Source organism: Eubalaena glacialis, chromosome 1, assembly GCF_028564815.1.
Source record: "Eubalaena glacialis isolate mEubGla1 chromosome 1, mEubGla1.1.hap2.+ XY, whole genome shotgun sequence".
Taxonomy (NCBI): domain Eukaryota; kingdom Metazoa; phylum Chordata; class Mammalia; order Artiodactyla; family Balaenidae; genus Eubalaena; species Eubalaena glacialis.
The window spans coordinates 128,460,541-128,532,629 of record NC_083716.1 but is presented as its reverse complement, the minus strand read 5'-3'; positions in this window follow the sequence as shown (position 1 = coordinate 128,532,629).

Below are 72,089 nucleotides of genomic sequence, written 5' to 3'. Positions count from 1 at the left end.
GGGTGATGCATAACACAAGGGTTTGAAATTAGCTCAGATACCGTTCCATAAGCCAAATATGTAACAGACAAGACCTACTCCCTGCTCAGTGAACTGAACTCAACACCCCTATTCACCCCAGAAGAATATATCTGATTAGCAAGAATCTTAAAACCTGTGTATTGATATCTCTCTGGAAGTGAATCAAGAGGGTGTAAAGCGGCATAAACACAGCAGGGAAAAGCAGCTAAACCCCATTATAAAAATAAATTACTTTAAAAAAACCCATAAAACAAAGACAGTCAAAGAGAAAGAAATTCTTACAAAATCCGTTCAGGGGCTCTGATGCAACCTGGATTGACCATATCTAGTCCCACAGCTGGATGAGACATAAGGCTGGACACTCTTGGGGCTGAGAGGATTGGTGAGGTTGGGTGAGCAAACGCAGACCCTTTAAAGTAATACCGCGTGGTACCCACCCCATGGGTCCCAAATCTCCAGGTTCAAGGGCATCTTCCTACATCGAAAACGTCCATGGGAAACGCAGAAGATGGTACACCGTGTGATCGGGAAACGTTTCTAAAACGCACCTCATTTCGCCTCTCCTTGTGCTCGGGTTCGCCATTCCAGCCGCTTTACTAACAATCTCCCTACTTGGAGAATCAGCACCTTTAACCTCCTGTTTCGTACAGGTTGCAATTTGTCCTGAGGTTGAACGGGAAGAGGGGGAACCAATGAGAGACTAGCTCTAGCTGTTGGGACAGGCACAGGTCACTCTATTTCCCCATCAGGAAGAAGAATGAAGCACAGGCTCAGCCTGGCCCCCGGAACCAGAATAGTGCCTGAAGCAATCCTGCGCTTTTGCGGCCAGCTCCCAAAAAGGCGAGTTGACAAATGGAGCTCAGGGGCACTGCAATTCACAAACCTGCAGAGTTATAAATGATAACTCTCGTCCACAAATATATTGAGGGAAGGCAACGAAGAGGATGTGAAAGCAAGGCAGAATTGCAGGAAACAGATTTCAGGAGGTAGATTCGACTCGCCTTTAAAGCACAGGAAAAGCGGCAAAACGTTGACAATGATGCCCTTGGCCAAAAAGGGCGTATGCGTTTTTTCCTGAATATATTCAGGAAAAAACGCATACGCCCTTTTTGGCAAACCAATCAAGCCAGAAGTGCAAATCAGCACTACAAAGAAGTCTCGCTTGCCATCGGTCAAAAGGGCCATGCTGCAAAAAGTGTAAAAACCAGAAATGCAGGACAGGCCATGGAGACATGGGAGCCTTGCTACGCTGATGGGCGGGATGTCAATTGCCAACAGCCACCCTGGAGAAGTGTACGGTGTGTCCTGAAACATGTAATAAAGACAGCTGAGAGAGCATAGGGCACTTCCACTCATGGGCGTATAAATTGGGAAAACTAAAAAGCAACAAGACACAGGCACCCCAAAGTTTAGGGCTGCTCTGTTTCCAAGAACCTCCACATCGGTACACCTTCAACATCCCAGGAAAGAGAAAAATGGATAAAGAAGTTGTGGTACTTAGGCACAATGGAATATCACTCAGCCATGAAATCAGTGTCATAAGGCTAGTAGCAGCATGATGAGTGGATTTAGGTACGAGGATTCTAAGTGAAATAAGTCACACAGAAACAGACACTTATCCTAAGATATCACTTATAGAGGGCATGTCAAAATCGCTACACTTGAACTGAATTACAAAACAGAACAGAGTCACACATTTAGAAGACACACTCTGGCTGCTTAACGGGAAAGGTGAGGTGGGGTGATGCATAACACAAGGGTTTGAAATTAGCTCAGATACCGTTCCATAAGCCAAATATGTAACAGACAAGACCTACTCCCTGCTCAGTGAACTGAACTCAACACCCCTATTCACCCCAGAAGAATATATCTGATTAGCAAGAATCTTAAAACCTGTGTATTGATATCTCTCTGGAAGTGAATCAAGAGGGTGTAAAGCGGCATAAACACAGCAGGGAAAAGCAGCTAAACCCCATTATAAAAATAAATTACTTTAAAAAAACCCATAAAACAAAGACAGTCAAAGAGAAAGAAATTCTTACAAAATCCGTTCAGGGGCTCTGATGCAACCTGGATTGACCATATCTAGACCCACAGCTGGATGAGACATAAGGCTGGACACTCTTGGGGCTGAGAGGATTGGTGAGGTTGGGTGAGCAAACGCAGACCCTTTAAAGTAATACCGCGTGGTACCCACCCCATGGGTCCCAAATCTCCAGGTTCAAGGGCATCTTCCTACATCGAAAACGTGCATGGGAAACGCAGAAGATGGTACACCGTGTGATCGGGAAACGTTTCTAAAACGCACCTCATTTCGCCTCTCCTTGTGCTCGGGTTCGCCATTCCAGCCGCTTTACTAACAATCTCCCTACTTGGAGAATCAGCACCTTTAACCTCCTGTTTCGTACAGGTTGCAATTTGTCCTGAGGTTGAACGGGAAGAGGGGGAACCAATGAGAGACTAGCTCTAGGTGTTGGGACAGGCACAGGTCACTCTATTTCCCCATCAGGAAGAAGAATGAAGCACAGGCTCAGCCTGCCCCCCGGAACCAGAATAGGGCCTGAAGCAATCCTGCGCTTTTGGGGCCAGCTCCCAAAAAGGCGAGTTGACAAATGGAGCTCAGGGGCACTGCAATTCACAAACCTACAGAGTTATAAATGATAACTCTCGTCCACAAATATATTGAGGGAAGGCAACGAAGAGGATGTGAAAGCAAGGCAGAATTGCAGGAAACAGATTACAGGAGGTAGATTCCACTCGCCTTTAAAGCACATGAAAAGCGGCAAAACGTTGACAATGATGCCCTTGGCCAAAAAGGGCGTATGCGTTTTTTCCTGAATATATTCAGGAAAAAACGCATACGCCCTTTTTGGCCAACCAAGCAAGCCGGAAGTGCAAATCAGCACTACAAAGAAGTCTCGCTTGCCATCGGTCAAAAGGGCCATGCTGCAAAAAGTGTAAAAACCAGAAATGCAGGACAGGCCATGGAGACATGGGAGCCTTGCTACGCTGATGGGCGGGATGTCAATTGCCAACAGCCACCCTGGAGAAGTGTACGGTGTGTCCTGAAACATGTAATAAACACAGCTGAGAGAGCATAGGGCACTTCCACTCATGGGCGTATAAATTGGGAAAACTAAAAAGCAACAAGACACAGGCACCCCAAAGTTTAGGGCTGCTCTGTTTCCAAGAACCTCCACATCGGTACACCTTCAACATCCCAGGAAAGAGAAAAATGGATAAAGAAGTTGTGGTACTTAGGCACAATGGAATATCACTCAGCCATGAAATCAGTGTCATAAGGCTACTAGCAGCATGATGAGTGGATTTAGGTACGAGGATTCTAAGTGAAATAAGTCACACAGAAACAGACACTTATCCTAAGATATCACTTATAGAGGGCATGTCAAAATCGCTACACTTGAACTGAATTACAAAACAGAACAGAGTCACACATTTAGAAGACACACTCTGGCTGCTTAACGGGAAAGGTGAGGTGGGGTGATGCATAACACAAGGGTTTGAAATTAGCTCAGATACCGTTCCATAAGCCAAATATGTAACAGACAAGACCTACTCCCTGCTCAGTGAACTGAACTCAACACCCCTATTCACCCCAGAAGAATATATCTGATTAGCAAGAATCTTAAAACCTGTGTATTGATATCTCTCTGGAAGTGAATCAAGAGGGTGTAAAGCGGCATAAACACAGCAGGGAAAAGCAGCTAAACCCCATTATAAAAATAAATTACTTTAAAAAAACCCATAAAACAAAGACAGTCAAAGAGAAAGAAATTCTTACAAAATCCGTTCAGGGGCTCTGATGCAACCTGGATTGACCATATCTAGTCCCACAGCTGGATGAGACATAAGGCTGGACACTCTTGGGGCTGAGAGGATTGGTGAGGTTGGGTGAGCAAACGCAGACCCTTTAAAGTAATACCGCGTGGTACCCACCCCATGGGTCCCAAATCTCCAGGTTCAAGGGCATCTTCCTACATCGAAAACGTGCATGGGAAACGCAGAAGATGGTACACCGTGTGATCGGGAAACGTTTCTAAAACGCAGCTCATTTCGCCTCTCCTTGTGCTCGGGTTCGCCATTCCAGCCGCTTTACTAACAATCTCCCTACTTGGAGAATCAGCACCTTTAACCTCCTGTTTCGTACAGGTTGCAATTTGTCCTGAGGTTGAACGGGAAGAGGGGGAACCAATGAGAGACTAGCTCTAGCTGTTGGGACAGGCACAGGTCACTCTATTTCCCCATCAGGAAGAAGAATGAAGCACAGGCTCAGCCTGGCCCCCGGAACCAGAATAGTGCCTGAAGCAATCCTGCGCTTTTGCGGCCAGCTCCCAAAAAGGCGAGTTGACAAATGGAGCTCAGGGGCACTGCAATTCACAAACCTGCAGAGTTATAAATGATAACTCTCGTCCACAAATATATTGAGGGAAGGCAACGAAGAGGATGTGAAAGCAAGGCAGAATTGCAGGAAACAGATTTCAGGAGGTAGATTCGACTCGCCTTTAAAGCACAGGAAAAGCGGCAAAACGTTGACAATGATGCCCTTGGCCAAAAAGGGCGTATGCGTTTTTTCCTGAATATATTCAGGAAAAAACGCATACGCCCTTTTCGGCCAACCAAGCAAGCCGGAAGTGCAAATCAGCACTACAAAGAAGTCTCGCTTGCCATCGGTCAAAAGGGCCATGCTGCAAAAACTGTAAAAACCAGAAATGCAGGACAGGCCATGGAGACATGGGAGCCTTGCTACGCTGATGGGCGGGATGTCAATTGCCAACAGCCACCCTGGAGAAGTGTACGGTGTGTCCTGAAACATGTAATAAAGACAGCTGAGAGAGCATAGGGCACTTCCACTCATGGGCGTATAAATTGGGAAAACTAAAAAGCAACAAGACACAGGCACCCCAAAGTTTAGGGCTGCTCTGTTTCCAAGAACCTCCACATCGGTACACCTTCAACATCCCAGGAAAGAGAAAAATGGATAAAGAAGTTGTGGTACTTAGGCACAATGGAATATCACTCAGCCATGAAATCAGTGTCATAAGGCTAGTAGCAGCATGATGAGTGGATTTAGGTACGAGGATTCTAAGTGAAATAAGTCACACAGAAACAGACACTTATCCTAAGATATCACTTATAGAGGGCATGTCAAAATCGCTACACTTGAACTGAATTACAAAACAGAACAGAGTCACACATTTAGAAGACACACTCTGGCTGCTTAACGGGAAATGTGAGGTGGGGTGATGCATAACACAAGGGTTTGAAATTAGCTCAGATACCGTTCCATAAGCCAAATATGTAACAGACAAGACCTACTCCCTGCTCAGTGAACTGAACTCAACACCCCTATTCACCCCAGAAGAATATATCTGATTAGCAAGAATCTTAAAACCTGTGTATTGATATCTCTCTGGAAGTGAATCAAGAGGGTGTAAAGCGGCATAAACACAGCAGGGAAAAGCAGCTAAACCCCATTATAAAAATAAATTACTTTTAAAAATCCCATAAAACAAAGACAGTCAAAGAGAAAGAAATTCTTACAAAATCCGTTCAGGGGCTCTGATGCAACCTGGATTGACCATATCTAGACCCACAGCTGGATGAGACATAAGGCTGGACACTCTTGGGGCTGAGAGGATTGGTGAGGTTGGGTGAGCAAACGCAGACCCTTTAAAGTAATACCGCGTGCTACCCACCCCATGGGTCCCAAATCTCCAGGTTCAAGGGCATCTTCCTACATCGAAAACGTGCATGGGAAACGCAGAAGATGGTACATCGTGTGATCGGGAAACGTTTCTAAAACGCACCTCATTTCGCCTCTCCTTGTGCTCGGGTTCGCCATTCCAGCCGCTTTACTAACAATCTCCCTACTTGGAGAATCAGCACCTTTAACCTCCTGTTTCGTACAGGTTGCAATTTGTCCTGAGGTTGAACGGGAAGAGGGGGAACCAATGAGAGACTAGCTCTAGGTGTTGGGACAGGCACAGGTCACTCTATTTCCCCATCAGGAAGAAGAATGAAGCACAGGCTCAGCCTGCCCCCCGGAACCAGAATAGGGCCTGAAGCAATCCTGCGCTTTTGCGGCCAGCTCCCAAAAAGGCGAGTTGACAAATGGAGCTCAGGGGCACTGCAATTCACAAACCTACAGAGTTATAAATGATAACTCTCGTCCAGAAATATATTGAGGGAAGGCAACGAAGAGGATGTGAAAGCAAGGCAGAATTGCAAGAAACAGATTACAGGAGGTAGATTCCACTCGCCTTTAAAGCACATGAAAAGCGGCAAAACGTTGACAATGATGCCCTTGGCCAAAAAGGGCGTATGCGTTTTTTCCTGAATATATTCAGGAAAAAACGCATACGCCCTTTTTGGCCAACCAAGCAAGCCGGAAGTGCAAATCAGCACTACAAAGAAGTCTCGCTTGCCATCGGTCAAAAGGGCCATGCTGCAAAAAGTGTAAAAACCAGAAATGCAGGACAGGCCATGGAGACATGGGAGCCTTGCTACGCTGATGGGCGGGATGTCAATTGCCAACAGCCACCCTGGAGAAGTGTACGGTGTGTCCTGAAACATGTAATAAACACAGCTGAGAGAGCATAGGGCACTTCCACTCATGGGCGTATAAATTGGGAAAACTAAAAAGCAACAAGACACAGGCACCCCAAAGTTTAGGGCTGCTCTGTTTCCAAGAACCTCCACATCGTTACACCTTCAACATCCCAGGAAAGAGAAAAATGGATAAAGAAGTTGTGGTACTTAGGCACAATGGAATATCACTCAGCCATGAAATCAGTGTCATAAGGCTACTAGCAGCATGATGAGTGGATTTAGGTACGAGGATTCTAAGTGAAATAAGTCACACAGAAACAGACACTTATCCTAAGATATCACTTATAGAGGGCATGTCAAAATCGCTACACTTGAACTGAATTACAAAACAGAACAGAGTCACACATTTAGAAGACACACTCTGGCTGCTTAACGGGAAAGGTGAGGTGGGGTGATGCATAACACAAGGGTTTGAAATTAGCTCAGATACCGTTCCATAAGCCAAATATGTAACAGACAAGACCTACTCCCTGCTCAGTGAACTGAACTCAACACCCCTATTCACCCCAGAAGAATATATCTGATTAGCAAGAATCTTAAAACCTGTGTATTGATATCTCTCTGGAAGTGAATCAAGAGGGTGTAAAGCGGCATAAACACAGCAGGGAAAAGCAGCTAAACCCCATTATAAAAATAAATTACTTTAAAAAAACCCATAAAACAAAGACAGTCAAAGAGAAAGAAATTCTTACAAAATCCGTTCAGGGGCTCTGATGCAACCTGGATTGACCATATCTAGTCCCACAGCTGGATGAGACATAAGGCTGGACACTCTTGGGGCTGAGAGGATTGGTGAGGTTGGGTGAGCAAACGCAGACCCTTTAAAGTAATACCGCGTGGTACCCACCCCATGGGTCCCAAATCTCCAGGTTCAAGGGCATCTTCCTACATCGAAAACGTGCATGGGAAACGCAGAAGATGGTACACCGTGTGATCGGGAAACGTTTCTAAAACGCAGCTCATTTCGCCTCTCCTTGTGCTCGGGTTCGCCATTCCAGCCGCTTTACTAACAATCTCCCTACTTGGAGAATCAGCACCTTTAACCTCCTGTTTCGTACAGGTTGCAATTTGTCCTGAGGTTGAACGGGAAGAGGGGGAACCAATGAGAGACTAGCTCTAGCTGTTGGGACAGGCACAGGTCACTCTATTTCCCCATCAGGAAGAAGAATGAAGCACAGGCTCAGCCTGGCCCCCGGAACCAGAATAGTGCCTGAAGCAATCCTGCGCTTTTGCGGCCAGCTCCCAAAAAGGCGAGTTGACAAATGGAGCTCAGGGGCACTGCAATTCACAAACCTGCAGAGTTATAAATGATAACTCTCGTCCACAAATATATTGAGGGAAGGCAACGAAGAGGATGTGAAAGCAAGGCAGAATTGCAGGAAACAGATTTCAGGAGGTAGATTCGACTCGCCTTTAAAGCACAGGAAAAGCGGCAAAACGTTGACAATGATGCCCTTGGCCAAAAAGGGCGTATGCGTTTTTTCCTGAATATATTCAGGAAAAAACGCATACGCCCTTTTTGGCCAACCAAGCAAGCCGGAAGTGCAAATCAGCACTACAAAGAAGTCTCGCTTGCCATCGGTCAAAAGGGCCATGCTGCAAAAACTGTAAAAACCAGAAATGCAGGACAGGCCATGGAGACATGGGAGCCTTGCTACGCTGATGGGCGGGATGTCAATTGCCAACAGCCACCCTGGAGAAGTGTACGGTGTGTCCTGAAACATGTAATAAAGACAGCTGAGAGAGCATAGGGCACTTCCACTCATGGGCGTATAAATTGGGAAAACTAAAAAGCAACAAGACACAGGCACCCCAAAGTTTAGGGCTGCTCTGTTTCCAAGAACCTCCACATCGGTACACCTTCAACATCCCAGGAAAGAGAAAAATGGATAAAGAAGTTGTGGTACTTAGGCACAATGGAATATCACTCAGCCATGAAATCAGTGTCATAAGGCTAGTAGCAGCATGATGAGTGGATTTAGGTACGAGGATTCTAAGTGAAATAAGTCACACAGAAACAGACACTTATCCTAAGATATCACTTATAGAGGGCATGTCAAAATCGCTACACTTGAACTGAATTACAAAACAGAACAGAGTCACACATTTAGAAGACACACTCTGGCTGCTTAACGGGAAATGTGAGGTGGGGTGATGCATAACACAAGGGTTTGAAATTAGCTCAGATACCGTTCCATAAGCCAAATATGTAACAGACAAGACCTACTCCCTGCTCAGTGAACTGAACTCAACACCCCTATTCACCCCAGAAGAATATATCTGATTAGCAAGAATCTTAAAACCTGTGTATTGATATCTCTCTGGAAGTGAATCAAGAGGGTGTAAAGCGGCATAAACACAGCAGGGAAAAGCAGCTAAACCCCATTATAAAAATAAATTACTTTTAAAAATCCCATAAAACAAAGACAGTCAAAGAGAAAGAAATTCTTACAAAATCCGTTCAGGGGCTCTGATGCAACCTGGATTGACCATATCTAGACCCACAGCTGGATGAGACATAAGGCTGGACACTCTTGGGGCTGAGAGGATTGGTGAGGTTGGGTGAGCAAACGCAGACCCTTTAAAGTAATACCGCGTGCTACCCACCCCATGGGTCCCAAATCTCCAGGTTCAAGGGCATCTTCCTACATCGAAAACGTGCATGGGAAACGCAGAAGATGGTACATCGTGTGATCGGGAAACGTTTCTAAAACGCACCTCATTTCGCCTCTCCTTGTGCTCGGGTTCGCCATTCCAGCCGCTTTACTAACAATCTCCCTACTTGGAGAATCAGCACCTTTAACCTCCTGTTTCGTACAGGTTGCAATTTGTCCTGAGGTTGAACGGGAAGAGGGGGAACCAATGAGAGACTAGCTCTAGGTGTTGGGACAGGCACAGGTCACTCTATTTCCCCATCAGGAAGAAGAATGAAGCACAGGCTCAGCCTGCCCCCCGGAACCAGAATAGGGCCTGAAGCAATCCTGCGCTTTTGCGGCCAGCTCCCAAAAAGGCGAGTTGACAAATGGAGCTCAGGGGCACTGCAATTCACAAACCTACAGAGTTATAAATGATAACTCTCGTCCAGAAATATATTGAGGGAAGGCAACGAAGAGGATGTGAAAGCAAGGCAGAATTGCAAGAAACAGATTACAGGAGGTAGATTCCACTCGCCTTTAAAGCACATGAAAAGCGGCAAAACGTTGACAATGATGCCCTTGGCCAAAAAGGGCGTATGCGTTTTTTCCTGAATATATTCAGGAAAAAACGCATACGCCCTTTTTGGCCAACCAAGCAAGCCGGAAGTGCAAATCAGCACTACAAAGAAGTCTCGCTTGCCATCGGTCAAAAGGGCCATGCTGCAAAAACTGTAAAAACCAGAAATGCAGGACAGGCCATGGAGACATGGGAGCCTTGCTACGCTGATGGGCGGGATGTCAATTGCCAACAGCCACCCTGGAGAAGTGTACGGTGTGTCCTGAAACATGTAATAAACACAGCTGAGAGAGCATAGGGCACTTCCACTCATGGGCGTATAAATTGGGAAAACTAAAAAGCAACAAGACACAGGCACCCCAAAGTTTAGGGCTGCTCTGTTTCCAAGAACCTCCACATCGGTACACCTTCAACATCCCAGGAAAGAGAAAAATGGATAAAGAAGTTGTGGTACTTAGGCACAATGGAATATCACTCAGCCATGAAATCAGTGTCATAAGGCTACTAGCAGCATGATGAGTGGATTTAGGTACGAGGATTCTAAGTGAAATAAGTCACACAGAAACAGACACTTATCCTAAGATATCACTTATAGAGGGCATGTCAAAATCGCTACACTTGAACTGAATTACAAAACAGAACAGAGTCACACATTTAGAAGACACACTCTGGCTGCTTAACGGGAAAGGTGAGGTGGGGTGATGCATAACACAAGGGTTTGAAATTAGCTCAGATACCGTTCCATAAGCCAAATATGTAACAGACAAGACCTACTCCCTGCTCAGTGAACTGAACTCAACACCCCTATTCACCCCAGAAGAATATATCTGATTAGCAAGAATCTTAAAACCTGTGTATTGATATCTCTCTGGAAGTGAATCAAGAGGGTGTAAAGCGGCATAAACACAGCAGGGAAAAGCAGCTAAACCCCATTATAAAAATAAATTACTTTAAAAAAACCCATAAAACAAAGACAGTCAAAGAGAAAGAAATTCTTACAAAATCCGTTCAGGGGCTCTGATGCAACCTGGATTGACCATATCTAGTCCCACAGCTGGATGAGACATAAGGCTGGACACTCTTGGGGCTGAGAGGATTGGTGAGGTTGGGTGAGCAAACGCAGACCCTTTAAAGTAATACCGCGTGGTACCCACCCCATGGGTCCCAAATCTCCAGGTTCAAGGGCATCTTCCTACATCGAAAACGTGCATGGGAAACGCAGAAGATGGTACACCGTGTGATCGGGAAACGTTTCTAAAACGCACCTCATTTCGCCTCTCCTTGTGCTCGGGTTCGCCATTCCAGCCGCTTTACTAACAATCTCCCTACTTGGAGAATCAGCACCTTTAACCTCCTGTTTCGTACAGGTTGCAATTTGTCCTGAGGTTGAACGGGAAGAGGGGGAACCAATGAGAGACTAGCTCTAGCTGTTGGGACAGGCACAGGTCACTCTATTTCCCCATCAGGAAGAAGAATGAAGCACAGGCTCAGCCTGGCCCCCGGAACCAGAATAGTGCCTGAAGCAATCCTGCGCTTTTGCGGCCAGCTCCCAAAAAGGTGAGTTGACAAATGGAGCTCAGGGGCACTGCAATTCACAAACCTGCAGAGTTATAAATGATAACTCTCGTCCACAAATATATTGAGGGAAGGCAACGAAGAGGATGTGAAAGCAAGGCAGAATTGCAGGAAACAGATTTCAGGAGGTAGATTCGACTCGCCTTTAAAGCACAGGAAAAGCGGCAAAACGTTGACAATGATGCCCTTGGCCAAAAAGGGCGTATGCGTTTTTTCCTGAATATATTCAGGAAAAAACGCATACGCCCTTTTTGGCCAACCAAGCAAGCCGGAAGTGCAAATCAGCACTACAAAGAAGTCTCGCTTGCCATCGGTCAAAAGGGCCATGCTGCAAAAACTGTAAAAACCAGAAATGCAGGACAGGCCATGGAGACATGGGAGCCTTGCTACGCTGATGGGCGGGATGTCAATTGCCAACAGCCACCCTGGACCAGTGTACGGTGTGTCCTGAAACATGTAATAAAGACAGCTGAGAGAGCATAGGGCACTTCCACTCATGGGCGTATAAATTGGGAAAACTAAAAAGCAACAAGACACAGGCACCCCAACGTTTACGGCTGCTCTGTTTCCAAGAACCTCCACATCGGAACACCTTAAACATCCCAGGAAAGAGAAAAATGGATAAAGAAGTTGTGGTACTTAGGCACAATGGAATATCACTCAGCCATGAAATCAGTGTCATAAGGCTACTAGCAGCATGATGAGTGGATTTAGGTACGAGGATTCTAAGTGAAATAAGTCACACAGAAAAAGACACTTATCCTAAGATATCACTTATAGAGGGCATGTCAAAATCGTTACACTTGAACTGAATTACAAAACAGAAGAGAGTCACACATTTAGAAGACACACTCTGGCTGCTTAACGGGAAATGTGAGGTGGCGTGATGCATAACACAAGGGTTTGAAATTAGCTCAGATACCGTTCCATAAGCCAAATATGTAACTGACAAGACCTACTCCCTGCTCAGTGAACTGAACTCAACACCCCTATTCACCGCACAAGAATATATCTGATTAGCAAGAATCTTAAAACCTATGTATTGATATCTCTCTGGAAGTGAATCAAGAGGGTGTAAAGCGGCATAAACACAGCAGGGAAAAGCAGCTAAACCCCATTATAAAAATAAATTACTTTTAAAAATCCCATAAAACAAAGACAGTCAAAGAGAAAGAAATTCTTACAAAATCCGTTCAGGGGCTCTGATGCAACCTGGATTGACCATATCTAGACCCACAGCTGAATGAGACATAAGGCTGGACACTCTTGGGGCTGAGAGGATTGGTGAGGTTGGGTGAGCAAACGCAGACCCTTTAAAGTAATACCGCGTGCTACCCACCCCATGGGTCCCAAATCTCCAGGTTCAAGGGCATCTTCCTACATCGAAAACGTGCATGGGAAACGCAGAAGATGGTACATCGTGTGATCGGGAAACGTTTCTAAAACGCACCTCATTTCGCCTCTCCTTGTGCTCGGGTTCGCCATTCCAGCCGCTTTACTAACAATCTCCCTACTTGGAGAATCAGCACCTTTAACCTCCTGTTTCGTACAGGTTGCAATTTGTCCTGAGGTTGAACGGGAAGAGGGGGAACCAATGAGAGACTAGCTCTAGCTGTTGGGACAGGCACAGGTCACTCTATTTCCCCATCAGGAAGAAGAATGAAGCACAGGCTCAGCCTGCCCCCCGGAACCAGAATAGTGCCTGAAGCAATCCTGCGCTTTTGCGGCCAGCTCCCAAAAAGGCGAGTTGACAAATGGAGCTCAGGGGCACTGCAATTCACAAACCTGCAGAGTTATAAATGATAACTCTCGTCCACAAATATATTGAGGGAAGGTAACGAAGAGGATGTGAAAGCAAGGCAGAATTGCAGGAAACAGATTACAGGAGGTAGATTCCACTCGCCTTTAAAGCACATGAAAAGCGGCAAAACGTTGACAATGATGCCCTTGGCCAAAAAGGGCGTATGCGTTTTTTCCTGAATATATTCAGGAAAAAACGCATACGCCCTTTTTGGCAAACCAATCAAGCCAGAAGTGCAAATCAGCACTACAAAGAAGTCTCGCTTGCCATCGGTCAAAAGGGCCATGCTGCAAAAAGTGTAAAAACCAGAAATGCAGGACAGGCCATGGAGACATGGGAGCCTTGCTACGCTGATGGGCGGGATGTCAATTGCCAACAGCCACCCTGGAGAAGTGTACGGTGTGTCCTGAAACATGTAATAAAGACAGCTGAGAGAGCATAGGGCACTTCCACTCATGGGCGTATAAATTGGGAAAACTAAAAAGCAACAAGACACAGGCACCCCAAAGTTTAGGGCTGCTCTGTTTCCAAGAACCTCCACATCGGTACACCTTCAACATCCCAGGAAAGAGAAAAATGGATAAAGAAGTTGTGGTACTTAGGCACAATGGAATATCACTCAGCCATGAAATCAGTGTCATAAGGCTAGTAGCAGCATGATGAGTGGATTTAGGTACGAGGATTCTAAGTGAAATAAGTCACACAGAAACAGACACTTATCCTAAGATATCACTTATAGAGGGCATGTCAAAATCGCTACACTTGAACTGAATTACAAAACAGAACAGAGTCACACATTTAGAAGACACACTCTGGCTGCTTAACGGGAAAGGTGAGGTGGGGTGATGCATAACACAAGGGTTTGAAATTAGCTCAGATACCGTTCCATAAGCCAAATATGTAACAGACAAGACCTACTCCCTGCTCAGTGAACTGAACTCAACACCCCTATTCACCCCAGAAGAATATATCTGATTAGCAAGAATCTTAAAACCTGTGTATTGATATCTCTCTGGAAGTGAATCAAGAGGGTGTAAAGCGGCATAAACACAGCAGGGAAAAGCAGCTAAACCCCATTATAAAAATAAATTACTTTAAAAAAACCCATAAAACAAAGACAGTCAAAGAGAAAGAAATTCTTACAAAATCCGTTCAGGGGCTCTGATGCAACCTGGATTGACCATATCTAGTCCCACAGCTGGATGAGACATAAGGCTGGACACTCTTGGGGCTGAGAGGATTGGTGAGGTTGGGTGAGCAAACGCAGACCCTTTAAAGTAATACCGCGTGGTACCCACCCCATGGGTCCCAAATCTCCAGGTTCAAGGGCATCTTCCTACATCGAAAACGTGCATGGAAAACGCAGAAGATGGTACACCGTGTGATCGGGAAACGTTTCTAAAACGCACCTCATTTCGCCTCTCCTTGTGCTCGGGTTCGCCATTCCAGCCGCTTTACTAACAATCTCCCTACTTGGAGAATCAGCACCTTTAACCTCCTGTTTCGTACAGGTTGCAATTTGTCCTGAGGTTGAACGGGAAGAGGGGGAACCAATGAGAGACTAGCTCTAGCTGTTGGGACAGGCACAGGTCACTCTATTTCCCCATCAGGAAGAAGAATGAAGCACAGGCTCAGCCTGGCCCCCGGAACCAGAATAGTGCCTGAAGCAATCCTGCGCTTTTGCGGCCAGCTCCCAAAAAGGCGAGTTGACAAATGGAGCTCAGGGGCACTGCAATTCACAAACCTGCAGAGTTATAAATGATAACTCTCGTCCACAAATATATTGAGGGAAGGCAACGAAGAGGATGTGAAAGCAAGGCAGAATTGCAGGAAACAGATTTCAGGAGGTAGATTCGACTCGCCTTTAAAGCACAGGAAAAGCGGCAAAACGTTGACAATGATGCCCTTGGCCAAAAAGGGCGTATGCGTTTTTTCCTGAATATATTCAGGAAAAAACGCATACGCCCTTTTTGGCCAACCAAGCAAGCCGGAAGTGCAAATCAGCACTACAAAGAAGTCTCGCTTGCCATCGGTCAAAAGGGCCATGCTGCAAAAACTGTAAAAACCAGAAATGCAGGACAGGCCATGGAGACATGGGAGCCTTGCTACGCTGATGGGCGGGATGTCAATTGCCAACAGCCACCCTGGAGCAGTGTACGGTGTGTCCTGAAACATGTAATAAAGACAGCTGAGAGAGCATAGGGCACTTCCACTCATGGGCGTATAAATTGGGAAAACTAAAAAGCAACAAGACACAGGCACCCCAACGTTTAGGGCTGCTCTGTTTCCAAGAACCTCCACATCGGAACACCTTAAACATCCCAGGAAAGAGAAAAATGGATAAAGAAGTTGTGGTACTTAGGCACAATGGAATATCACTCAGCCATGAAATCAGTGTCATAAGGCTAGTAGCAGCATGATGAGTGGATTTAGGTACGAGGATTCTAAGTGAAATAAGTCACACAGAAAAAGACACTTATCCTAAGATATCACTTATAGAGGGCATGTCAAAATCGTTACACTTGAACTGAATTACAAAACAGAAGAGAGTCACACATTTAGAAGACACACTATGGCTGCTTAACGGGAAATGTGAGGTGGCGTGATGCATAAAACAAGGGTTTGAAATTAGCTCAGATACCGTTCCATAAGCCAAATATGTAACTGACAAGACCTACTCCCTGCTCAGTGAACTGAACTCAACACCCCTATTCACCACACAAGAATATATCTGATTAGCAAGAATCTTAAAACCTATGTATTGATATCTCTCTGGAAGTGAATCAAGAGGGTGTAAAGCGGCATAAACACAGCAGGGAAAAGCAGCTAAACCCCATTATAAAAATAAATTACTTTTAAAAATCCCATAAAACAAAGACAGTCAAAGAGAAAGAAATTCTTACAAAATCCGTTCAGGGGCTCTGATGCAACCTGGATTGACCATATCTAGACCCACAGCTGGATGAGACATAAGGCTGGACACTCTTGGGGCTGAGAGGATTGGTGAGGTTGGGTGAGCAAACGCAGACCCTTTAAAGTAATACCGCGTGCTACCCACCCCATGGGTCCCAAATCTCCAGGTTCAAGGGCATCTTCCTACATCGAAAACGTGCATGGGAAACGCAGAAGATGGTACATCGTGTGATCGGGAAACGTTTCTAAAACGCACCTCATTTCGCCTCTCCTTGTGCTCGGGTTCGCCATTCCAGCCGCTTTACTAACAATCTCCCTACTTGGAGAATCAGCACCTTTAACCTCCTGTTTCGTACAGGTTGCAATTTGTCCTGAGGTTGAACGGGAAGAGGGGGAACCAATGAGAGACTAGCTCTAGCTGTTGGGACAGGCACAGGTCACTCTATTTCCCCATCAGGAAGAAGAATGAAGCACAGGCTCAGCCTGGCCCCCGGAACCAGAATAGTGCCTGAAGCAATCCTGCGCTTTTGCGGCCAGCTCCCAAAAAGGCGAGTTGACAAATGGAGCTCAGGGGCACTGCAATTCACAAACCTGCAGAGTTATAAATGATAACTCTCGTCCACAAATATATTGAGGGAAGGCAACGAAGAGGATGTGAAAGCAAGGCAGAATTGCAGGAAACAGATTTCAGGAGGTAGATTCGACTCGCCTTTAAAGCACAGGAAAAGCGGCAAAACGTTGACAATGATGCCCTTGGCCAAAAAGGGCGTATGCGTTTTTTCCTGAATATATTCAGGAAAAAACGCATACGCCCTTTTTGGCCAACCAAGCAAGCCGGAAGTGCAAATCAGCACTACAAAGAAGTCTCGCTTGCCATCGGTCAAAAGGGCCATGCTGCAAAAACTGTAAAAACCAGAAATGCAGGACAGGCCATGGAGACATGGGAGCCTTGCTACGCTGATGGGCGGGATGTCAATTGCCAACAGCCACCCTGGAGCAGTGTACGGTGTGTCCTGAAACATGTAATAAAGACAGCTGAGAGAGCATAGGGCACTTCCACTCATGGGCGTATAAATTGGGAAAACTAAAAAGCAACAAGACACAGGCACCCCAACGTTTAGGGCTGCTCTGTTTCCAAGAACCTCCACATCGGAACACCTTAAACATCCCAGGAAAGAGAAAAATGGATAAAGAAGTTGTGGTACTTAGGCACAATGGAATATCACTCAGCCATGAAATCAGTGTCATAAGGCTAGTAGCAGCATGATGAGTGGATTTAGGTACGAGGATTCTAAGTGAAATAAGTCACACAGAAAAAGACACTTATCCTAAGATATCACTTATAGAGGGCATGTCAAAATCGTTACACTTGAACTGAATTACAAAACAGAAGAGAGTCACACATTTAGAAGACACACTCTGGCTGCTTAACGGGAAATGTGAGGTGGCGTGATGCATAACACAAGGGTTTGAAATTAGCTCAGATACCGTTCCATAAGCCAAATATGTAACTGACAAGACCTACTCCCTGCTCAGTGAACTGAACTCAACACCCCTATTCACCGCACAAGAATATATCTGATTAGCAAGAATCTTAAAACCTATGTATTGATATCTCTCTGGAAGTGAATCAAGAGGGTGTAAAGCGGCATAAACACAGCAGGGAAAAGCAGCTAAACCCCATTATAAAAATAAATTACTTTTAAAAATCCCATAAAACAAAGACAGTCAAAGAGAAAGAAATTCTTACAAAATCCGTTCAGGGGCTCTGATGCAACCTGGATTGACCATATCTAGACCCACAGCTGGATGAGACATAAGGCTGGACACTCTTGGGGCTGAGAGGATTGGTGAGGTTGGGTGAGCAAACGCAGACCCTTTAAAGTAATACCGCGTGCTACCCACCCCATGGGTCCCAAATCTCCAGGTTCAAGGGCATCTTCCTACATCGAAAACGTGCATGGGAAACGCAGAAGATGGTACATCGTGTGATCGGGAAACGTTTCTAAAACGCACCTCATTTCGCCTCTCCTTGTGCTCGGGTTCGCCATTCCAGCCGCTTTACTAACAATCTCCCTACTTGGAGAATCAGCACCTTTAACCTCCTGTTTCGTACAGGTTGCAATTTGTCCTGAGGTTGAACGGGAAGAGGGGGAACCAATGAGAGACTAGCTCTAGGTGTTGGGACAGGCACAGGTCACTCTATTTCCCCATCAGGAAGAAGAATGAAGCACAGGCTCAGCCTGCCCCCCGGAACCAGAATAGTGCCTGAAGCAATCCTGCGCTTTTGCGGCCAGCTCCCAAAAAGGCGAGTTGACAAATGGAGCTCAGGGGCACTGCAATTCACAAACCTGCAGAGTTATAAATGATAACTCTCGTCCACAAATATATTGAGGGAAGGTAACGAAGAGGATGTGAAAGCAAGGCAGAATTGCAGGAAACAGATTACAGGAGGTAGATTCCACTCGCCTTTAAAGCACATGAAAAGCGGCAAAACGTTGACAATGATGCCCTTGGCCAAAAAGGGCGTATGCGTTTTTTCCTGAATATATTCAGGAAAAAACGCATACGCCCTTTTTGGCAAACCAATCAAGCCAGAAGTGCAAATCAGCACTACAAAGAAGTCTCGCTTGCCATCGGTCAAAAGGGCCATGCTGCAAAAACTGTAAAAACCAGAAATGCAGGACAGGCCATGGAGACATGGGAGCCTTGCTACGCTGATGGGCGGGATGTCAATTGCCAACAGCCACCCTGGAGAAGTGTACGGTGTGTCCTGAAACATGTAATAAACACAGCTGAGAGAGCATAGGGCACTTCCACTCATGGGCGTATAAATTGGGAAAACTAAAAAGCAACAAGACACAGGCACCCCAAAGTTTAGGGCTGCTCTGTTTCCAAGAACCTCCACATCGGTACACCTTCAACATCCCAGGAAAGAGAAAAATGGATAAAGAAGTTGTGGTACTTAGGCACAATGGAATATCACTCAGCCATGAAATCAGTGTCATAAGGCTAGTAGCAGCATGATGAGTGGATTTAGGTACGAGGATTCTAAGTGAAATAAGTCACACAGAAACAGACACTTATCCTAAGATATCACTTATAGAGGGCATGTCAAAATCGCTACACTTGAACTGAATTACAAAACAGAACAGAGTCACACATTTAGAAGACACACTCTGGCTGCTTAACGGGAAAGGTGAGGTGGGGTGATGCATAACACAAGGGTTTGAAATTAGCTCAGATACCGTTCCATAAGCCAAATATGTAACAGACAAGACCTACTCCCTGCTCAGTGAACTGAACTCAACACCCCTATTCACCCCAGAAGAATATATCTGATTAGCAAGAATCTTAAAACCTGTGTATTGATATCTCTCTGGAAGTGAATCAAGAGGGTGTAAAGCGGCATAAACACAGCAGGGAAAAGCAGCTAAACCCCATTATAAAAATAAATTACTTTAAAAAAACCCATAAAACAAAGACAGTCAAAGAGAAAGAAATTCTTACAAAATCCGTTCAGGGGCTCTGATGCAACCTGGATTGACCATATCTAGTCCCACAGCTGGATGAGACATAAGGCTGGACACTCTTGGGGCTGAGAGGATTGGTGAGGTTGGGTGAGCAAACGCAGACCCTTTAAAGTAATACCGCGTGGTACCCACCCCATGGGTCCCAAATCTCCAGGTTCAAGGGCATCTTCCTACATCGAAAACGTGCATGGGAAACGCAGAAGATGGTACACCGTGTGATCGGGAAACGTTTCTAAAACGCACCTCATTTCGCCTCTCCTTGTGCTCGGGTTCGCCATTCCAGCCGCTTTACTAACAATCTCCCTACTTGGAGAATCAGCACCTTTAACCTCCTGTTTCGTACAGGTTGCAATTTGTCCTGAGGTTGAACGGGAAGAGGGGGAACCAATGAGAGACTAGCTCTAGCTGTTGGGACAGGCACAGGTCACTCTATTTCCCCATCAGGAAGAAGAATGAAGCACAGGCTCAGCCTGGCCCCCGGAACCAGAATAGTGCCTGAAGCAATCCTGCGCTTTTGCGGCCAGCTCCCAAAAAGGCGAGTTGACAAATGGAGCTCAGGGGCACTGCAATTCACAAACCTGCAGAGTTATAAATGATAACTCTCGTCCACAAATATATTGAGGGAAGGCAACGAAGAGGATGTGAAAGCAAGGCAGAATTGCAGGAAACAGATTTCAGGAGGTAGATTCGACTCGCCTTTAAAGCACAGGAAAAGCGGCAAAACGTTGACAATGATGCCCTTGGCCAAAAAGGGCGTATGCGTTTTTTCCTGAATATATTCAGGAAAAAACGCATACGCCCTTTTTGGCAAACCAATCAAGCCAGAAGTGCAAATCAGCACTACAAAGAAGTCTCGCTTGCCATCGGTCAAAAGGGCCATGCTGCAAAAAGTGTAAAAACCAGAAATGCAGGACAGGCCATGGAGACATGGGAGCCTTGCTACGCTGATGGGCGGGATGTCAATTGCCAACAGCCACCCTGGAGAAGTGTACGGTGTGTCCTGAAACATGTAATAAAGACAGCTGAGAGAGCATAGGGCACTTCCACTCATGGGCGTATAAATTGGGAAAACTAAAAAGCAACAAGACACAGGCACCCCAAAGTTTAGGGCTGCTCTGTTTCCAAGAACCTCCACATCGGTACACCTTCAACATCCCAGGAAAGAGAAAAATGGATAAAGAAGTTGTGGTACTTAGGCACAATGGAATATCACTCAGCCATGAAATCAGTGTCATAAGGCTAGTAGCAGCATGATGAGTGGATTTAGGTACGAGGATTCTAAGTGAAATAAGTCACACAGAAACAGACACTTATCCTAAGATATCACTTATAGAGGGCATGTCAAAATCGCTACACTTGAACTGAATTACAAAACAGAACAGAGTCACACATTTAGAAGACACACTCTGGCTGCTTAACGGGAAAGGTGAGGTGGGGTGATGCATAACACAAGGGTTTGAAATTAGCTCAGATACCGTTCCATAAGCCAAATATGTAACAGACAAGACCTACTCCCTGCTCAGTGAACTGAACTCAACACCCCTATTCACCCCAGAAGAATATATCTGATTAGCAAGAATCTTAAAACCTGTGTATTGATATCTCTCTGGAAGTGAATCAAGAGGGTGTAAAGCGGCATAAACACAGCAGGGAAAAGCAGCTAAACCCCATTATAAAAATAAATTACTTTAAAAAAACCCATAAAACAAAGACAGTCAAAGAGAAAGAAATTCTTACAAAATCCGTTCAGGGGCTCTGATGCAACCTGGATTGACCATATCTAGTCCCACAGCTGGATGAGACATAAGGCTGGACACTCTTGGGGCTGAGAGGATTGGTGAGGTTGGGTGAGCAAACGCAGACCCTTTAAAGTAATACCGCGTGGTACCCACCCCATGGGTCCCAAATCTCCAGGTTCAAGGGCATCTTCCTACATCGAAAACGTGCATGGGAAACGCAGAAGATGGTACACCGTGTGATCGGGAAACGTTTCTAAAACGCACCTCATTTCGCCTCTCCTTGTGCTCGGGTTCGCCATTCCAGCCGCTTTACTAACAATCTCCCTACTTGGAGAATCAGCACCTTTAACCTCCTGTTTCGTACAGGTTGCAATTTGTCCTGAGGTTGAACGGGAAGAGGGGGAACCAATGAGAGACTAGCTCTAGGTGTTGGGACAGGCACAGGTCACTCTATTTCCCCATCAGGAAGAAGAATGAAGCACAGGCTCAGCCTGCCCCCCGGAACCAGAATAGGGCCTGAAGCAATCCTGCGCTTTTGGGGCCAGCTCCCAAAAAGGCGAGTTGACAAATGGAGCTCAGGGGCACTGCAATTCACAAACCTACAGAGTTATAAATGATAACTCTCGTCCACAAATATATTGAGGGAAGGCAACGAAGAGGATGTGAAAGCAAGGCAGAATTGCAGGAAACAGATTACAGGAGGTAGATTCCACTCGCCTTTAAAGCACATGAAAAGCGGCAAAACGTTGACAATGATGCCCTTGGCCAAAAAGGGCGTATGCGTTTTTTCCTGAATATATTCAGGAAAAAACGCATACGCCCTTTTTGGCCAACCAAGCAAGCCGGAAGTGCAAATCAGCACTACAAAGAAGTCTCGCTTGCCATCGGTCAAAAGGGCCATGCTGCAAAAAGTGTAAAAACCAGAAATGCAGGACAGGCCATGGAGACATGGGAGCCTTGCTACGCTGATGGGCGGGATGTCAATTGCCAACAGCCACCCTGGAGAAGTGTACGGTGTGTCCTGAAACATGTAATAAACACAGCTGAGAGAGCATAGGGCACTTCCACTCATGGGCGTATAAATTGGGAAAACTAAAAAGCAACAAGACACAGGCACCCCAAAGTTTAGGGCTGCTCTGTTTCCAAGAACCTCCACATCGGTACACCTTCAACATCCCAGGAAAGAGAAAAATGGATAAAGAAGTTGTGGTACTTAGGCACAATGGAATATCACTCAGCCATGAAATCAGTGTCATAAGGCTACTAGCAGCATGATGAGTGGATTTAGGTACGAGGATTCTAAGTGAAATAAGTCACACAGAAACAGACACTTATCCTAAGATATCACTTATAGAGGGCATGTCAAAATCGCTACACTTGAACTGAATTACAAAACAGAACAGAGTCACACATTTAGAAGACACACTCTGGCTGCTTAACGGGAAAGGTGAGGTGGGGTGATGCATAACACAAGGGTTTGAAATTAGCTCAGATACCGTTCCATAAGCCAAATATGTAACAGACAAGACCTACTCCCTGCTCAGTGAACTGGACTCAACACCCCTATTCACCGCACAAGAATATATCTGATTAGCAAGAATCTTAAAACCTATGTATTGATATCTCTCTGGAAGTGAATCAAGAGGGTGTAAAGCGGCATAAACACAGCAGGGAAAAGCAGCTAAACCCCATTATAAAAATAAATTACTTTTAAAAAACCCATAAAACAAAGACAGTCAAAGAGAAAGAAATTCTTACAAAATCCGTTCAGGGGCTCTGATGCAACCTGGATTGACCATATCTAGACCCACAGCTGGATGAGACATAAGGCTGGACACTCTTGGGGCTGAGAGGATTGGTGAGGTTGGGTGAGCAAACGCAGACCCTTTAAAGTAATACCGCGTGGTACCCACCCCATGGGTCCCAAATCTCCAGGTTCAACGGCATCTTCCTACATCGAAAACGTGCATGGGAAACGCAGAAGATGGTACACCGTGTGATCGGGAAACGTTTCTAAAACGCACCTCATTTCGCCTCTCCTTGTGCTCGGGTTCGCCATTCCAGCCGCTTTACTAACAATCTCCCTACTTGGAGAATCAGCACCTTTAACCTCCTGTTTCGTACAGGTTGCAATTTGTCCTGAGGTTGAACGGGAAGAGGGGGAACCAATGAGAGACTAGCTCTAGCTGTTGGGACAGGCACAGGTCACTCTATTTCCCCATCAGGAAGAAGAATGAAGCACAGGCTCAGCCTGGCCCCCGGAACCAGAATAGTGCCTGAAGCAATCCTGCGCTTTTGCGGCCAGCTCCCAAAAAGGCGAGTTGACAAATGGAGCTCAGGGGCACTGCAATTCACAAACCTGCAGAGTTATAAATGATAACTCTCGTCCACAAATATATTGAGGGAAGGCAACGAAGAGGATGTGAAAGCAAGGCAGAATTGCAGGAAACAGATTTCAGGAGGTAGATTCGACTCGCCTTTAAAGCACAGGAAAAGCGGCAAAACGTTGACAATGATGCCCTTGGCCAAAAAGGGCGTATGCGTTTTTTCCTGAATATATTCAGGAAAAAACGCATACGCCCTTTTTGGCCAACCAAGCAAGCCGGAAGTGCACATCAGCACTACAAAGAAGTCTCGCTTGCCATCGGTCAAAAGGGCCATGCTGCAAAAACTGTAAAAACCAGAAATGCAGGACAGGCCATGGAGACATGGGAGCCTTGCTACGCTGATGGGCGGGATGTCAATTGCCAACAGCCACCCTGGACCAGTGTACGGTGTGTCCTGAAACATGTAATAAAGACAGCTGAGAGAGCATAGGGCACTTCCACTCATGGGCGTATAAATTGGGAAAACTAAAAACCAACAAGACACAGGCACCCGAACGTTTAGGGCTGCTCTGTTTCCAAGAACCTCCACATCGGAACACCTTAAACATCCCAGGAAAGAGAAAAATGGATAAAGAAGTTGTGGTACTTAGGCACAATGGAATATCACTCAGCCATGAAATCAGTGTCATAAGGCTAGTAGCAGCATGATGAGTGGATTTAGGTACGAGGATTCTAAGTGAAATAAGTCACACAGAAAAAGACACTTATCCTAAGATATCACTTATAGAGGGCATGTCAAAATCGTTACACTTGAACTGAATTACAAAACAGAAGAGAGTCACACATTTAGAAGACACACTATGGCTGCTTAACGGGAAATGTGAGGTGGCGTGATGCATAACACAAGGGTTTGAAATTAGCTCAGATACCGTTCCATAAGCCAAATATGTAACTGACAAGACCTACTCCCTGCTCAGTGAACTGAACTCAACACCCCTATTCACCGCACAAGAATATATCTGATTAGCAAGAATCTTAAAACCTATGTATTGATATCTCTCTGGAAGTGAATCAAGAGGGTGTAAAGCGGCATAAACACAGCAGGGAAAAGCAGCTAAACCCCATTATAAAAATAAATTACTTTTAAAAATCCCATAAAACAAAGACAGTCAAAGAGAAAGAAATTCTTACAAAATCCGTTCAGGGGCTCTGATGCAACCTGGATTGACCATATCTAGACCCACAGCTGGATGAGACATAAGGCTGGACACTCTTGGGGCTGAGAGGATTGGTGAGGTTGGGTGAGCAAACGCAGACCCTTTAAAGTAATACCGCGTGGTACCCACCCCATGGGTCCCAAATCTCCAGGTTCAAGGGCATCTTCCTACATCGAAAACGTGCATGGGAAACGCAGAAGATGGTACACCGTGTGATCGGGAAACGTTTCTAAAACGCACCTCATTTCGCCTCTCCTTGTGCTCGGGTTCGCCATTCCAGCCGCTTTACTAACAATCTCCCTACTTGGAGAATCAGCACCTTTAACCTCCTGTTTCGTACAGGTTGCAATTTGTCCTGAGGTTGAACGGGAAGAGGGGGAACCAATGAGAGACTAGCTCTAGCTGTTGGGACAGGCACAGGTCACTCTATTTCCCCATCAGGAAGAAGAATGAAGCACAGGCTCAGCCTGGCCCCCGGAACCAGAATAGTGCCTGAAGCAATCCTGCGCTTTTGCGGCCAGCTCCCAAAAAGGCGAGTTGACAAATGGAGCTCAGGGGCACTGCAATTCACAAACCTGCAGAGTTATAAATGATAACTCTCGTCCACAAATATATTGAGGGAAGGCAACGAAGAGGATGTGAAAGCAAGGCAGAATTGCAGGAAACAGATTTCAGGAGGTAGATTCGACTCGCCTTTAAAGCACAGGAAAAGCGGCAAAACGTTGACAATGATGCCCTTGGCCAAAAAGGGCGTATGCGTTTTTTCCTGAATATATTCAGGAAAAAACGCATACGCCCTTTTTGGCCAACCAAGCAAGCCGGAAGTGCAAATCAGCACTACAAAGAAGTCTCGCTTGCCATCGGTCAAAAGGGCCATGCTGCAAAAACTGTAAAAACCAGAAATGCAGGACAGGCCATGGAGACATGGGAGCCTTGCTACGCTGATGGGCGGGATGTCAATTGCCAACAGCCACCCTGGACCAGTGTACGGTGTGTCCTGAAACATGTAATAAAGACAGCTGAGAGAGCATAGGGCACTTCCACTCATGGGCGTATAAATTGGGAAAACTAAAAAGCAACAAGACACAGGCACCCCAAAGTTTAGGGCTGCTCTGTTTCCAAGAACCTCCACATCGGTACACCTTCAACATCCCAGGAAAGAGAAAAATGGATAAAGAAGTTGTGGTACTTAGGCACAATGGAATATCACTCAGCCATGAAATCAGTGTCATAAGGCTACTAGCAGCATGATGAGTGGATTTAGGTACGAGGATTCTAAGTGAAATAAGTCACACAGAAACAGACACTTATCCTAAGATATCACTTATAGAGGGCATGTCAAAATCGCTACACTTGAACTGAATTACAAAACAGAACAGAGTCACACATTTAGAAGACACACTCTGGCTGCTTAACGGGAAATGTGAGGTGGGGTGATGCATAACACAAGGGTTTGAAATTAGCTCAGATACCGTTCCATAAGCCAAATATGTAACAGACAAGACCTACTCCCTGCTCAGTGAACTGAACTCAACACCCCTATTCACCCCAGAAGAATATATCTGATTAGCAAGAATCTTAAAACCTGTGTATTGATATCTCTCTGGAAGTGAATCAAGAGGGTGTAAAGCGGCATAAACACAGCAGGGAAAAGCAGCTAAACCCCATTATAAAAATAAATTACTTTAAAAAAACCCATAAAACAAAGACAGTCAAAGAGAAAGAAATTCTTACAAAATCCGTTCAGGGGCTCTGATGCAACCTGGATTGACCATATCTAGACCCACAGCTGGATGAGACATAAGGCTGGACACTCTTGGGGCTGAGAGGATTGGTGAGGTTGGGTGAGCAAACGCAGACCCTTTAAAGTAATACCGCGTGCTACCCACCCCATGGGTCCCAAATCTCCAGGTTCAAGGGCATCTTCCTACATCGAAAACGTGCATGGGAAACGCAGAAGATGGTACACCGTGTGATCGGGAAACGTTTCTAAAACGCACCTCATTTCGCCTCTCCTTGTGCTCGGGTTCGCCATTCCAGCCGCTTTACTAACAATCTCCCTACTTGGAGAATCAGCACCTTTAACCTCCTGTTTCGTACAGGTTGCAATTTGTCCTGAGGTTGAACGGGAAGAGGGGGAACCAATGAGAGACTAGCTCTAGCTGTTGGGACAGGCACAGGTCACTCTATTTCCCCATCAGGAAGAAGAATGAAGCACAGGCTCAGCCTGGCCCCCGGAACCAGAATAGTGCCTGAAGCAATCCTGCGCTTTTGCGGCCAGCTCCCAAAAAGGCGAGTTGACAAATGGAGCTCAGGGGCACTGCAATTCACAAACCTACAGAGTTATAAATGATAACTCTCGTCCAGAAATATATTGAGGGAAGGCAACGAAGAGGATGTGAAAGCAAGGCAGAATTGCAAGAAACAGATTACAGGAGGTAGATTCCACTCGCCTTTAAAGCACATGAAAAGCGGCAAAACGTTGACAATGATGCCCTTGGCCAAAAAGGGCGTATGCGTTTTTTCCTGAATATATTCAGGAAAAAACGCATACGCCCTTTTTGGCCAACCAAGCAAGCCGGAAGTGCAAATCAGCACTACAAAGAAGTCTCGCTTGCCATCGGTCAAAAGGGCCATGCTGCAAAAACTGTAAAAACCAGAAATGCAGGACAGGCCATGGAGACATGGGAGCCTTGCTACGCTGATGGGCGGGATGTCAATTGCCAACAGCCACCCTGGAGAAGTGTACGGTGTGTCCTGAAACATGTAATAAACACAGCTGAGAGAGCATAGGGCACTTCCACTCATGGGCGTATAAATTGGGAAAACTAAAAAGCAACAAGACACAGGCACCCCAAAGTTTAGGGCTGCTCTGTTTCCAAGAACCTCCACATCGTTACACCTTCAACATCCCAGGAAAGAGAAAAATGGATAAAGAAGTTGTGGTACTTAGGCACAATGGAATATCACTCAGCCATGAAATCAGTGTCATAAGGCTACTAGCAGCATGATGAGTGGATTTAGGTACGAGGATTCTAAGTGAAATAAGTCACACAGAAACAGACACTTATCCTAAGATATCACTTATAGAGGGCATGTCAAAATCGCTACACTTGAACTGAATTACAAAACAGAACAGAGTCACACATTTAGAAGACACACTCTGGCTGCTTAACGGGAAAGGTGAGGTGGGGTGATGCATAACACAAGGGTTTGAAATTAGCTCAGATACCGTTCCATAAGCCAAATATGTAACAGACAAGACCTACTCCCTGCTCAGTGAACTGAACTCAACACCCCTATTCACCCCAGAAGAATATATCTGATTAGCAAGAATCTTAAAACCTGTGTATTGATATCTCTCTGGAAGTGAATCAAGAGGGTGTAAAGCGGCATAAACACAGCAGGGAAAAGCAGCTAAACCCCATTATAAAAATAAATTACTTTAAAAAAACCCATAAAACAAAGACAGTCAAAGAGAAAGAAATTCTTACAAAATCCGTTCAGGGGCTCTGATGCAACCTGGATTGACCATATCTAGTCCCACAGCTGGATGAGACATAAGGCTGGACACTCTTGGGGCTGAGAGGATTGGTGAGGTTGGGTGAGCAAACGCAGACCCTTTAAAGTAATACCGCGTGGTACCCACCCCATGGGTCCCAAATCTCCAGGTTCAAGGGCATCTTCCTACATCGAAAACGTGCATGGGAAACGCAGAAGATGGTACACCGTGTGATCGGGAAACGTTTCTAAAACGCAGCTCATTTCGCCTCTCCTTGTGCTCGGGTTCGCCATTCCAGCCGCTTTACTAACAATCTCCCTACTTGGAGAATCAGCACCTTTAACCTCCTGTTTCGTACAGGTTGCAATTTGTCCTGAGGTTGAACGGGAAGAGGGGGAACCAATGAGAGACTAGCTCTAGCTGTTGGGACAGGCACAGGTCACTCTATTTCCCCATCAGGAAGAAGAATGAAGCACAGGCTCAGCCTGGCCCCCGGAACCAGAATAGTGCCTGAAGCAATCCTGCGCTTTTGCGGCCAGCTCCCAAAAAGGCGAGTTGACAAATGGAGCTCAGGGGCACTGCAATTCACAAACCTGCAGAGTTATAAATGATAACTCTCGTCCACAAATATATTGAGGGAAGGCAACGAAGAGGATGTGAAAGCAAGGCAGAATTGCAGGAAACAGATTTCAGGAGGTAGATTCGACTCGCCTTTAAAGCACAGGAAAAGCGGCAAAACGTTGACAATGATGCCCTTGGCCAAAAAGGGCGTATGCGTTTTTTCCTGAATATATTCAGGAAAAAACGCATACGCCCTTTTTGGCCAACCAAGCAAGCCGGAAGTGCAAATCAGCACTACAAAGAAGTCTCGCTTGCCATCGGTCAAAAGGGCCATGCTGCAAAAACTGTAAAAACCAGAAATGCAGGACAGGCCATGGAGACATGGGAGCCTTGCTACGCTGATGGGCGGGATGTCAATTGCCAACAGCCACCCTGGAGAAGTGTACGGTGTGTCCTGAAACATGTAATAAAGACAGCTGAGAGAGCATAGGGCACTTCCACTCATGGGCGTATAAATTGGGAAAACTAAAAAGCAACAAGACACAGGCACCCCAAAGTTTAGGGCTGCTCTGTTTCCAAGAACCTCCACATCGGTACACCTTCAACATCCCAGGAAAGAGAAAAATGGATAAAGAAGTTGTGGTACTTAGGCACAATGGAATATCACTCAGCCATGAAATCAGTGTCATAAGGCTAGTAGCAGCATGATGAGTGGATTTAGGTACGAGGATTCTAAGTGAAATAAGTCACACAGAAACAGACACTTATCCTAAGATATCACTTATAGAGGGCATGTCAAAATCGCTACACTTGAACTGAATTACAAAACAGAACAGAGTCACACATTTAGAAGACACACTCTGGCTGCTTAACGGGAAATGTGAGGTGGGGTGATGCATAACACAAGGGTTTGAAATTAGCTCAGATACCGTTCCATAAGCCAAATATGTAACAGACAAGACCTACTCCCTGCTCAGTGAACTGAACTCAACACCCCTATTCACCCCAGAAGAATATATCTGATTAGCAAGAATCTTAAAACCTGTGTATTGATATCTCTCTGGAAGTGAATCAAGAGGGTGTAAAGCGGCATAAACACAGCAGGGAAAAGCAGCTAAACCCCATTATAAAAATAAATTACTTTTAAAAATCCCATAAAACAAAGACAGTCAAAGAGAAAGAAATTCTTACAAAATCCGTTCAGGGGCTCTGATGCAACCTGGATTGACCATATCTAGACCCACAGCTGGATGAGACATAAGGCTGGACACTCTTGGGGCTGAGAGGATTGGTGAGGTTGGGTGAGCAAACGCAGACCCTTTAAAGTAATACCGCGTGCTACCCACCCCATGGGTCCCAAATCTCCAGGTTCAAGGGCATCTTCCTACATCGAAAACGTGCATGGGAAACGCAGAAGATGGTACATCGTGTGATCGGGAAACGTTTCTAAAACGCACCTCATTTCGCCTCTCCTTGTGCTCGGGTTCGCCATTCCAGCCGCTTTACTAACAATCTCCCTACTTGGAGAATCAGCACCTTTAACCTCCTGTTTCGTACAGGTTGCAATTTGTCCTGAGGTTGAACGGGAAGAGGGGGAACCAATGAGAGACTAGCTCTAGGTGTTGGGACAGGCACAGGTCACTCTATTTCCCCATCAGGAAGAAGAATGAAGCACAGGCTCAGCCTGCCCCCCGGAACCAGAATAGGGCCTGAAGCAATCCTGCGCTTTTGCGGCCAGCTCCCAAAAAGGCGAGTTGACAAATGGAGCTCAGGGGCACTGCAATTCACAAACCTACAGAGTTATAAATGATAACTCTCGTCCAGAAATATATTGAGGGAAGGCAACGAAGAGGATGTGAAAGCAAGGCAGAATTGCAAGAAACAGATTACAGGAGGTAGATTCCACTCGCCTTTAAAGCACATGAAAAGCGGCAAAACGTTGACAATGATGCCCTTGGCCAAAAAGGGCGTATGCGTTTTTTCCTGAATATATTCAGGAAAAAACGCATACGCCCTTTTTGGCCAACCAAGCAAGCCGGAAGTGCAAATCAGCACTACAAAGAAGTCTCGCTTGCCATCGGTCAAAAGGGCCATGCTGCAAAAACTGTAAAAACCAGAAATGCAGGACAGGCCATGGAGACATGGGAGCCTTGCTACGCTGATGGGCGGGATGTCAATTGCCAACAGCCACCCTGGAGAAGTGTACGGTGTGTCCTGAAACATGTAATAAACACAGCTGAGAGAGCATAGGGCACTTCCACTCATGGGCGTATAAATTGGGAAAACTAAAAAGCAACAAGACACAGGCACCCCAAAGTTTAGGGCTGCTCTGTTTCCAAGAACCTCCACATCGGTACACCTTCAACATCCCAGGAAAGAGAAAAATGGATAAAGAAGTTGTGGTACTTAGGCACAATGGAATATCACTCAGCCATGAAATCAGTGTCATAAGGCTACTAGCAGCATGATGAGTGGATTTAGGTACGAGGATTCTAAGTGAAATAAGTCACACAGAAACAGACACTTATCCTAAGATATCACTTATAGAGGGCATGTCAAAATCGCTACACTTGAACTGAATTACAAAACAGAACAGAGTCACACATTTAGAAGACACACTCTGGCTGCTTAACGGGAAAGGTGAGGTGGGGTGATGCATAACACAAGGGTTTGAAATTAGCTCAGATACCGTTCCATAAGCCAAATATGTAACAGACAAGACCTACTCCCTGCTCAGTGAACTGAACTCAACACCCCTATTCACCCCAGAAGAATATATCTGATTAGCAAGAATCTTAAAACCTGTGTATTGATATCTCTCTGGAAGTGAATCAAGAGGGTGTAAAGCGGCATAAACACAGCAGGGAAAAGCAGCTAAACCCCATTATAAAAATAAATTACTTTAAAAAAACCCATAAAACAAAGACAGTCAAAGAGAAAGAAATTCTTACAAAATCCGTTCAGGGGCTCTGATGCAACCTGGATTGACCATATCTAGTCCCACAGCTGGATGAGACATAAGGCTGGACACTCTTGGGGCTGAGAGGATTGGTGAGGTTGGGTGAGCAAACGCAGACCCTTTAAAGGAATACCGCGTGGTACCCACCCCATGGGTCCCAAATCTCCAGGTTCAAGGGCATCTTCCTACATCGAAAACGTGCATGGGAAACGCAGAAGATGGTACACCGTGTGATCGGGAAACGTTTCTAAAACGCAGCTCATTTCGCCTCTCCTTGTGCTCGGGTTCGCCATTCCAGCCGCTTTACTAACAATCTCCCTACTTGGAGAATCAGCACCTTTAACCTCCTGTTTCGTACAGGTTGCAATTTGTCCTGAGGTTGAACGGGAAGAGGGGGAACCAATGAGAGACTAGCTCTAGCTGTTGGGACAGGCACAGGTCACTCTATTTCCCCATCAGGAAGAAGAATGAAGCACAGGCTCAGCCTGGCCCCCGGAACCAGAATAGTGCCTGAAGCAATCCTGCGCTTTTGCGGCCAGCTCCCAAAAAGGCGAGTTGACAAATGGAGCTCAGGGGCACTGCAATTCACAAACCTGCAGAGTTATAAATGATAACTCTCGTCCACAAATATATTGAGGGAAGGCAACGAAGAGGATGTGAAAGCAAGGCAGAATTGCAGGAAACAGATTTCAGGAGGTAGATTCGACTCGCCTTTAAAGCACAGGAAAAGCGGCAAAACGTTGACAATGATGCCCTTGGCCAAAAAGGGCGTATGCGTTTTTTCCTGAATATATTCAGGAAAAAACGCATACGCCCTTTTTGGCCAACCAAGCAAGCCGGAAGTGCAAATCAGCACTACAAAGAAGTCTCGCTTGCCATCGGTCAAAAGGGCCATGCTGCAAAAACTGTAAAAACCAGAAATGCAGGACAGGCCATGGAGACATGGGAGCCTTGCTACGCTGATGGGCGGGATGTCAATTGCCAACAGCCACCCTGGAGAAGTGTACGGTGTGTCCTGAAACATGTAATAAAGACAGCTGAGAGAGCATAGGGCACTTCCACTCATGGGCGTATAAATTGGGAAAACTAAAAAGCAACAAGACACAGGCACCCCAAAGTTTAGGGCTGCTCTGTTTCCAAGAACCTCCACATCGGTACACCTTCAACATCCCAGGAAAGAGAAAAATGGATAAAGAAGTTGTGGTACTTAGGCACAATGGAATATCACTCAGCCATGAAATCAGTGTCATAAGGCTAGTAGCAGCATGATGAGTGGATTTAGGTACGAGGATTCTAAGTGAAATAAGTCACACAGAAACAGACACTTATCCTAAGATATCACTTATAGAGGGCATGTCAAAATCGCTACACTTGAACTGAATTACAAAACAGAACAGAGTCACACATTTAGAAGACACACTCTGGCTGCTTAACGGGAAATGTGAGGTGGGGTGATGCATAACACAAGGGTTTGAAATTAGCTCAGATACCGTTCCATAAGCCAAATATGTAACAGACAAGACCTACTCCCTGCTCAGTGAACTGAACTCAACACCCCTATTCACCCCAGAAGAATATATCTGATTAGCAAGAATCTTAAAACCTGTGTATTGATATCTCTCTGGAAGTGAATCAAGAGGGTGTAAAGCGGCATAAACACAGCAGGGAAAAGCAGCTAAACCCCATTATAAAAATAAATTACTTTTAAAAATCCCATAAAACAAAGACAGTCAAAGAGAAAGAAATTCTTACAAAATCCGTTCAGGGGCTCTGATGCAACCTGGATTGACCATATCTAGACCCACAGCTGGATGAGACATAAGGCTGGACACTCTTGGGGCTGAGAGGATTGGTGAGGTTGGGTGAGCAAACGCAGACCCTTTAAAGTAATACCGCGTGCTACCCACCCCATGGGTCCCAAATCTCCAGGTTCAAGGGCATCTTCCTACATCGAAAACGTGCATGGGAAACGCAGAAGATGGTACATCGTGTGATCGGGAAACGTTTCTAAAACGCACCTCATTTCGCCTCTCCTTGTGCTCGGGTTCGCCATTCCAGCCGCTTTACTAACAATCTCCCTACTTGGAGAATCAGCACCTTTAACCTCCTGTTTCGTACAGGTTGCAATTTGTCCTGAGGTTGAACGGGAAGAGGGGGAACCAATGAGAGACTAGCTCTAGGTGTTGGGACAGGCACAGGTCACTCTATTTCCCCATCAGGAAGAAGAATGAAGCACAGGCTCAGCCTGCCCCCCGGAACCAGAATAGGGCCTGAAGCAATCCTGCGCTTTTGCGGCCAGCTCCCAAAAAGGCGAGTTGACAAATGGAGCTCAGGGGCACTGCAATTCACAAACCTACAGAGTTATAAATGATAACTCTCGTCCAGAAATATATTGAGGGAAGGCAACGAAGAGGATGTGAAAGCAAGGCAGAATTGCAAGAAACAGATTACAGGAGGTAGATTCCACTCGCCTTTAAAGCACATGAAAAGCGGCAAAACGTTGACAATGATGCCCTTGGCCAAAAAGGGCGTATGCGTTTTTTCCTGAATATATTCAGGAAAAAACGCATACGCCCTTTTTGGCCAACCAAGCAAGCCGGAAGTGCAAATCAGCACTACAAAGAAGTCTCGCTTGCCATCGGTCAAAAGGGCCATGCTGCAAAAAGTGTAAAAACCAGAAATGCAGGACAGGCCATGGAGACATGGGAGCCTTGCTACGCTGATGGGCGGGATGTCAATTGCCAACAGCCACCCTGGAGAAGTGTACGGTGTGTCCTGAAACATGTAATAAACACAGCTGAGAGAGCATAGGGCACTTCCACTCATGGGCGTATAAATTGGGAAAACTAAAAAGCAACAAGACACAGGCACCCCAAAGTTTAGGGCTGCTCTGTTTCCAAGAACCTCCACATCGTTACACCTTCAACATCCCAGGAAAGAGAAAAATGGATAAAGAAGTTGTGGTACTTAGGCACAATGGAATATCACTCAGCCATGAAATCAGTGTCATAAGGCTACTAGCAGCATGATGAGTGGATTTAGGTACGAGGATTCTAAGTGAAATAAGTCACACAGAAACAGACACTTATCCTAAGATATCACTTATAGAGGGCATGTCAAAATCGCTACACTTGAACTGAATTACAAAACAGAACAGAGTCACACATTTAGAAGACACACTCTGGCTGCTTAACGGGAAAGGTGAGGTGGGGTGATGCATAACACAAGGGTTTGAAATTAGCTCAGATACCGTTCCATAAGCCAAATATGTAACAGACAAGACCTACTCCCTGCTCAGTGAACTGAACTCAACACCCCTATTCACCCCAGAAGAATATATCTGATTAGCAAGAATCTTAAAACCTGTGTATTGATATCTCTCTGGAAGTGAATCAAGAGGGTGTAAAGCGGCATAAACACAGCAGGGAAAAGCAGCTAAACCCCATTATAAAAATAAATTACTTTAAAAAAACCCATAAAACAAAGACAGTCAAAGAGAAAGAAATTCTTACAAAATCCGTTCAGGGGCTCTGATGCAACCTGGATTGACCATATCTAGTCCCACAGCTGGATGAGACATAAGGCTGGACACTCTTGGGGCTGAGAGGATTGGTGAGGTTGGGTGAGCAAACGCAGACCCTTTAAAGTAATACCGCGTGGTACCCACCCCATGGGTCCCAAATCTCCAGGTTCAAGGGCATCTTCCTACATCGAAAACGTGCATGGGAAACGCAGAAGATGGTACACCGTGTGATCGGGAAACGTTTCTAAAACGCAGCTCATTTCGCCTCTCCTTGTGCTCGGGTTCGCCATTCCAGCCGCTTTACTAACAATCTCCCTACTTGGAGAATCAGCACCTTTAACCTCCTGTTTCGTACAGGTTGCAATTTGTCCTGAGGTTGAACGGGAAGAGGGGGAACCAATGAGAGACTAGCTCTAGCTGTTGGGACAGGCACAGGTCACTCTATTTCCCCATCAGGAAGAAGAATGAAGCACAGGCTCAGCCTGGCCCCCGGAACCAGAATAGTGCCTGAAGCAATCCTGCGCTTTTGCGGCCAGCTCCCAAAAAGGCGAGTTGACAAATGGAGCTCAGGGGCACTGCAATTCACAAACCTGCAGAGTTATAAATGATAACTCTCGTCCACAAATATATTGAGGGAAGGCAACGAAGAGGATGTGAAAGCAAGGCAGAATTGCAGGAAACAGATTTCAGGAGGTAGATTCGACTCGCCTTTAAAGCACAGGAAAAGCGGCAAAACGTTGACAATGATGCCCTTGGCCAAAAAGGGCGTATGCGTTTTTTCCTGAATATATTCAGGAAAAAACGCATACGCCCTTTTTGGCCAACCAAGCAAGCCGGAAGTGCAAATCAGCACTACAAAGAAGTCTCGCTTGCCATCGGTCAAAAGGGCCATGCTGCAAAAACTGTAAAAACCAGAAATGCAGGACAGGCCATGGAGACATGGGAGCCTTGCTACGCTGATGGGCGGGATGTCAATTGCCAACAGCCACCCTGGAGAAGTGTACGGTGTGTCCTGAAACATGTAATAAAGACAGCTGAGAGAGCATAGGGCACTTCCACTCATGGGCGTATAAATTGGGAAAACTAAAAAGCAACAAGACACAGGCACCCCAAAGTTTAGGGCTGCTCTGTTTCCAAGAACCTCCACATCGGTACACCTTCAACATCCCAGGAAAGAGAAAAATGGATAAAGAAGTTGTGGTACTTAGGCACAATGGAATATCACTCAGCCATGAAATCAGTGTCATAAGGCTAGTAGCAGCATGATGAGTGGATTTAGGTACGAGGATTCTAAGTGAAATAAGTCACACAGAAACAGACACTTATCCTAAGATATCACTTATAGAGGGCATGTCAAAATCGCTACACTTGAACTGAATTACAAAACAGAACAGAGTCACACATTTAGAAGACACACTCTGGCTGCTTAACGGGAAATGTGAGGTGGGGTGATGCATAACACAAGGGTTTGAAATTAGCTCAGATACCGTTCCATAAGCCAAATATGTAACAGACAAGACCTACTCCCTGCTCAGTGAACTGAACTCAACACCCCTATTCACCCCAGAAGAATATATCTGATTAGCAAGAATCTTAAAACCTGTGTATTGATATCTCTCTGGAAGTGAATCAAGAGGGTGTAAAGCGGCATAAACACAGCAGGGAAAAGCAGCTAAACCCCATTATAAAAATAAATTACTTTTAAAAATCCCATAAAACAAAGACAGTCAAAGAGAAAGAAATTCTTACAAAATCCGTTCAGGGGCTCTGATGCAACCTGGATTGACCATATCTAGACCCACAGCTGGATGAGACATAAGGCTGGACACTCTTGGGGCTGAGAGGATTGGTGAGGTTGGGTGAGCAAACGCAGACCCTTTAAAGTAATACCGCGTGCTACCCACCCCATGGGTCCCAAATCTCCAGGTTCAAGGGCATCTTCCTACATCGAAAACGTGCATGGGAAACGCAGAAGATGGTACATCGTGTGATCGGGAAACGTTTCTAAAACGCACCTCATTTCGCCTCTCCTTGTGCTCGGGTTCGCCATTCCAGCCGCTTTACTAACAATCTCCCTACTTGGAGAATCAGCACCTTTAACCTCCTGTTTCGTACAGGTTGCAATTTGTCCTGAGGTTGAACGGGAAGAGGGGGAACCAATGAGAGACTAGCTCTAGGTGTTGGGACAGGCACAGGTCACTCTATTTCCCCATCAGGAAGAAGAATGAAGCACAGGCTCAGCCTGCCCCCCGGAACCAGAATAGGGCCTGAAGCAATCCTGCGCTTTTGCGGCCAGCTCCCAAAAAGGCGAGTTGACAAATGGAGCTCAGGGGCACTGCAATTCACAAACCTACAGAGTTATAAATGATAACTCTCGTCCAGAAATATATTGAGGGAAGGCAACGAAGAGGATGTGAAAGCAAGGCAGAATTGCAAGAAACAGATTACAGGAGGTAGATTCCACTCGCCTTTAAAGCACATGAAAAGCGGCAAAACGTTGACAATGATGCCCTTGGCCAAAAAGGGCGTATGCGTTTTTTCCTGAATATATTCAGGAAAAAACGCATACGCCCTTTTTGGCCAACCAAGCAAGCCGGAAGTGCAAATCAGCACTACAAAGAAGTCTCGCTTGCCATCGGTCAAAAGGGCCATGCTGCAAAAAGTGTAAAAACCAGAAATGCAGGACAGGCCATGGAGACATGGGAGCCTTGCTACGCTGATGGGCGGGATGTCAATTGCCAACAGCCACCCTGGAGAAGTGTACGGTGTGTCCTGAAACATGTAATAAACACAGCTGAGAGAGCATAGGGCACTTCCACTCATGGGCGTATAAATTGGGAAAACTAAAAAGCAACAAGACACAGGCACCCCAAAGTTTAGGGCTGCTCTGTTTCCAAGAACCTCCACATCGGTACACCTTCAACATCCCAGGAAAGAGAAAAATGGATAAAGAAGTTGTGGTACTTAGGCACAATGGAATATCACTCAGCCATGAAATCAGTGTCATAAGGCTAGTAGCAGCATGATGAGTGGATTTAGGTACGAGGATTCTAAGTGAAATAAGTCACACAGAAACAGACACTTATCCTAAGATATCACTTATAGAGGGCATGTCAAAATCGCTACACTTGAACTGAATTACAAAACAGAACAGAGTCACACATTTAGAAGACACACTCTGGCTGCTTAACGGGAAAGGTGAGGTGGGGTGATGCATAACACAAGGGTTTGAAATTAGCTCAGATACCGTTCCATAAGCCAAATATGTAACAGACAAGACCTACTCCCTGCTCAGTGAACTGAACTCAACACCCCTATTCACCCCAGAAGAATATATCTGATTAGCAAGAATCTTAAAACCTGTGTATTGATATCTCTCTGGAAGTGAATCAAGAGGGTGTAAAGCGGCATAAACACAGCAGGGAAAAGCAGCTAAACCCCATTATAAAAATAAATTACTTTAAAAAAACCCATAAAACAAAGACAGTCAAAGAGAAAGAAATTCTTACAAAATCCGTTCAGGGGCTCTGATGCAACCTGGATTGACCATATCTAGTCCCACAGCTGGATGAGACATAAGGCTGGACACTCTTGGGGCTGAGAGGATTGGTGAGGTTGGGTGAGCAAACGCAGACCCTTTAAAGTAATACCGCGTGGTACCCACCCCATGGGTCCCAAATCTCCAGGTTCAAGGGCATCTTCCTACATCGAAAACGTGCATGGGAAACGCAGAAGATGGTACACCGTGTGATCGGGAAACGTTTCTAAAACGCACCTCATTTCGCCTCTCCTTGTGCTCGGGTTCGCCATTCCAGCCGCTTTACTAACAATCTCCCTACTTGGAGAATCAGCACCTTTAACCTCCTGTTTCGTACAGGTTGCAATTTGTCCTGAGGTTGAACGGGAAGAGGGGGAACCAATGAGAGACTAGCTCTAGCTGTTGGGACAGGCACAGGTCACTCTATTTCCCCATCAGGAAGAAGAATGAAGCACAGGCTCAGCCTGGCCCCCGGAACCAGAATAGTGCCTGAAGCAATCCTGCGCTTTTGCGGCCAGCTCCCAAAAAGGCGAGTTGACAAATGGAGCTCAGGGGCACTGCAATTCACAAACCTGCAGAGTTATAAATGATAACTCTCGTCCACAAATATATTGAGGGAAGGCAACGAAGAGGATGTGAAAGCAAGGCAGAATTGCAGGAAACAGATTTCAGGAGGTAGATTCGACTCGCCTTTAAAGCACAGGAAAAGCGGCAAAACGTTGACAATGATGCCCTTGGCCAAAAAGGGCGTATGCGTTTTTTCCTGAATATATTCAGGAAAAAACGCATACGCCCTTTTTGGCCAACCAAGCAAGCCGGAAGTGCAAATCAGCACTACAAAGAAGTCTCGCTTGCCATCGGTCAAAAGGGCCATGCTGCAAAAACTGTAAAAACCAGAAATGCAGGACAGGCCATGGAGACATGGGAGCCTTGCTACGCTGATGGGCGGGATGTCAATTGCCAACAGCCACCCTGGAGAAGTGTACGGTGTGTCCTGAAACATGTAATAAAGACAGCTGAGAGAGCATAGGGCACTTCCACTCATGGGCGTATAAATTGGGAAAACTAAAAAGCAACAAGACACAGGCACCCCAAAGTTTAGGGCTGCTCTGTTTCCAAGAACCTCCACATCGGTACACCTTCAACATCCCAGGAAAGAGAAAAATGGATAAAGAAGTTGTGGTACTTAGGCACAATGGAATATCACTCAGCCATGAAATCAGTGTCATAAGGCTAGTAGCAGCATGATGAGTGGATTTAGGTACGAGGATTCTAAGTGAAATAAGTCACACAGAAACAGACACTTATCCTAAGATATCACTTATAGAGGGCATGTCAAAATCGCTACACTTGAACTGAATTACAAAACAGAACAGAGTCACACATTTAGAAGACACACTCTGGCTGCTTAACGGGAAATGTGAGGTGGGGTGATGCATAACACAAGGGTTTGAAATTAGCTCAGATACCGTTCCATAAGCCAAATATGTAACAGACAAGACCTACTCCCTGCTCAGTGAACTGAACTCAACACCCCTATTCACCCCAGAAGAATATATCTGATTAGCAAGAATCTTAAAACCTGTGTATTGATATCTCTCTGGAATTGAATCAAGAGGGTGTAAAGCGGCATAAACACAGCAGGGAAAAGCAGCTAAACCCCATTATAAAAATAAATTACTTTTAAAAATCCCATAAAACAAAGACAGTCAAAGAGAAAGAAATTCTTACAAAATCCGTTCAGGGGCTCTGATGCAACCTGGATTGACCATATCTAGACCCACAGCTGGATGAGACATAAGGCTGGACACTCTTGGGGCTGAGAGGATTGGTGAGGTTGGGTGAGCAAACGCAGACCCTTTAAAGTAATACCGCGTGCTACCCACCCCATGGGTCCCAAATCTCCAGGTTCAAGGGCATCTTCCTACATCGAAAACGTGCATGGGAAACGCAGAAGATGGTACATCGTGTGATCGGGAAACGTTTCTAAAACGCACCTCATTTCGCCTCTCCTTGTGCTCGGGTTCGCCATTCCAGCCGCTTTACTAACAATCTCCCTACTTGGAGAATCAGCACCTTTAACCTCCTGTTTCGTACAGGTTGCAATTTGTCCTGAGGTTGAACGGGAAGAGGGGGAACCAATGAGAGACTAGCTCTAGGTGTTGGGACAGGCACAGGTCACTCTATTTCCCCATCAGGAAGAAGAATGAAGCACAGGCTCAGCCTGCCCCCCGGAACCAGAATAGGGCCTGAAGCAATCCTGCGCTTTTGCGGCCAGCTCCCAAAAAGGCGAGTTGACAAATGGAGCTCAGGGGCACTGCAATTCACAAACCTACAGAGTTATAAATGATAACTCTCGTCCAGAAATATATTGAGGGAAGGCAACGAAGAGGATGTGAAAGCAAGGCAGAATTGCAAGAAACAGATTACAGGAGGTAGATTCCACTCGCCTTTAAAGCACATGAAAAGCGGCAAAACGTTGACAATGATGCCCTTGGCCAAAAAGGGCGTATGCGTTTTTTCCTGAATATATTCAGGAAAAAACGCATACGCCCTTTTTGGCCAACCAAGCAAGCCGGAAGTGCAAATCAGCACTACAAAGAAGTCTCGCTTGCCATCGGTCAAAAGGGCCATGCTGCAAAAACTGTAAAAACCAGAAATGCAGGACAGGCCATGGAGACATGGGAGCCTTGCTACGCTGATGGGCGGGATGTCAATTGCCAACAGCCACCCTGGAGAAGTGTACGGTGTGTCCTGAAACATGTAATAAACACAGCTGAGAGAGCATAGGGCACTTCCACTCATGGGCGTATAAATTGGGAAAACTAAAAAGCAACAAGACACAGGCACCCCAAAGTTTAGGGCTGCTCTGTTTCCAAGAACCTCCACATCGGTACACCTTCAACATCCCAGGAAAGAGAAAAATGGATAAAGAAGTTGTGGTACTTAGGCACAATGGAATATCACTCAGCCATGAAATCAGTGTCATAAGGCTACTAGCAGCATGATGAGTGGATTTAGGTACGAGGATTCTAAGTGAAATAAGTCACACAGAAACAGACACTTATCCTAAGATATCACTTATAGAGGGCATGTCAAAATCGCTACACTTGAACTGAATTACAAAACAGAACAGAGTCACACATTTAGAAGACACACTCTGGCTGCTTAACGGGAAAGGTGAGGTGGGGTGATGCATAACACAAGGGTTTGAAATTAGCTCAGATACCGTTCCATAAGCCAAATATGTAACAGACAAGACCTACTCCCTGCTCAGTGAACTGAACTCAACACCCCTATTCACCCCAGAAGAATATATCTGATTAGCAAGAATCTTAAAACCTGTGTATTGATATCTCTCTGGAAGTGAATCAAGAGGGTGTAAAGCGGCATAAACACAGCAGGGAAAAGCAGCTAAACCCCATTATAAAAATAAATTACTTTAAAAAAACCCATAAAACAAAGACAGTCAAAGAGAAAGAAATTCTTACAAAATCCGTTCAGGGGCTCTGATGCAACCTGGATTGACCATATCTAGTCCCACAGCTGGATGAGACATAAGGCTGGACACTCTTGGGGCTGAGAGGATTGGTGAGGTTGGGTGAGCAAACGCAGACCCTTTAAAGTAATACCGCGTGGTACCCACCCCATGGGTCCCAAATCTCCAGGTTCAAGGGCATCTTCCTACATCGAAAACGTGCATGGGAAACGCAGAAGATGGTACACCGTGTGATCGGGAAACGTTTCTAAAACGCACCTCATTTCGCCTCTCCTTGTGCTCGGGTTCGCCATTCCAGCCGCTTTACTAACAATCTCCCTACTTGGAGAATCAGCACCTTTAACCTCCTGTTTCGTACAGGTTGCAATTTGTCCTGAGGTTGAACGGGAAGAGGGGGAACCAATGAGAGACTAGCTCTAGCTGTTGGGACAGGCACAGGTCACTCTATTTCCCCATCAGGAAGAAGAATGAAGCACAGGCTCAGCCTGGCCCCCGGAACCAGAATAGTGCCTGAAGCAATCCTGCGCTTTTGCGGCCAGCTCCCAAAAAGGCGAGTTGACAAATGGAGCTCAGGGGCACTGCAATTCACAAACCTGCAGAGTTATAAATGATAACTCTCGTCCACAAATATATTGAGGGAAGGCAACGAAGAGGATGTGAAAGCAAGGCAGAATTGCAGGAAACAGATTTCAGGAGGTAGATTCGACTCGCCTTTAAAGCACAGGAAAAGCGGCAAAACGTTGACAATGATGCCCTTGGCCAAAAAGGGCGTATGCGTTTTTTCCTGAATATATTCAGGAAAAAACGCATACGCCCTTTTTGGCCAACCAAGCAAGCCGGAAGTGCAAATCAGCACTACAAAGAAGTCTCGCTTGCCATCGGTCAAAAGGGCCATGCTGCAAAAACTGTAAAAACCAGAAATGCAGGACAGGCCATGGAGACATGGGAGCCTTGCTACGCTGATGGGCGGGATGTCAATTGCCAACAGCCACCCTGGAGCAGTGTACGGTGTGTCCTGAAACATGTAATAAAGACAGCTGAGAGAGCATAGGGCACTTCCACTCATGGGCGTATAAATTGGGAAAACTAAAAAGCAACAAGACACAGGCACCCCAACGTTTAGGGCTGCTCTGTTTCCAAGAACCTCCACATCGGAACACCTTAAACATCCCAGGAAAGAGAAAAATGGATAAAGAAGTTGTGGTACTTAGGCACAATGGAATATCACTCAGCCATGAAATCAGTGTCATAAGGCTAGTAGCAGCATGATGAGTGGATTTAGGTACGAGGATTCTAAGTGAAATAAGTCACACAGAAAAAGACACTTATCCTAAGATATCACTTATAGAGGGCATGTCAAAATCGTTACACTTGAACTGAATTACAAAACAGAAGAGAGTCACACATTTAGAAGACACACTCTGGCTGCTTAACGGGAAATGTGAGGTGGCGTGATGCATAACACAAGGGTTTGAAATTAGCTCAGATACCGTTCCATAAGCCAAATATGTAACTGACAAGACCTACTCCCTGCTCAGTGAACTGAACTCAACACCCCTATTCACCGCACAAGAATATATCTGATTAGCAAGAATCTTAAAACCTATGTATTGATATCTCTCTGGAAGTGAATCAAGAGGGTGTAAAGCGGCATAAACACAGCAGGGAAAAGCAGCTAAACCCCATTATAAAAATAAATTACTTTTAAAAATCCCATAAAACAAAGACAGTCAAAGAGAAAGAAATTCTTACAAAATCCGTTCAGGGGCTCTGATGCAACCTGGATTGACCATATCTAGACCCACAGCTGGATGAGACATAAGGCTGGACACTCTTGGGGCTGAGAGGATTGGTGAGGTTGGGTGAGCAAACGCAGACCCTTTAAAGTAATACCGCGTGCTACCCACCCCATGGGTCCCAAATCTCCAGGTTCAAGGGCATCTTCCTACATCGAAAACGTGCATGGGAAACGCAGAAGATGGTACATCGTGTGATCGGGAAACGTTTCTAAAACGCACCTCATTTCGCCTCTCCTTGTGCTCGGGTTCGCCATTCCAGCCGCTTTACTAACAATCTCCCTACTTGGAGAATCAGCACCTTTAACCTCCTGTTTCGTACAGGTTGCAATTTGTCCTGAGGTTGAACGGGAAGAGGGGGAACCAATGAGAGACTAGCTCTAGGTGTTGGGACAGGCACAGGTCACTCTATTTCCCCATCAGGAAGAAGAATGAAGCACAGGCTCAGCCTGCCCCCCGGAACCAGAATAGTGCCTGAAGCAATCCTGCGCTTTTGCGGCCAGCTCCCAAAAAGGCGAGTTGACAAATGGAGCTCAGGGGCACTGCAATTCACAAACCTGCAGAGTTATAAATGATAACTCTCGTCCACAAATATATTGAGGGAAGGTAACGAAGAGGATGTGAAAGCAAGGCAGAATTGCAGGAAACAGATTACAGGAGGTAGATTCCACTCGCCTTTAAAGCACATGAAAAGCGGCAAAACGTTGACAATGATGCCCTTGGCCAAAAAGGGCGTATGCGTTTTTTCCTGAATATATTCAGGAAAAAACGCATACGCCCTTTTTGGCAAACCAATCAAGCCAGAAGTGCAAATCAGCACTACAAAGAAGTCTCGCTTGCCATCGGTCAAAAGGGCCATGCTGCAAAAAGTGTAAAAACCAGAAATGCAGGACAGGCCATGGAGACATGGGAGCCTTGCTACGCTGATGGGCGGGATGTCAATTGCCAACAGCCACCCTGGAGAAGTGTACGGTGTGTCCTGAAACATGTAATAAACACAGCTGAGAGAGCATAGGGCACTTCCACTCATGGGCGTATAAATTGGGAAAACTAAAAAGCAACAAGACACAGGCACCCCAAAGTTTAGGGCTGCTCTGTTTCCAAGAACCTCCACATCGTTACACCTTCAACATCCCAGGAAAGAGAAAAATGGATAAAGAAGTTGTGGTACTTAGGCACAATGGAATATCACTCAGCCATGAAATCAGTGTCATAAGGCTACTAGCAGCATGATGAGTGGATTTAGGTACGAGGATTCTAAGTGAAATAAGTCACACAGAAACAGACACTTATCCTAAGATATCACTTATAGAGGGCATGTCAAAATCGCTACACTTGAACTGAATTACAAAACAGAACAGAGTCACACATTTAGAAGACACACTCTGGCTGCTTAACGGGAAAGGTGAGGTGGGGTGATGCATAACACAAGGGTTTGAAATTAGCTCAGATACCGTTCCATAAGCCAAATATGTAACAGACAAGACCTACTCCCTGCTCAGTGAACTGAACTCAACACCCCTATTCACCCCAGAAGAATATATCTGATTAGCAAGAATCTTAAAACCTGTGTATTGATATCTCTCTGGAAGTGAATCAAGAGGGTGTAAAGCGGCATAAACACAGCAGGGAAAAGCAGCTAAACCCCATTATAAAAATAAATTACTTTAAAAAAACCCATAAAACAAAGACAGTCAAAGAGAAAGAAATTCTTACAAAATCCGTTCAGGGGCTCTGATGCAACCTGGATTGACCATATCTAGTCCCACAGCTGGATGAGACATAAGGCTGGACACTCTTGGGGCTGAGAGGATTGGTGAGGTTGGGTGAGCAAACGCAGACCCTTTAAAGTAATACCGCGTGGTACCCACCCCATGGGTCCCAAATCTCCAGGTTCAAGGGCATCTTCCTACATCGAAAACGTGCATGGGAAACGCAGAAGATGGTACACCGTGTGATCGGGAAACGTTTCTAAAACGCAGCTCATTTCGCCTCTCCTTGTGCTCGGGTTCGCCATTCCAGCCGCTTTACTAACAATCTCCCTACTTGGAGAATCAGCACCTTTAACCTCCTGTTTCGTACAGGTTGCAATTTGTCCTGAGGTTGAACGGGAAGAGGGGGAACCAATGAGAGACTAGCTCTAGCTGTTGGGACAGGCACAGGTCACTCTATTTCCCCATCAGGAAGAAGAATGAAGCACAGGCTCAGCCTGGCCCCCGGAACCAGAATAGTGCCTGAAGCAATCCTGCGCTTTTGCGGCCAGCTCCCAAAAAGGCGAGTTGACAAATGGAGCTCAGGGGCACTGCAATTCACAAACCTGCAGAGTTATAAATGATAACTCTCGTCCACAAATATATTGAGGGAAGGCAACGAAGAGGATGTGAAAGCAAGGCAGAATTGCAGGAAACAGATTTCAGGAGGTAGATTCGACTCGCCTTTAAAGCACAGGAAAAGCGGCAAAACGTTGACAATGATGCCCTTGGCCAAAAAGGGCGTATGCGTTTTTTCCTGAATATATTCAGGAAAAAACGCATACGCCCTTTTTGGCCAACCAAGCAAGCCGGAAGTGCAAATCAGCACTACAAAGAAGTCTCGCTTGCCATCGGTCAAAAGGGCCATGCTGCAAAAACTGTAAAAACCAGAAATGCAGGACAGGCCATGGAGACATGGGAGCCTTGCTACGCTGATGGGCGGGATGTCAATTGCCAACAGCCACCCTGGAGAAGTGTACGGTGTGTCCTGAAACATGTAATAAAGACAGCTGAGAGAGCATAGGGCACTTCCACTCATGGGCGTATAAATTGGGAAAACTAAAAAGCAACAAGACACAGGCACCCCAAAGTTTAGGGCTGCTCTGTTTCCAAGAACCTCCACATCGGTACACCTTCAACATCCCAGGAAAGAGAAAAATGGATAAAGAAGTTGTGGTACTTAGGCACAATGGAATATCACTCAGCCATGAAATCAGTGTCATAAGGCTAGTAGCAGCATGATGAGTGGATTTAGGTACGAGGATTCTAAGTGAAATAAGTCACACAGAAACAGACACTTATCCTAAGATATCACTTATAGAGGGCATGTCAAAATCGCTACACTTGAACTGAATTACAAAACAGAACAGAGTCACACATTTAGAAGACACACTCTGGCTGCTTAACGGGAAATGTGAGGTGGGGTGATGCATAACACAAGGGTTTGAAATTAGCTCAGATACCGTTCCATAAGCCAAATATGTAACAGACAAGACCTACTCCCTGCTCAGTGAACTGAACTCAACACCCCTATTCACCCCAGAAGAATATATCTGATTAGCAAGAATCTTAAAACCTGTGTATTGATATCTCTCTGGAAGTGAATCAAGAGGGTGTAAAGCGGCATAAACACAGCAGGGAAAAGCAGCTAAACCCCATTATAAAAATAAATTACTTTTAAAAATCCCATAAAACAAAGACAGTCAAAGAGAAAGAAATTCTTACAAAATCCGTTCAGGGGCTCTGATGCAACCTGGATTGACCATATCTAGACCCACAGCTGGATGAGACATAAGGCTGGACACTCTTGGGGCTGAGAGGATTGGTGAGGTTGGGTGAGCAAACGCAGACCCTTTAAAGTAATACCGCGTGCTACCCACCCCATGGGTCCCAAATCTCCAGGTTCAAGGGCATCTTCCTACATCGAAAACGTGCATGGGAAACGCAGAAGATGGTACATCGTGTGATCGGGAAACGTTTCTAAAACGCACCTCATTTCGCCTCTCCTTGTGCTCGGGTTCGCCATTCCAGCCGCTTTACTAACAATCTCCCTACTTGGAGAATCAGCACCTTTAACCTCCTGTTTCGTACAGGTTGCAATTTGTCCTGAGGTTGAACGGGAAGAGGGGGAACCAATGAGAGACTAGCTCTAGGTGTTGGGACAGGCACAGGTCACTCTATTTCCCCATCAGGAAGAAGAATGAAGCACAGGCTCAGCCTGCCCCCCGGAACCAGAATAGGGCCTGAAGCAATCCTGCGCTTTTGCGGCCAGCTCCCAAAAAGGCGAGTTGACAAATGGAGCTCAGGGGCACTGCAATTCACAAACCTACAGAGTTATAAATGATAACTCTCGTCCAGAAATATATTGAGGGAAGGCAACGAAGAGGATGTGAAAGCAAGGCAGAATTGCAAGAAACAGATTACAGGAGGTAGATTCCACTCGCCTTTAAAGCACATGAAAAGCGGCAAAACGTTGACAATGATGCCCTTGGCCAAAAAGGGCGTATGCGTTTTTTCCTGAATATATTCAGGAAAAAACGCATACGCCCTTTTTGGCCAACCAAGCAAGCCGGAAGTGCAAATCAGCACTACAAAGAAGTCTCGCTTGCCATCGGTCAAAAGGGCCATGCTGCAAAAACTGTAAAAACCAGAAATGCAGGACAGGCCATGGAGACATGGGAGCCTTGCTACGCTGATGGGCGGGATGTCAATTGCCAACAGCCACCCTGGAGAAGTGTACGGTGTGTCCTGAAACATGTAATAAACACAGCTGAGAGAGCATAGGGCACTTCCACTCATGGGCGTATAAATTGGGAAAACTAAAAAGCAACAAGACACAGGCACCCCAAAGTTTAGGGCTGCTCTGTTTCCAAGAACCTCCACATCGTTACACCTTCAACATCCCAGGAAAGAGAAAAATGGATAAAGAAGTTGTGGTACTTAGGCACAATGGAATATCACTCAGCCATGAAATCAGTGTCATAAGGCTACTAGCAGCATGATGAGTGGATTTAGGTACGAGGATTCTAAGTGAAATAAGTCACACAGAAACAGACACTTATCCTAAGATATCACTTATAGAGGGCATGTCAAAATCGCTACACTTGAACTGAATTACAAAACAGAACAGAGTCACACATTTAGAAGACACACTCTGGCTGCTTAACGGGAAAGGTGAGGTGGGGTGATGCATAACACAAGGGTTTGAAATTAGCTCAGATACCGTTCCATAAGCCAAATATGTAACAGACAAGACCTACTCCCTGCTCAGTGAACTGAACTCAACACCCCTATTCACCCCAGAAGAATATATCTGATTAGCAAGAATCTTAAAACCTGTGTATTGATATCTCTCTGGAAGTGAATCAAGAGGGTGTAAAGCGGCATAAACACAGCAGGGAAAAGCAGCTAAACCCCATTATAAAAATAAATTACTTTAAAAAAACCCATAAAACAAAGACAGTCAAAGAGAAAGAAATTCTTACAAAATCCGTTCAGGGGCTCTGATGCAACCTGGATTGACCATATCTAGTCCCACAGCTGGATGAGACATAAGGCTGGACACTCTTGGGGCTGAGAGGATTGGTGAGGTTGGGTGAGCAAACGCAGACCCTTTAAAGTAATACCGCGTGGTACCCACCCCATGGGTCCCAAATCTCCAGGTTCAAGGGCATCTTCCTACATCGAAAACGTGCATGGGAAACGCAGAAGATGGTACACCGTGTGATCGGGAAACGTTTCTAAAACGCAGCTCATTTCGCCTCTCCTTGTGCTCGGGTTCGCCATTCCAGCCGCTTTACTAACAATCTCCCTACTTGGAGAATCAGCACCTTTAACCTCCTGTTTCGTACAGGTTGCAATTTGTCCTGAGGTTGAACGGGAAGAGGGGGAACCAATGAGAGACTAGCTCTAGCTGTTGGGACAGGCACAGGTCACTCTATTTCCCCATCAGGAAGAAGAATGAAGCACAGGCTCAGCCTGGCCCCCGGAACCAGAATAGTGCCTGAAGCAATCCTGCGCTTTTGCGGCCAGCTCCCAAAAAGGCGAGTTGACAAATGGAGCTCAGGGGCACTGCAATTCACAAACCTGCAGAGTTATAAATGATAACTCTCGTCCACAAATATATTGAGGGAAGGCAACGAAGAGGATGTGAAAGCAAGGCAGAATTGCAGGAAACAGATTTCAGGAGGTAGATTCGACTCGCCTTTAAAGCACAGGAAAAGCGGCAAAACGTTGACAATGATGCCCTTGGCCAAAAAGGGCGTATGCGTTTTTTCCTGAATATATTCAGGAAAAAACGCATACGCCCTTTTTGGCCAACCAAGCAAGCCGGAAGTGCAAATCAGCACTACAAAGAAGTCTCGCTTGCCATCGGTCAAAAGGGCCATGCTGCAAAAACTGTAAAAACCAGAAATGCAGGACAGGCCATGGAGACATGGGAGCCTTGCTACGCTGATGGGCGGGATGTCAATTGCCAACAGCCACCCTGGAGAAGTGTACGGTGTGTCCTGAAACATGTAATAAAGACAGCTGAGAGAGCATAGGGCACTTCCACTCATGGGCGTATAAATTGGGAAAACTAAAAAGCAACAAGACACAGGCACCCCAAAGTTTAGGGCTGCTCTGTTTCCAAGAACCTCCACATCGGTACACCTTCAACATCCCAGGAAAGAGAAAAATGGATAAAGAAGTTGTGGTACTTAGGCACAATGGAATATCACTCAGCCATGAAATCAGTGTCATAAGGCTAGTAGCAGCATGATGAGTGGATTTAGGTACGAGGATTCTAAGTGAAATAAGTCACACAGAAACAGACACTTATCCTAAGATATCACTTATAGAGGGCATGTCAAAATCGCTACACTTGAACTGAATTACAAAACAGAACAGAGTCACACATTTAGAAGACACACTCTGGCTGCTTAACGGGAAATGTGAGGTGGGGTGATGCATAACACAAGGGTTTGAAATTAGCTCAGATACCGTTCCATAAGCCAAATATGTAACAGACAAGACCTACTCCCTGCTCAGTGAACTGAACTCAACACCCCTATTCACCCCAGAAGAATATATCTGATTAGCAAGAATCTTAAAACCTGTGTATTGATATCTCTCTGGAAGTGAATCAAGAGGGTGTAAAGCGGCATAAACACAGCAGGGAAAAGCAGCTAAACCCCATTATAAAAATAAATTACTTTTAAAAATCCCATAAAACAAAGACAGTCAAAGAGAAAGAAATTCTTACAAAATCCGTTCAGGGGCTCTGATGCAACCTGGATTGACCATATCTAGACCCACAGCTGGATGAGACATAAGGCTGGACACTCTTGGGGCTGAGAGGATTGGTGAGGTTGGGTGAGCAAACGCAGACCCTTTAAAGTAATACCGCGTGCTACCCACCCCATGGGTCCCAAATCTCCAGGTTCAAGGGCATCTTCCTACATCGAAAACGTGCATGGGAAACGCAGAAGATGGTACATCGTGTGATCGGGAAACGTTTCTAAAACGCACCTCATTTCGCCTCTCCTTGTGCTCGGGTTCGCCATTCCAGCCGCTTTACTAACAATCTCCCTACTTGGAGAATCAGCACCTTTAACCTCCTGTTTCGTACAGGTTGCAATTTGTCCTGAGGTTGAACGGGAAGAGGGGGAACCAATGAGAGACTAGCTCTAGGTGTTGGGACAGGCACAGGTCACTCTATTTCCCCATCAGGAAGAAGAATGAAGCACAGGCTCAGCCTGCCCCCCGGAACCAGAATAGGGCCTGAAGCAATCCTGCGCTTTTGCGGCCAGCTCCCAAAAAGGCGAGTTGACAAATGGAGCTCAGGGGCACTGCAATTCACAAACCTACAGAGTTATAAATGATAACTCTCGTCCAGAAATATATTGAGGGAAGGCAACGAAGAGGATGTGAAAGCAAGGCAGAATTGCAAGAAACAGATTACAGGAGGTAGATTCCACTCGCCTTTAAAGCACATGAAAAGCGGCAAAACGTTGACAATGATGCCCTTGGCCAAAAAGGGCGTATGCGTTTTTTCCTGAATATATTCAGGAAAAAACGCATACGCCCTTTTTGGCCAACCAAGCAAGCCGGAAGTGCAAATCAGCACTACAAAGAAGTCTCGCTTGCCATCGGTCAAAAGGGCCATGCTGCAAAAACTGTAAAAACCAGAAATGCAGGACAGGCCATGGAGACATGGGAGCCTTGCTACGCTGATGGGCGGGATGTCAATTGCCAACAGCCACCCTGGAGAAGTGTACGGTGTGTCCTGAAACATGTAATAAACACAGCTGAGAGAGCATAGGGCACTTCCACTCATGGGCGTATAAATTGGGAAAACTAAAAAGCAACAAGACACAGGCACCCCAAAGTTTAGGGCTGCTCTGTTTCCAAGAACCTCCACATCGGTACACCTTCAACATCCCAGGAAAGAGAAAAATGGATAAAGAAGTTGTGGTACTTAGGCACAATGGAATATCACTCAGCCATGAAATCAGTGTCATAAGGCTACTAGCAGCATGATGAGTGGATTTAGGTACGAGGATTCTAAGTGAAATAAGTCACACAGAAACAGACACTTATCCTAAGATATCACTTATAGAGGGCATGTCAAAATCGCTACACTTGAACTGAATTACAAAACAGAACAGAGTCACACATTTAGAAGACACACTCTGGCTGCTTAACGGGAAAGGTGAGGTGGGGTGATGCATAACACAAGGGTTTGAAATTAGCTCAGATACCGTTCCATAAGCCAAATATGTAACAGACAAGACCTACTCCCTGCTCAGTGAACTGAACTCAACACCCCTATTCACCCCAGAAGAATATATCTGATTAGCAAGAATCTTAAAACCTGTGTATTGATATCTCTCTGGAAGTGAATCAAGAGGGTGTAAAGCGGCATAAACACAGCAGGGAAAAGCAGCTAAACCCCATTATAAAAATAAATTACTTTAAAAAAACCCATAAAACAAAGACAGTCAAAGAGAAAGAAATTCTTACAAAATCCGTTCAGGGGCTCTGATGCAACCTGGATTGACCATATCTAGTCCCACAGCTGGATGAGACATAAGGCTGGACACTCTTGGGGCTGAGAGGATTGGTGAGGTTGGGTGAGCAAACGCAGACCCTTTAAAGTAATACCGCGTGGTACCCACCCCATGGGTCCCAAATCTCCAGGTTCAAGGGCATCTTCCTACATCGAAAACGTGCATGGGAAACGCAGAAGATGGTACACCGTGTGATCGGGAAACGTTTCTAAAACGCACCTCATTTCGCCTCTCCTTGTGCTCGGGTTCGCCATTCCAGCCGCTTTACTAACAATCTCCCTACTTGGAGAATCAGCACCTTTAACCTCCTGTTTCGTACAGGTTGCAATTTGTCCTGAGGTTGAACGGGAAGAGGGGGAACCAATGAGAGACTAGCTCTAGCTGTTGGGACAGGCACAGGTCACTCTATTTCCCCATCAGGAAGAAGAATGAAGCACAGGCTCAGCCTGGCCCCCGGAACCAGAATAGTGCCTGAAGCAATCCTGCGCTTTTGCGGCCAGCTCCCAAAAAGGCGAGTTGACAAATGGAGCTCAGGGGCACTGCAATTCACAAACCTGCAGAGTTATAAATGATAACTCTCGTCCACAAATATATTGAGGGAAGGCAACGAAGAGGATGTGAAAGCAAGGCAGAATTGCAGGAAACAGATTTCAGGAGGTAGATTCGACTCGCCTTTAAAGCACAGGAAAAGCGGCAAAACGTTGACAATGATGCCCTTGGCCAAAAAGGGCGTATGCGTTTTTTCCTGAATATATTCAGGAAAAAACGCATACGCCCTTTTTGGCCAACCAAGCAAGCCGGAAGTGCAAATCAGCACTACAAAGAAGTCTCGCTTGCCATCGGTCAAAAGGGCCATGCTGCAAAAACTGTAAAAACCAGAAATGCAGGACAGGCCATGGAGACATGGGAGCCTTGCTACGCTGATGGGCGGGATGTCAATTGCCAACAGCCACCCTGGAGCAGTGTACGGTGTGTCCTGAAACATGTAATAAAGACAGCTGAGAGAGCATAGGGCACTTCCACTCATGGGCGTATAAATTGGGAAAACTAAAAAGCAACAAGACACAGGCACCCCAACGTTTAGGGCTGCTCTGTTTCCAAGAACCTCCACATCGGAACACCTTAAACATCCCAGGAAAGAGAAAAATGGATAAAGAAGTTGTGGTACTTAGGCACAATGGAATATCACTCAGCCATGAAATCAGTGTCATAAGGCTAGTAGCAGCATGATGAGTGGATTTAGGTACGAGGATTCTAAGTGAAATAAGTCACACAGAAAAAGACACTTATCCTAAGATATCACTTATAGAGGGCATGTCAAAATCGTTACACTTGAACTGAATTACAAAACAGAAGAGAGTCACACATTTAGAAGACACACTCTGGCTGCTTAACGGGAAATGTGAGGTGGCGTGATGCATAACACAAGGGTTTGAAATTAGCTCAGATACCGTTCCATAAGCCAAATATGTAACTGACAAGACCTACTCCCTGCTCAGTGAACTGAACTCAACACCCCTATTCACCGCACAAGAATATATCTGATTAGCAAGAATCTTAAAACCTATGTATTGATATCTCTCTGGAAGTGAATCAAGAGGGTGTAAAGCGGCATAAACACAGCAGGGAAAAGCAGCTAAACCCCATTATAAAAATAAATTACTTTTAAAAATCCCATAAAACAAAGACAGTCAAAGAGAAAGAAATTCTTACAAAATCCGTTCAGGGGCTCTGATGCAACCTGGATTGACCATATCTAGACCCACAGCTGGATGAGACATAAGGCTGGACACTCTTGGGGCTGAGAGGATTGGTGAGGTTGGGTGAGCAAACGCAGACCCTTTAAAGTAATACCGCGTGCTACCCACCCCATGGGTCCCAAATCTCCAGGTTCAAGGGCATCTTCCTACATCGAAAACGTGCATGGGAAACGCAGAAGATGGTACATCGTGTGATCGGGAAACGTTTCTAAAACGCACCTCATTTCGCCTCTCCTTGTGCTCGGGTTCGCCATTCCAGCCGCTTTACTAACAATCTCCCTACTTGGAGAATCAGCACCTTTAACCTCCTGTTTCGTACAGGTTGCAATTTGTCCTGAGGTTGAACGGGAAGAGGGGGAACCAATGAGAGACTAGCTCTAGGTGTTGGGACAGGCACAGGTCACTCTATTTCCCCATCAGGAAGAAGAATGAAGCACAGGCTCAGCCTGCCCCCCGGAACCAGAATAGTGCCTGAAGCAATCCTGCGCTTTTGCGGCCAGCTCCCAAAAAGGCGAGTTGACAAATGGAGCTCAGGGGCACTGCAATTCACAAACCTGCAGAGTTATAAATGATAACTCTCGTCCACAAATATATTGAGGGAAGGTAACGAAGAGGATGTGAAAGCAAGGCAGAATTGCAGGAAACAGATTACAGGAGGTAGATTCCACTCGCCTTTAAAGCACATGAAAAGCGGCAAAACGTTGACAATGATGCCCTTGGCCAAAAAGGGCGTATGCGTTTTTTCCTGAATATATTCAGGAAAAAACGCATACGCCCTTTTTGGCAAACCAATCAAGCCAGAAGTGCAAATCAGCACTACAAAGAAGTCTCGCTTGCCATCGGTCAAAAGGGCCATGCTGCAAAAAGTGTAAAAACCAGAAATGCAGGACAGGCCATGGAGACATGGGAGCCTTGCTACGCTGATGGGCGGGATGTCAATTGCCAACAGCCACCCTGGAGAAGTGTACGGTGTGTCCTGAAACATGTAATAAACACAGCTGAGAGAGCATAGGGCACTTCCACTCATGGGCGTATAAATTGGGAAAACTAAAAAGCAACAAGACACAGGCACCCCAAAGTTTAGGGCTGCTCTGTTTCCAAGAACCTCCACATCGTTACACCTTCAACATCCCAGGAAAGAGAAAAATGGATAAAGAAGTTGTGGTACTTAGGCACAATGGAATATCACTCAGCCATGAAATCAGTGTCATAAGGCTACTAGCAGCATGATGAGTGGATTTAGGTACGAGGATTCTAAGTGAAATAAGTCACACAGAAACAGACACTTATCCTAAGATATCACTTATAGAGGGCATGTCAAAATCGCTACACTTGAACTGAATTACAAAACAGAACAGAGTCACACATTTAGAAGACACACTCTGGCTGCTTAACGGGAAAGGTGAGGTGGGGTGATGCATAACACAAGGGTTTGAAATTAGCTCAGATACCGTTCCATAAGCCAAATATGTAACAGACAAGACCTACTCCCTGCTCAGTGAACTGAACTCAACACCCCTATTCACCCCAGAAGAATATATCTGATTAGCAAGAATCTTAAAACCTGTGTATTGATATCTCTCTGGAAGTGAATCAAGAGGGTGTAAAGCGGCATAAACACAGCAGGGAAAAGCAGCTAAACCCCATTATAAAAATAAATTACTTTAAAAAAACCCATAAAACAAAGACAGTCAAAGAGAAAGAAATTCTTACAAAATCCGTTCAGGGGCTCTGATGCAACCTGGATTGACCATATCTAGTCCCACAGCTGGATGAGACATAAGGCTGGACACTCTTGGGGCTGAGAGGATTGGTGAGGTTGGGTGAGCAAACGCAGACCCTTTAAAGTAATACCCCGTGGTACCCACCCCATGGGTCCCAAATCTCCAGGTTCAAGGGCATCTTCCTACATCGAAAACGTGCATGGGAAACGCAGAAGATGGTACACCGTGTGATCGGGAAACGTTTCTAAAACGCAGCTCATTTCGCCTCTCCTTGTGCTCGGGTTCGCCATTCCAGCCGCTTTACTAACAATCTCCCTACTTGGAGAATCAGCACCTTTAACCTCCTGTTTCGTACAGGTTGCAATTTGTCCTGAGGTTGAACGGGAAGAGGGGGAACCAATGAGAGACTAGCTCTAGCTGTTGGGACAGGCACAGGTCACTCTATTTCCCCATCAGGAAGAAGAATGAAGCACAGGCTCAGCCTGGCCCCCGGAACCAGAATAGTGCCTGAAGCAATCCTGCGCTTTTGCGGCCAGCTCCCAAAAAGGCGAGTTGACAAATGGAGCTCAGGGGCACTGCAATTCACAAACCTGCAGAGTTATAAATGATAACTCTCGTCCACAAATATATTGAGGGAAGGCAACGAAGAGGATGTGAAAGCAAGGCAGAATTGCAGGAAACAGATTTCAGGAGGTAGATTCGACTCGCCTTTAAAGCACAGGAAAAGCGGCAAAACGTTGACAATGATGCCCTTGGCCAAAAAGGGCGTATGCGTTTTTTCCTGAATATATTCAGGAAAAAACGCATACGCCCTTTTTGGCCAACCAAGCAAGCCGGAAGTGCAAATCAGCACTACAAAGAAGTCTCGCTTGCCATCGGTCAAAAGGGCCATGCTGCAAAAACTGTAAAAACCAGAAATGCAGGACAGGCCATGGAGACATGGGAGCCTTGCTACGCTGATGGGCGGGATGTCAATTGCCAACAGCCACCCTGGAGAAGTGTACGGTGTGTCCTGAAACATGTAATAAAGACAGCTGAGAGAGCATAGGGCACTTCCACTCATGGGCGTATAAATTGGGAAAACTAAAAAGCAACAAGACACAGGCACCCCAAAGTTTAGGGCTGCTCTGTTTCCAAGAACCTCCACATCGGTACACCTTCAACATCCCAGGAAAGAGAAAAATGGATAAAGAAGTTGTGGTACTTAGGCACAATGGAATATCACTCAGCCATGAAATCAGTGTCATAAGGCTAGTAGCAGCATGATGAGTGGATTTAGGTACGAGGATTCTAAGTGAAATAAGTCACACAGAAACAGACACTTATCCTAAGATATCACTTATAGAGGGCATGTCAAAATCGCTACACTTGAACTGAATTACAAAACAGAACAGAGTCACACATTTAGAAGACACACTCTGGCTGCTTAACGGGAAATGTGAGGTGGGGTGATGCATAACACAAGGGTTTGAAATTAGCTCAGATACCGTTCCATAAGCCAAATATGTAACAGACAAGACCTACTCCCTGCTCAGTGAACTGAACTCAACACCCCTATTCACCCCAGAAGAATATATCTGATTAGCAAGAATCTTAAAACCTGTGTATTGATATCTCTCTGGAAGTGAATCAAGAGGGTGTAAAGCGGCATAAACACAGCAGGGAAAAGCAGCTAAACCCCATTATAAAAATAAATTACTTTTAAAAATCCCATAAAACAAAGACAGTCAAAGAGAAAGAAATTCTTACAAAATCCGTTCAGGGGCTCTGATGCAACCTGGATTGACCATATCTAGACCCACAGCTGGATGAGACATAAGGCTGGACACTCTTGGGGCTGAGAGGATTGGTGAGGTTGGGTGAGCAAACGCAGACCCTTTAAAGTAATACCGCGTGCTACCCACCCCATGGGTCCCAAATCTCCAGGTTCAAGGGCATCTTCCTACATCGAAAACGTGCATGGGAAACGCAGAAGATGGTACATCGTGTGATCGGGAAACGTTTCTAAAACGCACCTCATTTCGCCTCTCCTTGTGCTCGGGTTCGCCATTCCAGCCGCTTTACTAACAATCTCCCTACTTGGAGAATCAGCACCTTTAACCTCCTGTTTCGTACAGGTTGCAATTTGTCCTGAGGTTGAACGGGAAGAGGGGGAACCAATGAGAGACTAGCTCTAGGTGTTGGGACAGGCACAGGTCACTCTATTTCCCCATCAGGAAGAAGAATGAAGCACAGGCTCAGCCTGCCCCCCGGAACCAGAATAGGGCCTGAAGCAATCCTGCGCTTTTGCGGCCAGCTCCCAAAAAGGCGAGTTGACAAATGGAGCTCAGGGGCACTGCAATTCACAAACCTACAGAGTTATAAATGATAACTCTCGTCCAGAAATATATTGAGGGAAGGCAACGAAGAGGATGTGAAAGCAAGGCAGAATTGCAAGAAACAGATTACAGGAGGTAGATTCCACTCGCCTTTAAAGCACATGAAAAGCGGCAAAACGTTGACAATGATGCCCTTGGCCAAAAAGGGCGTATGCGTTTTTTCCTGAATATATTCAGGAAAAAACGCATACGCCCTTTTTGGCCAACCAAGCAAGCCGGAAGTGCAAATCAGCACTACAAAGAAGTCTCGCTTGCCATCGGTCAAAAGGGCCATGCTGCAAAAACTGTAAAAACCAGAAATGCAGGACAGGCCATGGAGACATGGGAGCCTTGCTACGCTGATGGGCGGGATGTCAATTGCCAACAGCCACCCTGGAGAAGTGTACGGTGTGTCCTGAAACATGTAATAAACACAGCTGAGAGAGCATAGGGCACTTCCACTCATGGGCGTATAAATTGGGAAAACTAAAAAGCAACAAGACACAGGCACCCCAAAGTTTAGGGCTGCTCTGTTTCCAAGAACCTCCACATCGTTACACCTTCAACATCCCAGGAAAGAGAAAAATGGATAAAGAAGTTGTGGTACTTAGGCACAATGGAATATCACTCAGCCATGAAATCAGTGTCATAAGGCTACTAGCAGCATGATGAGTGGATTTAGGTACGAGGATTCTAAGTGAAATAAGTCACACAGAAACAGACACTTATCCTAAGATATCACTTATAGAGGGCATGTCAAAATCGCTACACTTGAACTGAATTACAAAACAGAACAGAGTCACACATTTAGAAGACACACTCTGGCTGCTTAACGGGAAAGGTGAGGTGGGGTGATGCATAACACAAGGGTTTGAAATTAGCTCAGATACCGTTCCATAAGCCAAATATGTAACAGACAAGACCTACTCCCTGCTCAGTGAACTGAACTCAACACCCCTATTCACCCCAGAAGAATATATCTGATTAGCAAGAATCTTAAAACCTGTGTATTGATATCTCTCTGGAAGTGAATCAAGAGGGTGTAAAGCGGCATAAACACAGCAGGGAAAAGCAGCTAAACCCCATTATAAAAATAAATTACTTTAAAAAAACCCATAAAACAAAGACAGTCAAAGAGAAAGAAATTCTTACAAAATCCGTTCAGGGGCTCTGATGCAACCTGGATTGACCATATCTAGTCCCACAGCTGGATGAGACATAAGGCTGGACACTCTTGGGGCTGAGAGGATTGGTGAGGTTGGGTGAGCAAACGCAGACCCTTTAAAGTAATACCGCGTGGTACCCACCCCATGGGTCCCAAATCTCCAGGTTCAAGGGCATCTTCCTACATCGAAAACGTGCATGGGAAACGCAGAAGATGGTACACCGTGTGATCGGGAAACGTTTCTAAAACGCAGCTCATTTCGCCTCTCCTTGTGCTCGGGTTCGCCATTCCAGCCGCTTTACTAACAATCTCCCTACTTGGAGAATCAGCACCTTTAACCTCCTGTTTCGTACAGGTTGCAATTTGTCCTGAGGTTGAACGGGAAGAGGGGGAACCAATGAGAGACTAGCTCTAGCTGTTGGGACAGGCACAGGTCACTCTATTTCCCCATCAGGAAGAAGAATGAAGCACAGGCTCAGCCTGGCCCCCGGAACCAGAATAGTGCCTGAAGCAATCCTGCGCTTTTGCGGCCAGCTCCCAAAAAGGCGAGTTGACAAATGGAGCTCAGGGGCACTGCAATTCACAAACCTGCAGAGTTATAAATGATAACTCTCGTCCACAAATATATTGAGGGAAGGCAACGAAGAGGATGTGAAAGCAAGGCAGAATTGCAGGAAACAGATTTCAGGAGGTAGATTCGACTCGCCTTTAAAGCACAGGAAAAGCGGCAAAACGTTGACAATGATGCCCTTGGCCAAAAAGGGCGTATGCGTTTTTTCCTGAATATATTCAGGAAAAAACGCATACGCCCTTTTTGGCCAACCAAGCAAGCCGGAAGTGCAAATCAGCACTACAAAGAAGTCTCGCTTGCCATCGGTCAAAAGGGCCATGCTGCAAAAACTGTAAAAACCAGAAATGCAGGACAGGCCATGGAGACATGGGAGCCTTGCTACGCTGATGGGCGGGATGTCAATTGCCAACAGCCACCCTGGAGAAGTGTACGGTGTGTCCTGAAACATGTAATAAAGACAGCTGAGAGAGCATAGGGCACTTCCACTCATGGGCGTATAAATTGGGAAAACTAAAAAGCAACAAGACACAGGCACCCCAAAGTTTAGGGCTGCTCTGTTTCCAAGAACCTCCACATCGGTACACCTTCAACATCCCAGGAAAGAGAAAAATGGATAAAGAAGTTGTGGTACTTAGGCACAATGGAATATCACTCAGCCATGAAATCAGTGTCATAAGGCTAGTAGCAGCATGATGAGTGGATTTAGGTACGAGGATTCTAAGTGAAATAAGTCACACAGAAACAGACACTTATCCTAAGATATCACTTATAGAGGGCATGTCAAAATCGCTACACTTGAACTGAATTACAAAACAGAACAGAGTCACACATTTAGAAGACACACTCTGGCTGCTTAACGGGAAATGTGAGGTGGGGTGATGCATAACACAAGGGTTTGAAATTAGCTCAGATACCGTTCCATAAGCCAAATATGTAACAGACAAGACCTACTCCCTGCTCAGTGAACTGAACTCAACACCCCTATTCACCCCAGAAGAATATATCTGATTAGCAAGAATCTTAAAACCTGTGTATTGATATCTCTCTGGAAGTGAATCAAGAGGGTGTAAAGCGGCATAAACACAGCAGGGAAAAGCAGCTAAACCCCATTATAAAAATAAATTACTTTTAAAAATCCCATAAAACAAAGACAGTCAAAGAGAAAGAAATTCTTACAAAATCCGTTCAGGGGCTCTGATGCAACCTGGATTGACCATATCTAGACCCACAGCTGGATGAGACATAAGGCTGGACACTCTTGGGGCTGAGAGGATTGGTGAGGTTGGGTGAGCAAACGCAGACCCTTTAAAGTAATACCGCGTGCTACCCACCCCATGGGTCCCAAATCTCCAGGTTCAAGGGCATCTTCCTACATCGAAAACGTGCATGGGAAACGCAGAAGATGGTACATCGTGTGATCGGGAAACGTTTCTAAAACGCACCTCATTTCGCCTCTCCTTGTGCTCGGGTTCGCCATTCCAGCCGCTTTACTAACAATCTCCCTACTTGGAGAATCAGCACCTTTAACCTCCTGTTTCGTACAGGTTGCAATTTGTCCTGAGGTTGAACGGGAAGAGGGGGAACCAATGAGAGACTAGCTCTAGGTGTTGGGACAGGCACAGGTCACTCTATTTCCCCATCAGGAAGAAGAATGAAGCACAGGCTCAGCCTGCCCCCCGGAACCAGAATAGGGCCTGAAGCAATCCTGCGCTTTTGCGGCCAGCTCCCAAAAAGGCGAGTTGACAAATGGAGCTCAGGGGCACTGCAATTCACAAACCTACAGAGTTATAAATGATAACTCTCGTCCAGAAATATATTGAGGGAAGGCAACGAAGAGGATGTGAAAGCAAGGCAGAATTGCAAGAAACAGATTACAGGAGGTAGATTCCACTCGCCTTTAAAGCACATGAAAAGCGGCAAAACGTTGACAATGATGCCCTTGGCCAAAAAGGGCGTATGCGTTTTTTCCTGAATATATTCAGGAAAAAACGCATACGCCCTTTTTGGCCAACCAAGCAAGCCGGAAGTGCAAATCAGCACTACAAAGAAGTCTCGCTTGCCATCGGTCAAAAGGGCCATGCTGCAAAAACTGTAAAAACCAGAAATGCAGGACAGGCCATGGAGACATGGGAGCCTTGCTACGCTGATGGGCGGGATGTCAATTGCCAACAGCCACCCTGGAGAAGTGTACGGTGTGTCCTGAAACATGTAATAAAGACAGCTGAGAGAGCATAGGGCACTTCCACTCATGGGCGTATAAATTGGGAAAACTAAAAAGCAACAAGACACAGGCACCCCAAAGTTTAGGGCTGCTCTGTTTCCAAGAACCTCCACATCGGTACACCTTCAACATCCCAGGAAAGAGAAAAATGGATAAAGAAGTTGTGGTACTTAGGCACAATGGAATATCACTCAGCCATGAAATCAGTGTCATAAGGCTACTAGCAGCATGATGAGTGGATTTAGGTACGAGGATTCTAAGTGAAATAAGTCACACAGAAACAGACACTTATCCTAAGATATCACTTATAGAGGGCATGTCAAAATCGCTACACTTGAACTGAATTACAAAACAGAACAGAGTCACACATTTAGAAGACACACTCTGGCTGCTTAACGGGAAAGGTGAGGTGGGGTGATGCATAACACAAGGGTTTGAAATTAGCTCAGATACCGTTCCATAAGCCAAATATGTAACAGACAAGACCTACTCCCTGCTCAGTGAACTGAACTCAACACCCCTATTCACCCCAGAAGAATATATCTGATTAGCAAGAATCTTAAAACCTGTGTATTGATATCTCTCTGGAAGTGAATCAAGAGGGTGTAAAGCGGCATAAACACAGCAGGGAAAAGCAGCTAAACCCCATTATAAAAATAAATTACTTTAAAAAAACCCATAAAACAAAGACAGTCAAAGAGAAAGAAATTCTTACAAAATCCGTTCAGGGGCTCTGATGCAACCTGGATTGACCATATCTAGTCCCACAGCTGGATGAGACATAAGGCTGGACACTCTTGGGGCTGAGAGGATTGGTGAGGTTGGGTGAGCAAACGCAGACCCTTTAAAGTAATACCGCGTGGTACCCACCCCATGGGTCCCAAATCTCCAGGTTCAAGGGCATCTTCCTACATCGAAAACGTGCATGGGAAACGCAGAAGATGGTACACCGTGTGATCGGGAAACGTTTCTAAAACGCACCTCATTTCGCCTCTCCTTGTGCTCGGGTTCGCCATTCCAGCCGCTTTACTAACAATCTCCCTACTTGGAGAATCAGCACCTTTAACCTCCTGTTTCGTACAGGTTGCAATTTGTCCTGAGGTTGAACGGGAAGAGGGGGAACCAATGAGAGACTAGCTCTAGCTGTTGGGACAGGCACAGGTCACTCTATTTCCCCATCAGGAAGAAGAATGAAGCACAGGCTCAGCCTGGCCCCCGGAACCAGAATAGTGCCTGAAGCAATCCTGCGCTTTTGCGGCCAGCTCCCAAAAAGGCGAGTTGACAAATGGAGCTCAGGGGCACTGCAATTCACAAACCTGCAGAGTTATAAATGATAACTCTCGTCCACAAATATATTGAGGGAAGGCAACGAAGAGGATGTGAAAGCAAGGCAGAATTGCAGGAAACAGATTTCAGGAGGTAGATTCGACTCGCCTTTAAAGCACAGGAAAAGCGGCAAAACGTTGACAATGATGCCCTTGGCCAAAAAGGGCGTATGCGTTTTTTCCTGAATATATTCAGGAAAAAACGCATACGCCCTTTTTGGCCAACCAAGCAAGCCGGAAGTGCAAATCAGCACTACAAAGAAGTCTCGCTTGCCATCGGTCAAAAGGGCCATGCTGCAAAAACTGTAAAAACCAGAAATGCAGGACAGGCCATGGAGACATGGGAGCCTTGCTACGCTGATGGGCGGGATGTCAATTGCCAACAGCCACCCTGGAGCAGTGTACGGTGTGTCCTGAAACATGTAATAAAGACAGCTGAGAGAGCATAGGGCACTTCCACTCATGGGCGTATAAATTGGGAAAACTAAAAAGCAACAAGACACAGGCACCCCAACGTTTAGGGCTGCTCTGTTTCCAAGAACCTCCACATCGGAACACCTTAAACATCCCAGGAAAGAGAAAAATGGATAAAGAAGTTGTGGTACTTAGGCACAATGGAATATCACTCAGCCATGAAATCAGTGTCATAAGGCTAGTAGCAGCATGATGAGTGGATTTAGGTACGAGGATTCTAAGTGAAATAAGTCACACAGAAAAAGACACTTATCCTAAGATATCACTTATAGAGGGCATGTCAAAATCGTTACACTTGAACTGAATTACAAAACAGAAGAGAGTCACACATTTAGAAGACACACTATGGCTGCTTAACGGGAAATGTGAGGTGGCGTGATGCATAAAACAAGGGTTTGAAATTAGCTCAGATACCGTTCCATAAGCCAAATATGTAACTGACAAGACCTACTCCCTGCTCAGTGAACTGAACTCAACACCCCTATTCACCACACAAGAATATATCTGATTAGCAAGAATCTTAAAACCTATGTATTGATATCTCTCTGGAAGTGAATCAAGAGGGTGTAAAGCGGCATAAACACAGCAGGGAAAAGCAGCTAAACCCCATTATAAAAATAAATTACTTTTAAAAATCCCATAAAACAAAGACAGTCAAAGAGAAAGAAATTCTTACAAAATCCGTTCAGGGGCTCTGATGCAACCTGGATTGACCATATCTAGACCCACAGCTGGATGAGACATAAGGCTGGACACTCTTGGGGCTGAGAGGATTGGTGAGGTTGGGTGAGCAAACGCAGACCCTTTAAAGTAATACCGCGTGCTACCCACCCCATGGGTCCCAAATCTCCAGGTTCAAGGGCATCTTCCTACATCGAAAACGTGCATGGGAAACGCAGAAGATGGTACATCGTGTGATCGGGAAACGTTTCTAAAACGCACCTCATTTCGCCTCTCCTTGTGCTCGGGTTCGCCATTCCAGCCGCTTTACTAACAATCTCCCTACTTGGAGAATCAGCACCTTTAACCTCCTGTTTCGTACAGGTTGCAATTTGTCCTGAGGTTGAACGGGAAGAGGGGGAACCAATGAGAGACTAGCTCTAGCTGTTGGGACAGGCACAGGTCACTCTATTTCCCCATCAGGAAGAAGAATGAAGCACAGGCTCAGCCTGGCCCCCGGAACCAGAATAGTGCCTGAAGCAATCCTGCGCTTTTGCGGCCAGCTCCCAAAAAGGCGAGTTGACAAATGGAGCTCAGGGGCACTGCAATTCACAAACCTGCAGAGTTATAAATGATAACTCTCGTCCACAAATATATTGAGGGAAGGCAACGAAGAGGATGTGAAAGCAAGGCAGAATTGCAGGAAACAGATTTCAGGAGGTAGATTCGACTCGCCTTTAAAGCACAGGAAAAGCGGCAAAACGTTGACAATGATGCCCTTGGCCAAAAAGGGCGTATGCGTTTTTTCCTGAATATATTCAGGAAAAAACGCATACGCCCTTTTTGGCCAACCAAGCAAGCCGGAAGTGCAAATCAGCACTACAAAGAAGTCTCGCTTGCCATCGGTCAAAAGGGCCATGCTGCAAAAACTGTAAAAACCAGAAATGCAGGACAGGCCATGGAGACATGGGAGCCTTGCTACGCTGATGGGCGGGATGTCAATTGCCAACAGCCACCCTGGAGCAGTGTACGGTGTGTCCTGAAACATGTAATAAAGACAGCTGAGAGAGCATAGGGCACTTCCACTCATGGGCGTATAAATTGGGAAAACTAAAAAGCAACAAGACACAGGCACCCCAACGTTTAGGGCTGCTCTGTTTCCAAGAACCTCCACATCGGAACACCTTAAACATCCCAGGAAAGAGAAAAATGGATAAAGAAGTTGTGGTACTTAGGCACAATGGAATATCACTCAGCCATGAAATCAGTGTCATAAGGCTAGTAGCAGCATGATGAGTGGATTTAGGTACGAGGATTCTAAGTGAAATAAGTCACACAGAAAAAGACACTTATCCTAAGATATCACTTATAGAGGGCATGTCAAAATCGTTACACTTGAACTGAATTACAAAACAGAAGAGAGTCACACATTTAGAAGACACACTCTGGCTGCTTAACGGGAAATGTGAGGTGGCGTGATGCATAACACAAGGGTTTGAAATTAGCTCAGATACCGTTCCATAAGCCAAATATGTAACTGACAAGACCTACTCCCTGCTCAGTGAACTGAACTCAACACCCCTATTCACCGCACAAGAATATATCTGATTAGCAAGAATCTTAAAACCTATGTATTGATATCTCTCTGGAAGTGAATCAAGAGGGTGTAAAGCGGCATAAACACAGCAGGGAAAAGCAGCTAAACCCCATTATAAAAATAAATTACTTTTAAAAATCCCATAAAACAAAGACAGTCAAAGAGAAAGAAATTCTTACAAAATCCGTTCAGGGGCTCTGATGCAACCTGGATTGACCATATCTAGACCCACAGCTGGATGAGACATAAGGCTGGACACTCTTGGGGCTGAGAGGATTGGTGAGGTTGGGTGAGCAAACGCAGACCCTTTAAAGTAATACCGCGTGCTACCCACCCCATGGGTCCCAAATCTCCAGGTTCAAGGGCATCTTCCTACATCGAAAACGTGCATGGGAAACGCAGAAGATGGTACATCGTGTGATCGGGAAACGTTTCTAAAACGCACCTCATTTCGCCTCTCCTTGTGCTCGGGTTCGCCATTCCAGCCGCTTTACTAACAATCTCCCTACTTGGAGAATCAGCACCTTTAACCTCCTGTTTCGTACAGGTTGCAATTTGTCCTGAGGTTGAACGGGAAGAGGGGGAACCAATGAGAGACTAGCTCTAGGTGTTGGGACAGGCACAGGTCACTCTATTTCCCCATCAGGAAGAAGAATGAAGCACAGGCTCAGCCTGCCCCCCGGAACCAGAATAGTGCCTGAAGCAATCCTGCGCTTTTGCGGCCAGCTCCCAAAAAGGCGAGTTGACAAATGGAGCTCAGGGGCACTGCAATTCACAAACCTGCAGAGTTATAAATGATAACTCTCGTCCACAAATATATTGAGGGAAGGTAACGAAGAGGATGTGAAAGCAAGGCAGAATTGCAGGAAACAGATTACAGGAGGTAGATTCCACTCGCCTTTAAAGCACATGAAAAGCGGCAAAACGTTGACAATGATGCCCTTGGCCAAAAAGGGCGTATGCGTTTTTTCCTGAATATATTCAGGAAAAAACGCATACGCCCTTTTTGGCAAACCAATCAAGCCAGAAGTGCAAATCAGCACTACAAAGAAGTCTCGCTTGCCATCGGTCAAAAGGGCCATGCTGCAAAAAGTGTAAAAACCAGAAATGCAGGACAGGCCATGGAGACATGGGAGCCTTGCTACGCTGATGGGCGGGATGTCAATTGCCAACAGCCACCCTGGAGAAGTGTACGGTGTGTCCTGAAACATGTAATAAACACAGCTGAGAGAGCATAGGGCACTTCCACTCATGGGCGTATAAATTGGGAAAACTAAAAAGCAACAAGACACAGGCACCCCAAAGTTTAGGGCTGCTCTGTTTCCAAGAACCTCCACATCGGTACACCTTCAACATCCCAGGAAAGAGAAAAATGGATAAAGAAGTTGTGGTACTTAGGCACAATGGAATATCACTCAGCCATGAAATCAGTGTCATAAGGCTAGTAGCAGCATGATGAGTGGATTTAGGTACGAGGATTCTAAGTGAAATAAGTCACACAGAAACAGACACTTATCCTAAGATATCACTTATAGAGGGCATGTCAAAATCGCTACACTTGAACTGAATTACAAAACAGAACAGAGTCACACATTTAGAAGACACACTCTGGCTGCTTAACGGGAAAGGTGAGGTGGGGTGATGCATAACACAAGGGTTTGAAATTAGCTCAGATACCGTTCCATAAGCCAAATATGTAACAGACAAGACCTACTCCCTGCTCAGTGAACTGAACTCAACACCCCTATTCACCCCAGAAGAATATATCTGATTAGCAAGAATCTTAAAACCTGTGTATTGATATCTCTCTGGAAGTGAATCAAGAGGGTGTAAAGCGGCATAAACACAGCAGGGAAAAGCAGCTAAACCCCATTATAAAAATAAATTACTTTAAAAAAACCCATAAAACAAAGACAGTCAAAGAGAAAGAAATTCTTACAAAATCCGTTCAGGGGCTCTGATGCAACCTGGATTGACCATATCTAGTCCCACAGCTGGATGAGACATAAGGCTGGACACTCTTGGGGCTGAGAGGATTGGTGAGGTTGGGTGAGCAAACGCAGACCCTTTAAAGTAATACCGCGTGGTACCCACCCCATGGGTCCCAAATCTCCAGGTTCAAGGGCATCTTCCTACATCGAAAACGTCCATGGGAAACGCAGAAGATGGTACACCGTGTGATCGGGAAACGTTTCTAAAACGCACCTCATTTCGCCTCTCCTTGTGCTCGGGTTCGCCATTCCAGCCGCTTTACTAACAATCTCCCTACTTGGAGAATCAGCACCTTTAACCTCCTGTTTCGTACAGGTTGCAATTTGTCCTGAGGTTGAACGGGAAGAGGGGGAACCAATGAGAGACTAGCTCTAGCTGTTGGGACAGGCACAGGTCACTCTATTTCCCCATCAGGAAGAAGAATGAAGCACAGGCTCAGCCTGGCCCCCGGAACCAGAATAGTGCCTGAAGCAATCCTGCGCTTTTGCGGCCAGCTCCCAAAAAGGCGAGTTGACAAATGGAGCTCAGGGGCACTGCAATTCACAAACCTGCAGAGTTATAAATGATAACTCTCGTCCACAAATATATTGAGGGAAGGCAACGAAGAGGATGTGAAAGCAAGGCAGAATTGCAGGAAACAGATTTCAGGAGGTAGATTCGACTCGCCTTTAAAGCACAGGAAAAGCGGCAAAACGTTGACAATGATGCCCTTGGCCAAAAAGGGCGTATGCGTTTTTTCCTGAATATATTCAGGAAAAAACGCATACGCCCTTTTTGGCAAACCAATCAAGCCAGAAGTGCAAATCAGCACTACAAAGAAGTCTCGCTTGCCATCGGTCAAAAGGGCCATGCTGCAAAAAGTGTAAAAACCAGAAATGCAGGACAGGCCATGGAGACATGGGAGCCTTGCTACGCTGATGGGCGGGATGTCAATTGCCAACAGCCACCCTGGAGAAGTGTACGGTGTGTCCTGAAACATGTAATAAAGACAGCTGAGAGAGCATAGGGCACTTCCACTCATGGGCGTATAAATTGGGAAAACTAAAAAGCAACAAGACACAGGCACCCCAAAGTTTAGGGCTGCTCTGTTTCCAAGAACCTCCACATCGGTACACCTTCAACATCCCAGGAAAGAGAAAAATGGATAAAGAAGTTGTGGTACTTAGGCACAATGGAATATCACTCAGCCATGAAATCAGTGTCATAAGGCTAGTAGCAGCATGATGAGTGGATTTAGGTACGAGGATTCTAAGTGAAATAAGTCACACAGAAACAGACACTTATCCTAAGATATCACTTATAGAGGGCATGTCAAAATCGCTACACTTGAACTGAATTACAAAACAGAACAGAGTCACACATTTAGAAGACACACTCTGGCTGCTTAACGGGAAAGGTGAGGTGGGGTGATGCATAACACAAGGGTTTGAAATTAGCTCAGATACCGTTCCATAAGCCAAATATGTAACAGACAAGACCTACTCCCTGCTCAGTGAACTGAACTCAACACCCCTATTCACCCCAGAAGAATATATCTGATTAGCAAGAATCTTAAAACCTGTGTATTGATATCTCTCTGGAAGTGAATCAAGAGGGTGTAAAGCGGCATAAACACAGCAGGGAAAAGCAGCTAAACCCCATTATAAAAATAAATTACTTTAAAAAAACCCATAAAACAAAGACAGTCAAAGAGAAAGAAATTCTTACAAAATCCGTTCAGGGGCTCTGATGCAACCTGGATTGACCATATCTAGACCCACAGCTGGATGAGACATAAGGCTGGACACTCTTGGGGCTGAGAGGATTGGTGAGGTTGGGTGAGCAAACGCAGACCCTTTAAAGTAATACCGCGTGGTACCCACCCCATGGGTCCCAAATCTCCAGGTTCAAGGGCATCTTCCTACATCGAAAACGTGCATGGGAAACGCAGAAGATGGTACACCGTGTGATCGGGAAACGTTTCTAAAACGCACCTCATTTCGCCTCTCCTTGTGCTCGGGTTCGCCATTCCAGCCGCTTTACTAACAATCTCCCTACTTGGAGAATCAGCACCTTTAACCTCCTGTTTCGTACAGGTTGCAATTTGTCCTGAGGTTGAACGGGAAGAGGGGGAACCAATGAGAGACTAGCTCTAGGTGTTGGGACAGGCACAGGTCACTCTATTTCCCCATCAGGAAGAAGAATGAAGCACAGGCTCAGCCTGCCCCCCGGAACCAGAATAGGGCCTGAAGCAATCCTGCGCTTTTGGGGCCAGCTCCCAAAAAGGCGAGTTGACAAATGGAGCTCAGGGGCACTGCAATTCACAAACCTACAGAGTTATAAATGATAACTCTCGTCCACAAATATATTGAGGGAAGGCAACGAAGAGGATGTGAAAGCAAGGCAGAATTGCAGGAAACAGATTACAGGAGGTAGATTCCACTCGCCTTTAAAGCACATGAAAAGCGGCAAAACGTTGACAATGATGCCCTTGGCCAAAAAGGGCGTATGCGTTTTTTCCTGAATATATTCAGGAAAAAACGCATACGCCCTTTTTGGCCAACCAAGCAAGCCGGAAGTGCAAATCAGCACTACAAAGAAGTCTCGCTTGCCATCGGTCAAAAGGGCCATGCTGCAAAAAGTGTAAAAACCAGAAATGCAGGACAGGCCATGGAGACATGGGAGCCTTGCTACGCTGATGGGCGGGATGTCAATTGCCAACAGCCACCCTGGAGAAGTGTACGGTGTGTCCTGAAACATGTAATAAACACAGCTGAGAGAGCATAGGGCACTTCCACTCATGGGCGTATAAATTGGGAAAACTAAAAAGCAACAAGACACAGGCACCCCAAAGTTTAGGGCTGCTCTGTTTCCAAGAACCTCCACATCGGTACACCTTCAACATCCCAGGAAAGAGAAAAATGGATAAAGAAGTTGTGGTACTTAGGCACAATGGAATATCACTCAGCCATGAAATCAGTGTCATAAGGCTACTAGCAGCATGATGAGTGGATTTAGGTACGAGGATTCTAAGTGAAATAAGTCACACAGAAACAGACACTTATCCTAAGATATCACTTATAGAGGGCATGTCAAAATCGCTACACTTGAACT